General features: G+C 30.3%; 5 protein-coding genes and 1 long non-coding RNA gene across 7 annotated transcripts; 4 read left to right on the top strand and 2 right to left on the bottom strand.

Annotated features, from left to right (window-relative positions):
- Positions 1-4,910: 4,910 nt before the first annotated feature.
- LOC101212217 (probable CCR4-associated factor 1 homolog 7) lies at positions 4,911-6,497 on the bottom strand. Its single transcript, XM_004138658.3, has one exon. The coding sequence runs from the start codon at positions 5,990-5,992 to the stop codon at positions 5,168-5,170; it is 825 nt and encodes a 274-aa protein (XP_004138706.1). The 5' UTR covers positions 5,993-6,497; the 3' UTR covers positions 4,911-5,167.
- Positions 6,498-9,196: 2,699 nt separating this feature from the next.
- On the bottom strand, positions 9,197-10,779 carry LOC101211817 (probable CCR4-associated factor 1 homolog 7). Its single transcript, XM_004138656.3, has one exon. The coding sequence runs from the start codon at positions 10,345-10,347 to the stop codon at positions 9,523-9,525; it is 825 nt and encodes a 274-aa protein (XP_004138704.1). The 5' UTR covers positions 10,348-10,779; the 3' UTR covers positions 9,197-9,522.
- Positions 10,780-19,755: 8,976 nt separating this feature from the next.
- On the top strand, positions 19,756-22,862 carry LOC101205254 (U-box domain-containing protein 12). 2 transcript variants are annotated; one of them, XM_011651544.2, is made up of 3 exons: positions 19,756-20,562; positions 20,896-22,200; positions 22,503-22,862. In XM_011651544.2, the coding sequence occupies exons 1-2, from the start codon at positions 19,964-19,966 to the stop codon at positions 21,815-21,817; spliced, it is 1,521 nt and encodes a 506-aa protein (XP_011649846.1). In that variant the 5' UTR covers positions 19,756-19,963; the 3' UTR covers positions 21,818-22,200; positions 22,503-22,862. The 2 variants fall into 2 exon arrangements, with proteins under 2 accessions (XP_011649846.1, XP_011649847.1); XM_011651545.2 differs by having other exon boundaries at positions 22,519-22,862.
- A 6,288-nt stretch (positions 22,863-29,150) lies between these two features.
- LOC101205018 lies at positions 29,151-41,190 on the top strand. Its single transcript, XM_011651543.2, has 13 exons — positions 29,151-29,458; positions 30,544-30,747; positions 30,864-31,045; positions 32,913-33,039; positions 33,139-33,336; positions 34,066-34,968; positions 35,073-35,183; positions 35,762-35,850; positions 38,261-38,312; positions 39,489-39,575; positions 39,653-39,696; positions 39,907-39,981; positions 40,055-41,190. The coding sequence occupies exons 1-13, from the start codon at positions 29,357-29,359 to the stop codon at positions 40,638-40,640; spliced, it is 2,760 nt and encodes a 919-aa protein (XP_011649845.2). The 5' UTR covers positions 29,151-29,356; the 3' UTR covers positions 40,641-41,190.
- A 13,123-nt stretch (positions 41,191-54,313) lies between these two features.
- Positions 54,314-58,169, top strand: LOC105434673. Its single transcript, XR_968780.2, has 3 exons — positions 54,314-55,386; positions 56,883-57,095; positions 57,629-58,169. It is a non-coding gene; the product is annotated as an uncharacterized LOC105434673 (long non-coding RNA).
- Positions 58,170-69,729: 11,560 nt separating this feature from the next.
- WRKY12 (probable WRKY transcription factor 40-like) lies at positions 69,730-71,650 on the top strand. The gene is made up of 4 exons (NM_001280599.1): positions 69,730-69,834; positions 69,936-70,259; positions 70,462-70,578; positions 71,258-71,650. The coding sequence occupies exons 1-4, from the start codon at positions 69,730-69,732 to the stop codon at positions 71,648-71,650; spliced, it is 939 nt and encodes a 312-aa protein (NP_001267528.1).
- Positions 71,651-72,089: the final 439 nt, after the last annotated feature.

Below are 72,089 nucleotides of genomic sequence, written 5' to 3' on the forward strand. Positions count from 1 at the left end.
TGTTGAGTTCCATTAAAATACCCAAACCCTTCAATAGACAAAAAGAAGAATTTCTCATCAAAGAGAGAGCAAGAAAAGAAGCAAAAGAAGAGGAAGAATTATTTGTTGGGAAATGTAAGAATTAATTAGTACTATTACTTTTGGCATTTAGGCTCTCATTGGTTGATTAAAAAAAATAAAACACATTATAATGATGCTAAATTGTGTCATTTACTTGTCTAATCATGTTTAACCAAATCTCTTTACCAGATTTCCACTCATCTCTTTTTTAAAACTAAAGTTAGGATATTATTATGAGTTAACAGGTGCATTCTAACTAATAGGTTAAAGTGAATAATAATATCAATAAAATTAATTAAGGACTATTTAGTGATAATCAACCGTCCGATTTTGTTAATTTTTTGTGTTTTCTAATGATAAACAATGTTATCATCAGCATCGTTCTAGAACTAAAATTCTCAAAATCAGTTTGTGCCATTTATTTTTTATATAGTCCAAAATCAGTTTGAGTTTTCATTTTAGGTTATCGTTTCACTTTTTCGTTTTCGTTATTTTTATTTCCATTGATCTCTATTATAGTTACAATAATTTTTAATTATATTTACATTTTACTCGATCAAAACGTTTATAAGTATACTTTTTTTTAATTAATTTAGAATTTTGTGAACCACAAATGCAAAGACAATTGTTTTTTACTAAATATATGATGTAGGAGAAGTAGGTAAAGACTAGAAGCTATGAAAACCTAAGGGTAGGACATTTTATAAACAATGAGGTTTTTAAATCTAAGGGGTAAGATTAGGTGTTACATCCATATAGCTATCATTAAAAAGGTGGATGTGAGATAGGGGAAGATAAAAGTAATATATTTTTATAACATTCCAATTATGATCAACTTAAAAATTACTTTTAGTCTATCAACTTTAACGTGATTTGATGGTACAAATCTACGGAACTTTAGTTTGTAATAATTTAAATTTGGTTCGTGAATTATTTAGTTTTTAGTTTTTGAAAATTAAGTCTGTATATCATTATTTTTATTTCTAATTTGTATTTCTTAATCTATTTTTAATCGATGTTTATAATAAATAAGTCAAAATTTGAAAACTAAAAAACTGTTTTTAAGAACTTGTTTTGTTTTTGTAATTTGACTGAAAATTGAATTGTTGTACTATGGAAATCATTATAAAAATTTGAAGGAAATATAAATAATTTTCAAAAAATAAAAAATCATAAATAAAGGTCTCTATAATTTCATTTTGGGTTTTTAGTTAATTAAGTTTTTTTTATCACAATTTTTAACTGTGATTTTAATCTTTCTTAACTAAAATGGTTAAATTATAAGTTAAAGCTTTTTTTTTTTAAAAAAAAGGATAAATTTAAAAAACTGCTTTTTATAGCTTTTAAAAACTGAGCATGGTTTTCAAGAACGTTGGTAAACATTATATAGTAATTGATGCAAGAATCCTAAGTAGTTTTAATTTTTTAAATGTTTTCAAGAAGGTTGGTAAACATTATATAGTAATTGATGCAAGAATCCTAAGTAGTTTTAATTTTTCTTTAAAGAAAAACCTATGGTTATCAAATGGAGTTTTGGTCTCTATACCTTCAAATTTGTAACCATTTATTTTTGAGACATTTTAGTCCTATTGTGATAACATTTAATGATTCGTATACTTAAAAATTGATAAACTAATTAAGGGTTAAGTTTGAAGAGTTCTTTTTTTTTTTTTTTATCTAGACTAATGTCTATGTTACGTATTTAAAAGTATATATAAAAATATGCAATTGAATCAAAGACTAAGCCAAGAATTGTCCAATATTTTCTTGTCCTACTGAAATAATAATTGGAGATTCAAACGTGAAGTATGATGGGGTTTGTGGGGTTTAAATTCACAAATATGCCTATTGAAATCTTGGTTTAAATATTTTTGACTTGTTTTCAAATCAGAGTTGATCTTATTTCCATGATTTAAAACGTTCAAGTTAACAAATATGTCCAAGCCTCGGTATTAATAATAGAAATGTTATGAAAGTATTAATAAAAAAATATACCAACGTTAATAAATATTTTTGAAACATTTACAAAATAAATTTCTTAAATTTAAATTAATAAATAAAATTTACTATATCGTGTTCACATTAATAACTTTTTGTTACTCACTCTGTAGGTTTGATATAATGAAAATGCTGATTCTTCTCCTAAGCCGATAATTTTAATTTTTCTTTTCGAAGCAACATTCTTCTCCCCTATGCCGACGTTTTTAATTTTTCTTTTCGAAGCAACGTTTAAAAGTGTAGAAATGTCAATAAAAATGTTGGCATGTCATAAAAATTGAATAGCTAAGGTCATGGACATTAATTTTTGAAACCGATTAGTGTTCTATTTGGAACCAAGCGCTTATTGTTAGTAATTGAGCTTCACTAGAGAAAGCCAAGAGGAACAAATAAAAAAAAGTAAAAAGGTTTCTGAAGCATTCACATTACTAAAAATTTAAATGAAAATCTCTTAAATAATGAAGCTGATCTTAGTACAAGAGACAGAAATCTAACCACTGGCTTCTGGGGAGGAAGCTGAAACCCAATACCGTTAAATTAAACTAAGTTTAGCATAATAACCCTGATGTCAATATTGAAAGGCTTAATCTTTGTGTTTGTTAAGGAATCAAGTACAAAATTTTAAATTATGTGATCTGTAAGAAAGGGGAAAAAACAGATACAGATTTAATTGCATTTACAACTGAAATCAGCTTCGTTATCCCGAATTAAGTATGTAATTTAACCTCAACACTTCTGTATGGCTATATGATTGGTAGGCGTATTAATGTGCAACCCATTTCTGAGCTTATCTATGAAAAAACAACCATAATGTAATGTGAGCAATATGTGCTAAAAGCCAACAATGGATAACAATCAATCCCTTCCTTGGAGAAGAAAGCTTTGTCTTGGTAGTCCCCGTACATGTCACGTGATCAATACAAGAACCGACTCGCTTTACCTGCAGAGATGTGCAAGGTGTTCGTCTAACATCTAACATGAGGTTCCTGCAAGAAGCATTGCAATTAGGCAAACTCGCTCCAGTCAAGTCCATAAACACAAGATGCAGCACACAACAAGGACGACTCAAAACTACTCTTGCAACAAGAAAAAGAAGGGAAAAAAAGGAAGAGTTCATCATGACTTCGCCTGCTGCATGTTACAAAATGAGATTCGTAAATGTCCAAAGCGCATTTCATTTAATGATTCTAATATAGGTCAATTGGAAGCATGGCTCCCTAACTTGTCATCTCAAGTTGTAGTATGGATAGAATTTCTCAACTCTTGTTGATAAATCTAGGAAAGGTAAGTGGTAAAACTAGAGAGTAATATGAAGCTTCCTAAGAACTTGAGAATACACTTGTACAACTTGAGAATACACTTGTACAACCTCAACCTATTAAACATAACAGATCCTGTCAAGAAAGGTCATTCAAAGAGTATAATAATCTGAAGCTTCCTCAACTCAAGCTGGTGGGGGGGAAAGGCCAAGTATTTGCCTTTTTGTTGACTGATTGTAGGAAGGCCACAAAACCAGTCGCTGTCTTTACATATTGATTCTTTTCAAGTCCTGAACTCTTATAGGCCTTGATATCAGGGGTGGTTTGTCCAACAATGGGAGATGAAACCTTAATGAATATTTTTTAGATAAAGAAACATTTTATTTCATTGATCAATGAAAAGGGAAAAGGCCAAAAGGCAATGAAACATTAGTGGATAGTTCATCTCTAGGATAACGGCAGGCATAAAGAACTTCACTTGGAAAGAAAAACAAACATAAATACAACCACTCTTTCCACTAAAGAACAACGAATTCTTCCCAAATCTCTCTCAAGTAAAGAATATGAACATGATCAAGCTTGCGAAAACTATTTCTCCATTTCACAACAAATTCCCAATTCCAGGCCAACTTGCTTAAGTCTCAGGCTGTTTAATGAAAGGTAGTCCAGGACAGAAACGCATTCTATACTACTTGGAGTATTTATTTGAAATGCCTTTTCTTCCATAGTCTCGTTTCCATCTAAAAGTGGGCAAAAGGTTAGAAATCAGAAATTTGAATAAACCTACCGAGAGTCAACAACTGGAACATGCGACCTTCACAAAGAGATTCACCTTAAAATTGCAGCAAATGCATTGAACCTCATCAAATATAGATACCAAGTGAGAATTTGAAAATAAAGTTTAGAGAGTGCTCACCAGATAAGCAGAGGAGAGGATGAGCAGGTTTGGATTGATAGTCTGGGTGGGTTAACCGCGTCGAATTCATAACAAGTACAGATTATGCATCAACTAAATAAGAGAAAACTGAAAGTTGAGATACCTGAAGAAAAATGAACAGGGTAAAATCTTGAAACTCATTTTACGAACCAAGAATGTCTCGAGTAGTTTCATTAGCAAATCAGATAAAAAAAGATGATATAACCAGTGTTAGCCAATGTGGTTAAATAGAACCAGTTACATCTAAACTCTTCTCAAATACCAGCAGCTGCAAATATACTGCTACAGGAAAGCCTCCAAAACAGGCGTATGAACAAAGTTCGGGAGTTCCACAGGGTCTAATCTAATTCTCCACAAAACTTGAAAATCTGAGATACAAAGCTAGAGAACGAAATAAGCACTTTACCACAAGCCTACCATACATACAATAATCAAATATAAAGAGCGCTCTCCTCAATTATGAGGTTTCAACTAGGATTCTGAGAAGAAGAAAAAAAAGGGAGAAAAGCTTAATTGTTGTATCAGTCTTGTCAAACAATCGTCAGTAGATGGTATAGATATGGCGGCATCAAGGGGAAGAAGAATGAATGGTCGTATCAACAGGCCAATTGAAGAAAATTTAATTTCAGAAATCAAATAATAAGGCACACAGTATCTCAAGAAATATGTTCTATATTGCCACCACTATTGTATTCATCCATCTATCTTTGACGTATAACAGATTTGAATGGAAAGGCACGTAAAATATAGCATTGCATCTAACAAAACAAGTTAACTAACTGAAAGAGTGCCATTAAGGTTTTATTGAAATACTAACTGCCAACTGCCATAATTTACAAGCGAAAAAGAAAAACAGATACAACCATCAATGCTTTAACCAAGTTTCACAATGCTACAAACACTTGAAGTGTCTTCAATTGGTAGTCTGTCCAGTTTCAACACCAAGACCGTATAAAACACCTGCATATTTCTGTGTAGAACCATTGAAAAAAGTATCCCTCAACTTCCTGAAAGTACAGGCAGTAAGGAGGCTATCTGATCCTGCTTGATGGCACACTCCAATCCTCTCCACTTCTAATAACTCTGCAAGCTTGTTCAACCCACCATGGAAACTGTTGCAAAACCTCATCAAATGCTTGATATCATAGACCATCGGAAAGTACATATGGATCAAATCAAAAAATTCGGCCTGGGTCTCTGGTAAGTTTCGGCAAGTCAACAATTTCAACAAGTACCCAAAATCATACCCGCTGTGGAACGTCACCCAAAAAATATTGTCGTTTAACACAATCCCAGATGACATGAGAAGCTCACCAAAGCGATTGACATCAATTCCCTCCTCATGGGTCTTCTGAAAATCAATACCACACTCGCGCAAAAGCTCAATTGAATCACTTGCATAAATATCATCACAAATATTGAACTCGCGGAAATTGAACTGCCAAATACAAAACTTATCTGTTCCACAAGTTGGGAGATTCCCATTCTCATCAGAAAACGTAAGACCCAATTGAATCAACTTCAAGGTATCAACATTCTCTCTGAGGGTTCGGTAGTTATACTCATTAATATTCTTAAAAGAACCCACAGGACGAACAACCACGCCAGGGAACTCGGTGTCCATCGCTATGTAGTTAAACTGGTCGACAATATCACGTATAAGAGCAAATTCTTCCTCCAAATTATCGTTCCACACCTCACGGATATTAATCGATTCACCTTTCGGCAAAATCGACATACCTCGAACGTCAACAAAACCAACAAAATGGCAAAAGAGAGAAAAAACCCCCAAGAACAAGAAATGGGGAAAATAAAAGAAAAACAAGAAAAGGGGTTCGGGGTTTGGCCCTTGAAAGGTAACGTGGGGCCGTGAGAAAGAATTGAAATCTTCCTGGATCTAGAAGATCAGGGGGAGAGTGAAGCAGAAAAGAAAGAGAGTGAGGATTGGATAGAACCCTAGATGATAAAGAAAAGGAAAAGGAAAAGGAAAAAGAATCGAGGGGGAAATGGGGGGAGAAACCCCCTCCAAGAGTGAGGCGAAGGGATCTAACCTTGAAGGAATTGAAACAGAGAGATCTTAAAAGGCAGAGAAGTGTTGGACGGAGAGGCAATGGAGCACACAAACAAATGGGGATGAGAGCTCCGCTTCGACCCGCCCTAAATTTTGCTTCATCCCGGTATCATCACCAACATGACGATGATGAATGGATTCACACACACCTCCCAAACCATGTCGTTTTCCCTTATACGACGTCGTTCGCATTTCCCTTTGGGCTATCTTCTTATTCTTTTTTCCATTCCCACAATAATTGTTTCATTTTTCTTTTCGTTTTTTTTTTTCAAAAATCAATTCTTATCCTTTCAGCTGTTTGGTGAAGTAAAAAGTATATACTCCTATCAATCAATCACTATCTATACTGCTTCCATCAAAATGTATAATTTATTGATGCGAAACATATATGATTTATGCTTGATGATTTTTATTTACAAACATTAAAATTTAGAAACTAAATAATAATAATAAACGTGACGATCCAACCCAACCATACGAGTTAGGTTAGGTTGACACCAAAATTAATAAACCACGAAAAAGATATAAGTCACGAGAACAAATATGGAATTTAAATATATATATATATGATTGCATGTCATAGACTTTTCTTTATTTTATATATATACAAGCTGTAAATACTTTCGGTTTTAGCATAATAATATATATTGAACATTTTAATTTTTCGACAATACTCTTAAAAAAAATGTATTTGAAATAATAAATTAAAACCAAAGTTTGTTTAAAAGTATTAAAAAAGTTTAAACAATAATTGAACTTTGAAAAAAGAAAATTAAACAGCATGTGATTGGTATATAGACGGTAGTAGTGCTTTTTTACAAATAAATGCTAAACAGGTAACATGAAGCACTTAAAATCAAATAACAAAGCTGGTCTCGGTATACCACTTCTCTACTTTACCCTATAGAATTAGACACAAATTTCTGTAGAAATTATCAAAAGTAGTCTCCAACCAAAAGTCTTTTAATTATCTCAATTTTAATAATTAAAAAAACCGAGAGAGAGGAGGAAATTATCAAAAGTCGCCCTCTAAAAAGTACTTTATTTGTCTCATACCTTTGAAAACAATACATGAAATTTCTTTTTTAAAAAGAAATCCTGAATGGTACCTACATGCATCCCACATCTTTTCTGATAGCAAGTGATTTACCCAATTTGGGACCCATGATTTAGACACAATCACTTCCAATCAATCATTACCCTTCCAATAAAATAACAAACCAAATATATATAAATATTTCTAATCTATAATTTATCAATTCAGATTCATATATAATAAAGTATTCTTCTCAAAGAAGTAGAAAGAAGTATAGAAAGATAGAGAAGATAAGAAATCAAACAAAATTATTTCTAGATCAAAGCTAACATATCTCAATCGCTACTATTCCTTCCCTTAAATAGACCACTAAATGAACCATTATTGAGCTGCACGAGCATGCCAATCCAAGAGAACATTCCTGGATACAATACAAGTGAATATAATTTGCTGATTTCAGCCGTGAAAGCATTAGAGGTAAAAAAAAAAAAAGACTCCCATCTCAAATGGCTTTCTTAAATCTATTATGTGCACATATGATCATAATCATATGCATGTGCAACCCATTTCTCTTTCTCTCTCAAACAAAAGATTAGGTACAATTATTTTTCAGAATAGGAAGTCACCCAATGTCATATAATAATATGACATAAAATGTGGATCCAACAACAATAACCAAAATCATACTAGATCAGATCTAAATCCTTATCTCTTGGGGGGTGAAAAACTCCATTCCAGCTCATGATGGTAGGTAATATGAGATTAAACAATGGATCTTCAAGTTTGGCAGATGTCAAATACCTTCTCCAATTCCAAATTCTCAACCCTCTTCCTCCTTGATTACCAGCTTGGTCATGTCTACAAAAACCAAAAGACAGAACAAGTGTGGAAGTGTTTATAAGTATATATGATCAGATCTAAGAGTTCTAAGATCACTGTGGCAGAAATTTCTAGTGGTTCCATTGCTACCAGATCAAACGAGCAGGGCAATCGGTTAAAAGTCGAAAGTTTAATATGATTGAGATTTGACAGCTGAAACTAGTATGCAACTTTACTTCAGTAAGGTGCATATCTCTTCAAAATTGTGGCAAATACATTGAATCTCATCATATGTGGCTACAAAGAGAGAATTTTAAACTAAAGAGGATAGAATACTCACCCGATGTGCAGACCATTAGATCTTGTTTTGCATTGATAACATGGGTCAGCCCTGTTGGTAGTAACAGCTGCAGATCAACCAACTCCCAGAACTGAATCAAGGAAAAGGAAATTTCGCCTACGTGAATGAGGATTAACAGAGGCCGTACATCTCCATGGCTCCTTAGTCCTTCCATTCCATTCTGATTTTCAAAATTTTGTGCAGTAATAAAATAAGAAAATAAAATGTGGCCAAATTTAGATCATGTTGTAAGACAAAACTCGGTAAAGAGCAGTTTCACCTCTAATCTCTACAATCAGACCAGCAAAAGAAACATTAGCTACAGGGATACCTCAGAAACATACGCACTAACAGAGTATGCAAATATTATTGAAAATGGAAGAAAATAAGCGATTTACTACAAAAACAACCAAACGCATAACAATTGAAGTATACAGATGACCTTGCAGAACCATCAGATATAAACAACTACTAAGAACAAAAAAGTGTCCAATATGACAGAAAACCAATTTAACTATAAGAATTGAGACAGGCTGATGGTCTTTATCAGATTCCAATCCAATCCAACTATTGTCCGTGTCCACCGTAATGGCATCGATGACAACAAAGCTAAAGAGTCACATCATTAGGAAAGAAGAAAACAAATGAAAGACCTGAGAATTCACATAACCGGTTGTTAAAGAAATAAGTTCTATTGGCAACATTGTGTATCATATCAAATACCTTTAGGGCCTTACATGATTAACGAACCTAAAGGAATTAGTAACAACATATAAGTTCACAAAAGAAGTGGAAACTCATTCTAAAAAACGTCAATAAAATTCTTATTGAAACACTAGCTGACATAATTTACAAGAAACCACTAAGCTGCAAAAAACAGTCGGAGGTTTCTATTACAGAGCAGGAAAGCTGAAAACGGTTACAATCATCATCAATGCTTTAGCCAAATTGTACAGAAGTAACTAAATGTCTCACACTTCTACAAACACTTTGTAATTCTCTTCAATTAGTACGCTGTCCATTTTCAACACCAAGGCCATACAAAACACCTGCGTATTTCTGTATAGACCCATTGAAAAAGGTATCCCTTAACTTCCTAAAAGTACAGGCAGTAAGCAGACTATCTGATCCTGCTTGATGACAAACTCCAATCCTCTCAACTTCTAATAATTCAGCAAGCTTGTTCAACCCACCGTGGAGACTGTTGCAAAACTTCATCAAATGCTTGATATCATAAAGCACTGGAAAGTAGACATTGATCAACTCAAAGAAACCCGCCTGATCATTGGGTAAGCCACGGCAAGTCAGTAATTTCAGTAAGTAACCAAAATCGTACCCACTGTGAAACGTGACCCAGTTCACATCATCGTTTAACACAACCCCAGAAGACATAAGAAGCTCACCAAAACGATTAACATCGATACCCTCTTCATTGTTCTTCTGAAAATCAATACCACACTGACGAAGAAGCTCAATGGAATCACTAGCAAAAATATCACTACCAATATTGAACTCACGAAAATTGAACTGCCAAATGCAAAACTTATCAGTTCCACAAGTTGGGAGATTCCCATCCTCATCAGAGAAAGTAAGACCCAACTGAATCAACTTCAACATCTCAACATTATCCTTAAGAGTCCGGTAGTTGAAATCATTGATATTCTTGAAAGTACCCAAAGGGCGAAGTACAACCCCAGGGAACTCAGTATCCATAGCTATGTAATTAAATTTATCAACAATCGCACGGATTAACGCAAACTCCTCTTCCAAATTAGCATTCCAGACTTCCCGGATTTGAATCGAATCACCTTTGGGTAAAATCGACATTCCTCCAAGGTCAACTCGATAAGAGTGAGAAATCGACGAAGAGTTAAAGAAAATATGGCGAACAGATACGGGGATATAAAAAGAAGCAAGCGGGGGCGTGGGAAAACCAACGCCAGAGTAAGGGAAGTAAAGAAGTGGTTACAGATCTGAAAGAGAAGGAGGGGGTTAAGTGGAACCCTAGAAATGAAGTGATGTAAAAGAAATAGGGAGTGGGTAAGTAGATCTGACCTTGAAAATGTGAAATTGAAAGATGGGAAGGGCAGATCTAGAAGAAGGGAGTTGTAGAAGGAGGTCAACGGCGGCGGAGGAGGAGGAGGAGGAGGAGGAGCGGCAGAGAGAAAACAGGGTTTGATAGAGCGAGAGAGAGAGAGAGAGAGAGAGAGTTTGCCTAATGCTCACCCTCTCCCTAAAACGTTGCTCAACGCCCTGGTAGACGACGGGGAAAGTGATGTTTACACTTTCAAATCCGACGTCGTTTCAATGTGGATCCACATCCACTACTTATGGTTTATACGACGCCGTTTCCCCCCTTCTTGCTTTCCAAGTCGCTTTTCTTTCCCATTTTGTTCAATTTTGGCGTCCCCTCCTTTTTCTTTTTTCTTTTCTTCTATTTTACTCTTTTTCTTTTTCTTTTTCTTTTCCTTTTTTTCTTCCCTCCTAAATTTTCATGAAAATATATCTAATACTAAATACTAAATTTTCAAAATATACTTCAAATGTTTAAAAATATCTTCAACTTAATCTTTTATTTTTGTAAAATAACCAAAACTAAAATATCTATATATCATTAGTTTATTACACAAATTCATTAATATCTCTTATAAAAAATATTACATTTAAGGGTTCGAGTCATTAGTATTTGTTCATACTTCGTCATAACTCTTATCGTTCATTTTATCTTTTCTTTTTATCTATCTCTTTAATAGTTCTCTCTTTATTCTTTCTTCCTCAATAGTCCTTCTACTCCCATTCTTTGTTTACCAATTTATTAATTATCTTATTGATATCAATTTTGATGTTTCATTGTTTGAAATTTGTTAAAGACTAAAAACTATCATATCATTCCACTTACTGTATTAAAATTGGTTATTTTTGAATTTGATGTAGCTTTAGAAAATATCCTTCCGTAATAGTTCTTGACTTTGTTAAGAATATTAATGTAAATCTTTACAAAATACTAACGAAAATAGTGCTTTTAGTACTTTTTGTTTTGCTCAGTACTATAATACATAATATCTTATTTGTTTGTCTTTCATTTTCTTTTTCCATTTCCTGATGGTTTATTTCAATGAAAATGTGTATAGCATTTTTCCTTTTCCATGTTTTGTGTTTACAAATTATGTTTGAATCATTCAAAGTTGAACAATCCCTTTTTCTTCTACTGCCTATTCTTTCAACATCCTTTCACGTGTGTTATTTTATTCTCTCACACCCTTGTTCTTCCTTTTTTTTTTTTCTAATCATTTCTTCAATACTACATTGGCTTCTAATTTCACATCTTTTTACGTTCATCGTTATCCATGTTCAAATTAAAATTAAAATATATGTTCAAATTCAATCGTCAATACTCAATTTTTTTTTTAAGTAAAACAACCGTAAGGGTGTTTATGATAACATATATGTTGAATTTATACTTTCATTTTCAAATAATAAGTATACATGTTATATCTAAATTTAATCGTTTGTTCATTTTACTCTTTATTTTAAAATTTTTTTATTGGGTTTTTACGGTGAGGAATATGAAAGCTTCAAAGTCCACTGGTACTTCAGGTACTAAGATGAGAGATGTGGAAAAGTGTATCCTGAAAGAAAATTTTAAGTACTTCAATATTTTATTCTACCAACCAAGTCGATCAATTGTACCAATAAAAAATATATATAAGGTATATATACCTTAGAAATACTCAACCTTTAGTGCTATAAACTTTCTTCATAGGGTCATCATGGCACATAACCAGACATATGCGTTTGAGGACAAACTTAGAGTTTCTAATTGTTATTCAACTCAATAACGTATATTACTGGTCGAGGATAAAGATTACTACAACATAATCGATACTTATTGAAAACTCCAACTTGTTTAAGATTATCTGCTCTGGTTTCTAAATTTGGTAATAAGAAAATGTGTTATGGTTTTTAGTTTACTATTTTTATTTTCTCTAAACTTCAAAATTATAAGTTTAATGTTTGTTTGATTTGCCGTATGTATTCAAACATGACATGTTTGCAAGTTTTGTGTAATGTCTAAAAGTATATATTGAGTATAATATTTATATACAGAGTTGAAAATTAACAAATTTTATATTGATAATAATAAATATATATAATTGTCAAATGAGAGATTCTAAATTTTAGTATTTTTATCTCGAGTTTTTTAAATGTTGACTTTTTACACTTCTATTTGTAAGTTAATTAATTTAAAATAATTTTGATGTGATTTTTTAGAGAAATATAATACAATCGACACAACACTATAGTATCTCACGATATGAAAATTAAAATGTAGATAATAAAATAGAATGCATGTCACTGTATATCTTACCTAGGTTTTTAGTACTCAAATCTAGATGTCGATAACAAAAAATGCAACACCCAAATTTGGAAAGGCACAAAATAATGAGTCTTAAAGAGGTATTTTGGGTATGATATTTATAAAAAAGAAAAAAAAACCCTCGTATTTTTGTTCGATAAAACTAAAAATTATAATTCTTGTAGAATGTGTTTGACATCTCGTTATAATAATTTGTGTCCATTGTTTACCTCAACTCGGTTCCAATTACTGTTTTTGAAATCAAAATAAATAAATTAAAATTAGAGTTGTTGTAATTTTAGAGTGAAAAAGAAAATGTAATTTAAAATTATAGATGAGTCGCATTCACGTTATATTTGAATGGTGTGTAGTGTTGATGTTAATTGGCCAAAAAAACGAAAGGCACAGCATAACACATGTGAAGACTTTTCTTCTTTTTCCTCTTTCCTTTTCTCCTTCTAAATTGACACCTCATACCATTTTATTCTTTGTTTTTCATTTTCCACGAAGTTGACACCTCATATACCCATCCTAAAATTTATTAACTATAATCTCTCTCATTTCAATTCAAATCATATGGTATTTAATTTGGTGGGTCAATTGTGCCACATCTCATTCTAATTCAACATTGTTTTTCTTTCTCCCATGCATCATTCAACAACGCACTCCCAATCAACTAACTTCACATACCCTTAATTAATTAAGCCCTACACACACTATTTTATATATATTTTGGTACTGTTGAAGTCATCAAACCATATTCATATATATTATGTGATAATAATAATAATAACAATATGTGGTCCGTATTTGGTCACGAGAATGAGCATCATCTTGCACGATTATACGGTAATCTTTTATCATCTTTATTAATGAAAGAAATTGAGAATAGTAAGGATAAACATTCATATAAAAATGATTCATTTTGTGTGAAATAGTTTTAACAATTTTGTTGTCATGTGATTTGTCAACATCAACATACTTATTTTAGGTGCAATCTGATTATAAAAGTTTGGAAGTTGAAGGTCGTCTCAGTTGGAATCAATTTATTTATGCATTGGGTCAATTATGGAATAGAGCAACTGGTGAGGTAGGCTAGTTGAGATCTATTTCTCTCACTCTTTGCCATAAGTTAGACATATTTTTATTTATCAAGTTTTGTTGAGTTTTAAATCCTTACTCACAAATGTTGTTTTTTAACCCTCTTTTAATAATTAATATACAACCAAATTTATTGATGATTTAAATTTAAGACATTTACAAAAATAACAAAATATATATGTGTTTCATAATAAGGTCAATGGTCACAATATTTTTTAAAATGCAAAAGTAGTAAATTTAATAGCTATAATTATTTGTCATATTTGTAATATGTAAAAAAATATGTATCATGCTGTCTTCAGTCAAAAGATATAAAAATTTATTATTATTATTATTATCTTTTTGCTATATTAGTAATTTTTTTTAAATAAAACGTTGTTATGTAAGATAATTATCCAAAAATAAAATTTAAGCAAAATGAATTGGGCGGTGAAATATTGTATTTTATTGGGCCGTTCTCCTCGAAACAAACCCTTCTATGATGAAGAAAACTCGGCCCAAGCCCAATCATTCTATTCGGATAATGGCTTACGTTTATTTTATACTTTTTACCCATCTTAATTTGTAAAACATTTAATTTTTACTATTTATACTCTTTTTTTTCTTCCAATAACCGTTTATAAGTTACGTAGTCAAAATGGTGCAAAATTTGAAAATTAATACTTATTTTAATATTTTAGAGTATTCATATTTTGAATTCAAAGATATATTAACAAAGATAAAAATAATAACAAGTATACTGTTTTAAGTTATAAACTCAATTATTCTGTTAAATTATATTAGATAAAGTATACAAATATTATATATCTTGTAATATTACAAAATAATAATTATAAAGAAAGCTATATCAAATATGTTCATAAATTAATTAACAATAATACATATTCATCTTAATATTCAGCGAGTAATTATATTTCAAACACAAATTTAATTATGCTTTGTTTAAAATTCTTATATTTAAAATTATGTTCTTAGATTGTCTGCAAAACAAAATTGGATTTTGAAAATAATATTTTATATTATAATTTTTGAATTATGAGTTGTTACTCCAATATAGGAAAAGAATTCGATATTTGTTTCAATATTAACATTTTGTTTATTTCTATAATAAAACTTTAAATAAATTATTGAGTAATTCTGGTTGTCAATTTAATTTAATTCAATTCAACATAGATGCAATATCGATCTCGACTAACCTTCACTATCAATATAAAATTTATTATTGATCACTATCAATTTTGACAAATGTTTAGAAAATTCTTAAAATATTTAAACATCTAAGAAAATGTATTAAAATACGAAAAATTAGAAAATGACTAAATTGTAAGTGCATGTATATAATAAATAAATACACGTATATTTATATATATCTTATGTTGTTTTCTATTGGAGGCAAGGACAAAAAATATAATTATCATTTCAGTTTAGTCAACGGAGATAAACTTTTCTCTCTCTTTTCGTTTAATAAAAAAAATTAATTTTGTACTGAATTAGTTGTCACGAGATAAACAAGCATAACTAGTTACTAACTACGTATAAGTAAAATGATATATTGGAGGAAAGTATAGAAATTGATTAAATTGGGAAAATGAACCTTTGGATTTGGAATTGGGTTACAGGTCATTTTTCCAAAACGATTGAAACTCAAACAATAGAATTTTAATTATTCAATCCCTCTTTTTTTCTTTCTATAAATTTACATTTTCTTCAATTAAATCTATCCTCTCTCTTCTATTATTTTGGTATCATTCAAAAAATAGGAACAAAAAAATTATTTCATGTTTGGGGATTAATTTAGGGCAAGGACATGCATTAAGTTTGTAATTAATATGGAGACAAGGTGGCATGGGAATTATTTTTATTTTCAAGTACGAATTATTTTTTTTAAGAAATTGAAAGTACAACTTTTTTTTCGAGACATTATTGAATATATTTCACGTGCAACATATATGTATATATGTGTATGTATGTATACCTAATGTAATTTATTGTTCTATTATTGTTATTTTTGTAATTCCATTTCAAAATACTTAAATTAAATTTACATCTAAAACCATTTAGAAAATATAATATCATTAATTTATCATATTTTTAAAATGTAAATTGTATTTTGAGGTTGAACCTTGTTTTTTTAATAAATTGTAGTATTAAATTTTTGGGTAGCGTGTAAATCTAAAAAATGTTTAGAATGTTTAATTACTTATTAAATTGAACTTAGGTGTTGCTTATGTTTGAATAATATCACAATCAATGTAATTTTAATTTAATATGAACATATCTTAACTGGTGTAAACACAAATATTAAACTACAAAATAAAAAGATCCAGTTTTTAATTTTTATCCACAAATGTTAGTTTTGTGATTCAAAATCTCAACGTTGATGGTTGAAATTGAAGTCATATACTTTTCAAGTTATTTTTTTTTTATTATTTATAGATTTTAAAATTTATAATAATTTTTTCTTTAGACTGTGTTTACTCGTTCACATCTAATATTTCGAGTTGAATTGATTATTGAATGGTACTGTACAATTAAATAGTTCCACTTTTGTTTTTTAGACATGTGTAAGAAGCCAAAATAATCAACCAGAATCAAAGTAAATATTCTTATTTTATTATTGTTGAAATTTTTGGTTAATAAATCATTTAGTTATATATACACAAACACATGGAAACCCTTTAAAGCAAGTTGAGATTCTCAAACAAAACGAAAAAATCCATAGAAGATAACTTATTAAAATACTCATATTGGAATAATAAAGAAAAAAAAAATGTTACATACATTATATTAGTCGAATAAAAATTGGCAGTAGCAAAGAAAGGTCAACTCAGACTCGTAATAAATAAATGCATGTATGAACTGAAGAGGCACTAGTAATGAATATTATTGTGATGAACTTTACCCCTCCTTTAAATAAATTGAACAAAAGGTAATGGGTAACATGGGATTCTTTTGCTTTTGCCTAAGTATTTTCTTTTTCGTTCTTTCAAAAAAAGTCATTCTCTTTTTTAAATTATCATCAGTAAAATAGAACCTTTCAACAAACAATAATATGAAAAACTATAATAAGCATTTAGATTGATATATTTGAAGATGATGATATTTTAACATATTTTAAATATGATGTATTTCAAAACACTTATACTAGCTAGCTTGACATCCACTCATTTTAAGATATGTGACATACCAACGTTAGATTCTTTGAAAACTATATATACTTTTTAATTAATCTTTAGTTTGTTCCCTTTATAATTAAGTTTTGTTTCTTTTTTTTTCACCAACTCAAATTTATCTCTTATGATCAGTTCAATGCAATCCGGTTTTCTTTTAAAAACTATAGCATCTTAATTTGTTGAAAATACGGTTATTTCACCTAATGTTTTAATTATACTATCCTAATTAATTATAAACAATTATCTAATGCTATAAATTATAAAATTAAATTAAAAAATTGATGATTTATATATTTTAGTTATTACGTTTAAGAGTTATTTTAGAAACTACACTAACCTAAAATTATGCTTCAATTTAATGGAAATATTTGGAGGTGATTATGAGATAGTTGTTTTTTTTTTTTTTATTCATTTCGGGAATTACTTAAAAAATATTTTTAATCATTCAAAGTCAAGTTTAGTAGCGTGAAAAATGTATTTGAAAATTCGAAATAAAAATGGATTGATTTTTAGTGTTTAAATTATTGTTTTAGTGTAATTTTAAGTTTGGTAAGGATTTAAAAAATATTTTCAAACATACATATTTTAAGTGAAAGTTAATAATTTAGAGGTCCAAGCTTTTCCCACAGACTTGAGATAACTAAGTTAAAGATTCGCTGAAAATTAATAATCGTTTCTATATAGTTTGTTTGATCAATATAATTAAAAAAAACTTTAAAATTATTTTAAGTGTTTGTTAATTGGTTTTGAAAATAATTTATTTTTAAAATCAAACAGTTTTGGTTCAAACACTAAATAAACAAAACAAGTTAACATTTTAGAGAACAAATATAAAGGTTAAAAATCTATTTTGATTTTTGAATTTTTTAAAAAAAAGTTAATTCTGTTTCGATCATCTTTATTTGAATGATTAGACTTTTAAGTTCATCATACTAATTATTTTGATAAATAGACAATAAAATCTTGCTAATTTATTATTATCATTTTTTTAATGTCAAGATCTAAATATAATTAATACACTTTAATTAAATAAACCAAAATTTAAAACTAATTTTGTTATTTTTCTCCAAAACTTAAATCTTTCTCATCTTATTTGCACTCTCCAACGTTTATTTATTTATTTTTTAAAATAAAAATATATAAGTATGATAAAAAAAAAACAAAATGGAGTGTTTAGTATCAATAACAAAGATAAAATAAAATAAGTAAAACACTTGTTTAAAATAAATTCTATGAAATTACAAACAAATATTTTCACAACTAATCATGATATAAAAAAGAAAGGAGAAAACAATTGTAAGAAGAAAAAAACACCTCAATCAACTTGAGATACATGAATAAATTGCATCTAAACATGTGAGTTGAAAAAATGACATAGAATGATAGTGCACCAAAATAAGAATCAAAATGAAAAAGATAGTGATCTTTTTAATTATTCGATAAAACAATAATTTACTATCTAGTTAAAATTAAAACTATAACTATATATTATTTTATTTGATATTACTGTTATTCAACTATAGAAACAATCACCTGTAATGAAGAAATGAAAATGTATTGTTTTTTTTTAATAGAAAAAGATAATATTTAAACCAAATATAAAATAAGATTTAAAGAGATTGTATATAAAACATATTATTTTTTGTTCGTAGTGTCAGAACGATGTGTCTCGGGGGGGTGTCCCATCCACGTTTCAATATCTCGTAATAACAAACCACATCAAATAAAGTACCTAAAAATTAAAACAATAAAGAGAAAGTAAAAGAAAAAAAAATACTTTTGACACCCAATCCCTACTCCATTTCTCTACTCCTCACCTCTACAATATTTATTCCACACTATCCAATCACTTCCCCACAACCAAACATCGTGGCGTGGCCCTCACAGAATACTGTGAGACCCTTCATCCACTAATCCAATTCCCTCCTTCATTGAGGTAGACGGTAAAGACGCTGTTAATAATCATCTCTACAAACCCCACACACCCCCTTCCCCTCACCCCTTCTAGAATAAAAAGACACCATGACGGTTGTTTTTACCAATTCTTATGAAACGGGGCTTCACCTCCGATGCTGAAGTGGTGTTCAAGATCAATCTTTGTCCTCTCCACTTGTTCTAACTATAATCAGACTAAGTATTTCCCACTTTAGTTTTGCTTCTACAGATGGTAACACTGTGTTGTCCACAATTTCATAAAACACGACAATGGTTATGAATGTGAAACATTCATAAAACTATATCACTTTCTATAATTAATAGAATATAAAATTTAATTATATTTTTAAATGATTTACTATATTTGAAAAGGCTACTCGTGGGAATAAGATTAAAAGTGAAAATGTCTACGGCGTTGTGGGCAACAATATTAGTTTTATTTACTAATTTGTATATAAAAAAAAGAATATATATAACGAAGAGAATTGGAAAAGACACGTTGAGAAAAATCACTATATTATATTTATATTATTGTTTGGGTTTTAAATTTTAATTGGAACAACAAAAATACTAATATTAAAAAAAAACAATAATTATTATTATAACAAAATAAAGAAAGAGAAAACCTCTGTGTATCAGTCTTATATAAAGAAGCGAAAAAGAAAAAGAGAGAAGAAAATCATTAGACTCTGTTTTTTTTTTTTTTCTTCAGTTGAGTGAGTGCGGGATTCCCAAGGGACGAGGACGAGGACGAAGAAGAACACGATCCTTCTGAAATCGAAAACCCTTCTTTTGGATTATTCCGCCACCGTCTTCCACTTCATCATACGGATTTTGCTTTGCAATGTAATGCGCTGTAACAATAGTTTACAGGGCAATGGCCAAGTGTCATTCCAACACCATCGGATCAGTCGCTCTCCATGGAATCTCCGGCGCCAATGCACCTACTAGACACTTCCGATTCTGTACCTCCTTTTCTGGAGCTGCATTCCGACGCAGAATCTACGACGCTGTTAGTTGCGGTGGGAGTTCTCGGTATCGCCACCGGTACAAGGATGAAATAATGGATGAAGACCCCACCATGGGGGACGGATCGGTTTCTAGGGATTTGAAGGAGCCGGAGGAGGAGAAACCGAGGAAACAGAAATTGGGCAATGGAAAATCCGAGAAGCTCGTGGATCTTCTGAACTTGGCTGACTCAGTGGAGCTGGAGAATGAGGCGGAGACCAGGAGGAAGGAGGATGAGTTGAAGGAGTTGAAACGCACGGTGAAGGATTTACAGGCGGAGGATTTGGGGAAGCAAAAATCGGCGGCAAGCAGTGTGAGGCTTATGGCGAAGGAGGATTTGGTAATACGAGGGACGCTTGCTCTTCTCGGTGCCATTCCTCCTCTTGTTGCGATGCTTGATTTGGAAGATGAAGAATCCCAGATCGCTGCTCTCTACGCACTGCTAAACCTTGGAATCGGCAACAATGCGTAAGTTCTTAACGATTCCACTTCTTCACTTTGTTCTCTGCTCTTAACTCCTTCAAAACTCTCTCTCCATTTAACTCCATTACATATTGTTTCTGCATGCATGTTTTAGTTGATTTAATTTTCTTCCACTATCAACTCTGCGTTTTTCCTCTGTTTGTGTAAATGTCTTCGTAACTTGTAGTTGTTTCGCGTCTATTCGAAATGGTAAGTCATATGAACAGTCTCTTCGGTAATTGATCCTCCAGAATTAGTGTCTCATTTTCTTTTATGTACCAAAAAAAAACCCTCCTAAATTCTTGCATTAACATTGAATTTTCTCCTACCCCACTCCAGGAACAAGGCAGCAATTGTGAAAGTGGGGGTCATCCACAAAATGTTAAAGCTGATTAAATTAGAGGCTACATCAAACTCATCAGTTGCAGAAGCAATAATTGCAAACTTCCTCGGTTTGAGCGCACTAGACTCAAACAAGGGCGTAATTGGATCGTCTGGTGCGATTCCCTTCTTGGTCAAATCCCTTCAAAACACCCACTGTAAAATCAGCAATCAAGCTCGGCAGGATGCTTTAAGGGCGCTCTTCAATCTTTCCATTGCTTCATCAAACATCCCAATTATATTAGAAACGGATTTAATCCCATTTCTTCTTAACATGTTGGGCGACATGGAAGTAAGTGAAAGAATCCTTTCAATTTTAAGCAATGTGGTATCAACCCCAGAAGGTAGAAGAGCAATAAGCATTGTTCCAGATGCATTCCCAATATTAGTAGATGTTTTAAACTGGACAGATTCACCTGGGTGTCAAGAAAAAGGGTCTTATGTTTTAATGGTGATGGCACACAAGCTCTATGGCGAAAGACAAACAATGGTAGAAGCAGGCCTTGTATCTGCTTCTCTTGAATTAACACTTTTGGGTAGTGCATTGGCTCAGAAAAGGGCATCCAGAATTTTGGAGTGTTTGAGATATGATAAAGGGAAGCAAGTTTCTGAAAGTTTTGGTGGCAATCTTGGTGGTGCTGCTGTGTCTGCTCCCATTATTGGGACTTCATCTTCTTCAAATTGTAACAAAATCTGTGTGGAAGAATCTGAAGAAGCCATGAGCATGGAGAAAAAAGCAGTGAAGCAACTAGTACAACAGAGTCTACAGTACAACATGAGGAAGATTGTGAAGAGGGCTAATTTGCCTCAAGATTTTGTTCCATCAGAGCATTTTAAGTCACTTACAACAAGTTCAACTTCAAAAAGCCTACCATTTTAACATAATATCAGATTTCCTTGAGAGATCTAAATCAAGTGTTCATCATTGAGAAGAAATTAGTCTATTCTTTTAAGTAATTAAATAGCAGTCAGTTTTCATTAGAGAAGTCTTTTTAGTCTCTTAACCTTTTTTTGGTTGTGTAGAAGTAAAATAGAAAGGGCCTACCTCTGCTTCCAAATTCAACCCTCGTGGAACAACCAGATCCTAAGCAATTACTCTGATATCTTCCCTGGCGGTGGAACTGTCTAAAGATTGAAAATTCCTGTGGCTGTTTTCACTCAGCATAACAAAGCTCGTGGTGATGCCACTGCTCTTGTACCGATTAGTGGGTCACCTTCGACCCACCATTACAATTCAGCCTACCTTGGTGGCCCCTTTAAAATGTAATGTAATGCACATCTCATATTTTTCTTTTGCTGGCTAGGCCTATTGGTACAAGTGTCGGTCACTTTTACGTGTTTTTTTTAAACCTTCAATAAGTAGATATTTGAACCTCAAACCTGATGGATGATAGCCGAAGGGCTATTCTTTTACTGGTTGATAGCACTTTCACTTGCTTTGAAACATCATGAATAGTTCAAAATTTTCATTCTAGTAATTAATAAATATTTGGCTGTGGGGATTAAATTAGCAGTGGAATGAATTGGTTCTTTGTGCTGATTAATATTTTCTCATCCATTTTCAGCTTTAACTGTATACAGATCTGGAGCAGGGAATTTGCTGAGCTGTTTATAGCATAGGCACAATAATTTCCAAGGCATGTCTTGAGCACGAGGTATTGATTGTAAATATAGAATTGAGTGAATTCATTATGTGACTATATTGAGTAATCTATTATTCAATTTAGAGTTGCACTTCTGTCTTATCTCTTACTTTTGCAATGACCCCCCATGTATACTTTTCTTCTCTTGGCCTGTAGATAGCTTTAGATTATAATTCCCATTTCATTTTCTCTTCTGTGAACAGTTTGTGAACTCCTTGACCTTCAATTCCTTGTGTTTTGACTAGTTGTGAGATGAAATTGATAGTTATTTCTATGATCAAATTCTTCTTGTTGATGTTCGATAGTCAAGCCTCTTGGGTTTGATATGCTTAGTGGGGTCTGCTTTTATTAATACCATTGAATTCAATTTCCCCCATACTTTCACAAGATTAACTGAGCACAGAATGATATTATAAAATGTTAGTGCTGATGTTGTGCTAAGTGCAATTGAAAATTGGAGGTGAGACAAAAAGACTTTTTCTTTCTAGTGGAAGTATAGATTAATTTAATCATTTGAACTTTTGAATGGAAATCTCTAATTAATTGATCTTACTATTTATTTAAATCCAAAAACAAATTACAAGCTAAATGTGAGTTAGTAGAACTGTTGTTTATTGAGGTTCTTTGTGCTAGCTGCTAGATCCGAACTGAACCTATGATCATCGTAATAGTTTTTAATGATACTTGGAAATTAATAGATAAATTTAAAATTGAAGAAGCATGGGAGTTACATATTTAATTAAGGTAGAGGAAAAGAAAGGCTATAAAGCCACTAGAAATCATAGAGCATAGGTGGGGATACCAGACAGCTAAAGGCTACCCATTAAAAGGATCAAAACTCATTAACTCATTAGTTTTCTAAAAGTGTCCTTTGATATAATAATACAATTTACATCCATTTATTGCTCTCGTTGATTTAGTTTCACAAAGTACTTAAAAAATGAGGTGGAATTTAGTTCCACGATTCCTTGCCGTTTCTTTAAATTACTTTGATATTACTCAGCTAATTAGTTCTTCAAAATGTTTTTTGGTTTCTAAATTTTTTTTTATCTTTTCTTAAACTTTTAAAAACTTATGTTATAGTTTATAAACTTTTAAAATAAGTTTATTTTGATTTTTATCATTAGGATTATGTTATTATTTCGTTAAAGACTTAATGTAATTCTAACGTTAAAGACCCAAAAAGTTCTTAAAAGTTTAGGGACTAAAACATGTGGGTTAAAAAGTTTAGGAACTAAAATATAACCAAAGATACAAAGTTTAAAGATCAAAATAGAATTTAAACCTTCTTAAAATATCATTCATACGTGTAACGTGAAAAAGTAGCAATGGACAAAACAACGTATAAACAAACATTTGTTGACATCTAAGTCTAGTAAGCTTTGGAAAATCAAGTCAAACCTACCTTGATGTGTATAGATTTGAACACGGCCTTGAATGTTTATTTCAAAATTCAACCTAACACAACTTTGTCAAAGTAGTAGGTAAGTTTCTTTTAGTATTACAATTGAAAGTTGAAGATTCAAATCTTTCATTTGTAAAACGATAAATCAATTAGTTACATTTAAGCTAAGTTCGTTTTGACGTAATGACATAACAGGTAACTTCCTGAAGTGCACGGTTTCTTCAATTCTCTACCTTTCTCCCTTTTTTCATCTTATTTATTCCATTTATTAGATATTTAATGGTTTCAATGGGTTTTTTTTGTTCCATTATTTTAAGTTTAAACGTTGGAGTGAAGATTCAATTAACTATTAGATGTGTTATTGCATGAATGTAGTGAAAACCATACATTACAAAATTCATGTATAAGTTTGCCTTTTCTTTAATTTTATTTTAATCAATTAGTCATTTTGAACCAGATTTAGAGGATATCTCTCTTGATGAAGTGAACATAAATAATAAGATGGACTAAACCACAAAATTGTTCCAATTGAATTTGGTTGTTATGTCAAGTAGCTCTACATTCAATTGATCACATTGAATATACTCATAGGATTAGTAATTTAAACACTCATTCATACAAAATTGCCATGAATCTAAACCACCATAAAAATGTAGCATTTTTTCTCTTATTTTTAACAATTGAATTGAATACAAAAAAAAGAGCTGTTTATTCATTATTACTAAAACTTCAGTTATTTTCCCATCGAGTAGACCACTTCTACCACTCTCACTTTATTTTAATATTGAAATGGAATAAAGTTTAGTATGTTGGAGAGGTGTGACAATTATTAAACTTTTTCTCTCTCTTTTGAATAAAGTGAAAAATGTAATTATGGGCTTTCAGTAAAGGATGTGGGGGTAGGCAGTGCATTCATTTTTTTTAAAAGTAGGGCAATTTTTTTTCCTTAAAAAACAGGTCATCTCTAAAGACTAGTGGAATTGTGGAATTTGTAATCATAATCCTAATGGGAAGATTTGAAATTTTAAGTCTAAATTTTATGATTATTTCGTACCATTTTAATATTTTTAGAAGTTTAATTGGATTATAGTTTACTTAGATGTTTTCTTTTTGTCTCTTTTAAATTTGATTTTTTTTTATATATATAATTTGCTATATTTTGTACCCTTTGTTGATATGATTAGTCGACTACAATGCCTTTTTCGTCACGGATTGGCTGCTATATTAATTCTTATTTCTCATCCAATGTTACATTTTTAGACAATTTTTATTTTTCCTTAGATACTCTTTGCATCCCCTTTTCCCTTTTTATTTTCATTTTACATATGTCCTTTGTTTTAGCTAAAAACTTGTCTACACTTTCTCACCTAACCTTCAAAATAGCCTATTCAATTTATTTCTTAACCTATTGTTTCTTTTTGGTTCAGCAACAATGATAATACAAAAATTCAACAAATCTGTTGAGCTGTATCTTAAGATTCATTATATGTTAAATTTTCTACCATTGGCTTAAAAAAAATACTTCATCCACCTTTTCAATATACATATAATAAACAATAAAGGCTGTGGTTTGTTCTAAAGCCACTGCCACACACCATTATATGAGACTACGACTCCCGACTCGCATATGAAATTTTAAAGGATTTACACTCTAGGTATATATGAAAAAGATTTACACTCTAAATCTTTCTTGGTCTTTTTAAAGGGAAAATTGTGGGACTGTTATGAGTGATACTCCAAGATGAATGGAGAGATGATATAGAGAAAGATGAAAATGATTGTGGTTTGGGTACGGTCCTAAGGCAGCTGACATTGTCGGAGATGGGATGTGTATTATTGGATATATTATTAATGTAATGTAACAAAGCCACCCTTTTTGTGTTTTTGAGGCACACCTCTTAATGCTATTTTATGAAGAAATTGCTTTTGTTTTCTTTACCAGATTTGGCATCTTGTGCCAATTAATAATTTAACTTTTCCCCCTTCTGATTTTGATGCCTTACCCACCAATATTTCACCTTTTCCCCCCTCTATCTTCTCCTTTCCAACACATGCTATATGTATTCTCTTCTCACTATCTTAAATTATTGCCTATATCAAGTCTTCTATTTACCTCGCTCTTTTTTTATATATATATATATATATATATATAAATTATATTTTAAATTTTGTATTTAATAAGTCCCTAATCAATTTTTTAAGTATTTCTATTAAATAAAATTGAATATATTAGAGAGCTCATTTTATCAAATATAACCAAATATGTATGCTAATAATATTTTTCAAATAAGTCATTTTCAATATTTTTATACACAAATTTGTTTAGTTTGATAGGTATTAATTCAAAATGTTCATATCCTTCTAAAATGTGGAAATTAAGTTATAATCATAGGATGCACAGTTGTTACAGTTGTTGGATGTATGAACTATTAGTTAGTGACTAAAGCTAGTCGTTGAAATTGATCGATGGAGATGGTTGCAATATTGTTATTTATTGAAATAAGGCAATACTAATTATTGATGATGATTGTTACCATGGTTAGTGTTCGATAGTGACTAATGGATCGACTTATTAGAAACCAACAAAAATGAAAGTGGGGATACCAACTCAACCCTAATTCAAATTGGTGAGCAAACACCTTCGAAAGTTTGTTTATTATGCAACCTGAAAACAAACGTTATAAAAATAAAGAGTTTGCATAATATAAGTTATATGCCAAACAATAACACCAGTCAATTAAAAAAACTTGAGCTAATGAATTGTAATAATTTAAAACTCCTTTTTCTTTCGTGCCTCAAAATTTGTAGACCTTAAACTCAAAATCAAGAGATAGATGATATACACATATTTGAACTAAGTGTGAAACAATAAACACAATAGAAAAATAAATTAACTGTCTACTTTAATTTTCTAAAAAAATTACTTTAATAATTAACATGCATTAAGTGCATAGATAATGGAAAGCATGTAAAATCCAAACATTGACCAATTAATTAGGGCAGGTAAAGAATAGAGTTGAGAACTATTAACAAAGCATTAAACAGTTCCACTCTACTCCCATCTTATCATTATTTGAAATGTGACATTTATCATTCAATTTTATATAAAAATACATGTGAGATTGTATATGAATGATGACTTTATGATAAGATACATAATGAATATATATAATGGGGTAAGACAGCAGCCATGCCAATGAACTTTTATGTGTGTCATATATCAAATATTCCATGAGAATATGTATATATATAATACACATAAGTATATATATAATGTTGTATATATTATATTATCACACACACACACAGCTCACATGCGCATGTCTCTTCCACAACCCTACTAATTTCTTCTTTTTTTTTTTCTCTTTTCAGCAATTCCAACTCTCTCTAAATGACAAAACCAAACCATAGATGAACTAAATCATGGGTTGAATTAGGCAATTATAATTGAAGCCATAAGTTTGTTTCAATTCGGATTAGATTATATATTTTTCACTCAATTAAAAGCTTATCATTTTTATCTTAAATGGTGTCCCCCTGTTTTAATTATCACAGCTCTTTAATTACTTTTATTGTGTGTGTTTTTTAACAAATTTTAAATAGGGTGTTTTATAGTAAGAACAATTTATGATTACTATTAGTTAATAAAAAAAGATAATGTGTTAATTTTTCTCACTAACAATGATGCTTTTTAGCTTAGCGAATAGCCGATTTATGTTTAAATTTTACGATATTTTCTCATAGCAATTATAATTTACAGCTCACAGTGGCTCTTGTTCAAAAGAACTCATACTAAATGTTGAAGAAACATTTAGAAAGCAAGAAACTTGGATCGAGCCCTGGAGCCCAAATTATGTAGCTTTTCCCATTAACAGTTCTATTATAATTTGGGCTTGTATTGAGATTGGGCTTTTCTTCCGAATTTTTTTAATATAAATAATTTATTTGAATCATTTATGATGATGTTCGACATATTGTGTATGTGTGAAAATGGCTGAAAATATGTATTTTTTTGTCACTTTGTGGACCCATTCATTATATAGAGCACAAGTAAGTTTGTTTTGGACTTTTAGTTTTATTATTCATCTAAATAACTCTAACATATAAAAAACTCAAATTCACAGACTTTGATAGTTTAATATTATAAGAACACACACAAATTTTACCCTCACCTCCGAGTTTGAAGATTATCGTTCGAAGCATACAATTGAAATTCAATATTATTCGAAAAGTGATAAAAATTTAAAGTCATATTGTAAAATTGGATATAATATCAAAATTTATCGTCACATACTAATTTAAGTTTTTGAATTAAATGATTATTTAATATAATATCAAAGCAGGTGGTCTAAAAAAAATTATGTATTAACTCTATATTTGCGCTCTAAACCTTTAAGTTAGCTAGTGAGTTAGGATGCACGTTATACTTTAATGACACGTTAAAGTATTAGTTAACCAACGTATTAAATCATACTGTAATAAAATTAGTATGACATCAAAAAAAGTATTGAAAACAACTGACAACTCTTGTTAAAAGAAAAAGGTGAATAAGTGTCTATAGCTTATAATAAATATTTGAATGTATGCATAAATTTATTTAATCACTTATGTGCATTTGTTACCGGAGATAATAAAGAGAAAAATATAAAATTGCATTTAATCACATTCACATATTAGTTTTTGTTTTATATATATTTGCTATTTATTAAAAAGTGAATATAAAATGAGAGGAAGTTGCACCAATCAGTGTAAGAGTTTCATTTATGTGGATGGAAGGAGAGAGGTCACAAATTTAAATGTGATTTATTAGATTATTTAGTAGTTGGTTGGTAGTACTAATTCAATTACTGTATATTAAGTTAAAAGATGAAGATTCAAGCATGGGAATTTTCTTTAACTCTCGTATGCAAATAACTTATATTTATTCTGTTTGCAATAAATTAGAGTAATACATGAAAAATAATAATATACTTGAAGTTTCTTATAAAAAAAGAAGATAAGATTTTAATAAAAAAAGAAAAGAAAAATCCAAATAATTTATTTCGGAAAAAAGAAAGGAATATTAATATTAAAATGAAAAGAGTTGGAAGGGAGTTTTTATTTCTTTTTCTTTTCTTTTCTTTTCAATTTTTTTTTTTTTTTTTAAATTTTCCCAGCAAAATATTTCGAAACATTTTTTTTTCTGTTCCCTCTCCGTTAGAGAGAAAAAACCCTAGCTCGTCCTCTCTTTCCAGTTTCCCTCCCTTTTCTATCTGATTTTTCCCTTTCCCATCTGATTTGGTGGGTTCGTCTGCTTCAATGGACTTCAATTGAACTCATTCCTTCCCTACTTTGAAGGATCTGTCAGCTTAGCCCACAAAACCTACCAACAATGGCGTCTTCCGACAAGGATGTTGAAGAGCAGCTTTTGGAAGCTGGCAATAAGATTGTTGAACCTCCTACTTCAGTTGAAGAACTTCTACCTCTTCTCGACGTAAGCCCTTTCGTTTTTCTTCTCTACGTCCTTCACCTGGATATATATTTATATATTTTTTAATTTGTGATTTTTTTTTGTTCGAAGGATTGTGTTTTACTCAATTTGTTTTTTAACCTCGTAGAATGGCGTCTCTGAAAGATTTTTTTTTATGGCTGTACTTTTTGTGGTGATATTTTGATGCTCGATTGGTTTTCCCTATACAATTTATCGTGTTTCGTATTGTCTGTCTGCCCTTCGTTGCCCTGTGTTGGAAGATCCCAACTTTTTTCTGCGTCCGAGCTGCACGCACGATAGTGTATGTTGTAAACACCACTTTGAAAGGAATTGCAGACATTGTAGCCGTTACTATTACCATTAGCTGTATACCGGGCCTTCAACAAGTTTTTTTTTTTTTTTTTTTATAGCTATCCACTTCATTCGCACGAAAGAAAAGTTGAATTGATTCTTAGATATATTTTCTTTACGTGTGTGTGTTTTGGTATTGAAATATATATCTGAAGCTTTAGATTTGAAGTAGCATAGCTTAGATTAAATAATAATTCAGTTGGGTAGCTGACATATTTTAACTTCACATTGAGGTGGCAGTAAGAGTGTCACTTTTGGTGATCTGGAAAGTAATGCGAGTGTCTGAATACTGTTAAGGAGTGAATTGATTGAGATTCTATAAATATTTGAAAACTGGTAAGGAGGGTCTGAGGGGATTACTTCCAGGAATGTGGATAATGGGTTCTAATGTATCGAGGTTCACGTTCTTAAGATCAGTCCGGCAGTTCAGCATCTCTTAAAATTTCTAACCGTGACTCTTAAATCTGTCTCTCACGTTGATTCTTTGAACTGCACATTAAATGTTTAATGAGGTACTTTTTCACCTTGTTGCTTTGATGTTTAATCCTGCTAATGTAGTTATTCTCCCTCTTATCTCTCCTTTCTTCTGGTGAAATGAAATGCAATGGAATGTTATTAGGTAAATTGGCCTTATAGGTGCTTTTATTTATTTATTTTTAAGGATCTTAATTTTTGTGGTTATGATAGGCAGCGCATTGCATGTTACTTAAATTTCACAATAATCTGCCTGATTGCAGAAAATTGAGAGTTTGCTGGCAAAAGTTGAACAATCCCCTTCAATATCAATGCAAATTGCACTCACTCCATCACTGAAAGCCTTGGTTTCTGATCAGCTTCTAAGGCATTCAGATATTGATGTCAAAGTTTCAGTTGCTGCATGTATTAGTGAAATAACTAGGATCACTGCACCTGATGCCCCTTACAGTGATGACCAAATGAAGGTAGTTAGAGATTTGGAATTTGGTAGTTAGAAATTTGAAATTTGAGAGTGGATGCAAAGTCAATTTTCTACTCATCAAATTTACTTCTAAAGCGTTCAATTTATGTTGCTGTTCAGGAGGTCTTTCATCTTATAGTATCATCCTTCGAAGATCTCTCTGACAAGTCAAGTCGATCATATGCAAAGCGGGCATCAATTCTTGAAACCGTTGCAAAGGTTAGATCATGTGTGGTCATGCTGGATTTGGAATGTGATGGATTGATCATCGAGATGTTCCAACATTTTCTTAAGACAATAAGGTATTGTACTATATTTTATTTTGAAATCAAATTCCTTTTAAATTTGTGCTCATAAGAGCACAGTTATGGTAGCTATTAATTTTCCCACAATTCAAGTTCTTTTGCAAGGGCATATATTTTTTTCCTCCATGAAGTACTACTAGACTTCTATCCTTCATCAGAAATTGACCAACCATTATATTAGGTGCTTTGGATGATATATAGTTCCTAGCAGTGGTATTTGAGTGCATTTGAAGGATTGGAAAGAAAAACTCTACTGAAAAAGTAAAGATGTAATGCAGTGAATTAAATTAGCTGGCTGTATTTTGGTCAATTCCAATAACTGTGGTTAATTTCATGTAATAAGTCTTGTTATTAGTGTCACGGGGTGGTAGTAGGTTGGTTAATAGGCAACCTTTACATATTAAGGAATGTCTGTTTTATTTTCAAGGCTTCTTACATGGAATTGAATTTTCTTTGGTTGTTCCTGAGTTTAGACGTTACTTCTTTAAGTTTGGTATTTGAGCCTGAATGAGAAAGGGAATTACTTGCAAGAATGGGAACAATGAAGAATCTGGCTTTAATGGGAATGGAAAGTATCTTCTTTAGCTTTTGAATAGTAGTGCTCGATTTAGCACAGTCTCCTTCCTTTTGTGGATTTTCATTTTTGACGACAACAAGATGTGAAGTGCCACACAAAATTTAACTCATCTTGATAGCAAGACTGCGATGGAAAAACCTTTGGATTAGTTGGATAGCATTGCAATCAGTTTCAAACTTTCAATTTTTTTTGTTGTCTTTTAATAGCTATTGTTAAATCACCTATGATCCCGAAAAGTGGGTTACAATAAATTTAATTCTCTCGATACTTTAATAACCTCCTACTTGTGGGGTTGATAATTTGTAGAAGGTTCAACAAGTGGAAATAAATATTACTTGGGGAGGGTGACTTCACATGGGTTTGAATGCATGACTTGTTGCTTTGATATCATGTTTTTTCTGGAGTAAATCATTTTTCTCTTTGTACAAAAGATCCAAGAATACACAAATAGAATAGTAGAGAAATTCCTGTAGAAACTAATTATAAAAGGCAAAAAAAGAAAAAGAAAAAAGAAGATGAAAAATATTTATATTTTAATGTAAACACAAATATACTGTTTTAGTTTTAGTTTTGAATACTTTTTGGCCTGTTTGAGTTTCCATAAATTGGGGAAATGGAAAGTTCTATTGTATTTTCACACTTTTTTGTGAACGTGTTCTTCTTTAGTCTTTTTACTTGGCTGGATTAAAATACATGTAAATTTTAATTTGCAAAATGTTGCCTGTAATTGTTATTGAATTGGAGCTGAAACCTGATAGGAGATTAAAGATAAGATAATAACTTGTAATGATGTTTTGGCATGTTGCCGGCCATGCCAGTTCATGTAATAAGTTGCTGATATTTTGAAGTTTTGATGACTGCAGTACCAACTAACTCTTCCCTGGTGTTTGTAGAGTAAAAGTTGGTTTGGTTTGATTTTAATAATGCCAAGTAAAAGATTTACTAAAGCTAATTTCTGATACTTGAAACAACGTTTTGGCAATTAATTTCTGAATATACAGATCACCAAACAATCTCTTTGTAATTTGTTCTCCTTTGTGAAATATATACCACTTAGGGTTATTGTTAGCTTTCCATTTACTTAATTTAGGTCTACCATTTTTCTTCTAAATTTCTTACAGCTTGGTTCTATTCTTTCTTTGAACATCTTTTGTTTTTCCTTTTTGAAAGTCTTGATTAGTGTCTTGAACATTTTAGCATTTTTATTTTGCCGACTTGGAAGTCCTAATTTTTGGAATTTTGATTTCCAATATGTTATTAAGTTCATTGACAGCGTTCTTCATCCAGGGATTATCACCCAGAGAATGTATTTTCGTCAATGGAGACAATTATGAGCCTTGTTTTAGAAGAAAGTGAAGATATGGCTGTAGGGCTCCTATCTCCTATCTTAGAAAGTGTTAAGAAGGACAATGAGGTAATGTGCTTTGGGTTGTTTTTTGTTCACTCCCCTCTCTTTTCAGTTATTAATATTTTCATCTTTGATTTTGGGTTGAATCTTTCAATATAATTACAGGAAATTCTACCCATTGCTCGGAAGTTAGGAGAGAGGGTTCTTAACAACTGTTCTACCAAGCTCAAACCTTATTTGGTTCAAGCTGTAAAAACTTTGGGAATTTCTTTTGATGATTACAGTGATGTTGTTGCTTCTATATGCAAAGATCTCTCGGGCTCTCTTGAGCCAAGTAATCTTCATGATGCTGGTGAAAATGTGGTAAGTTCTTAAAGAACTGTTAGCTGAGTGTTTTTAACTATATATTCTAAGGTTGGGTGCCAGTCAAGTCTACTATTAGTCCATCTGTTTGCCCACCTCCTAATATTGAGTATTCTGTATCTGGCTATGATTTGGCAGCATAAAAACAAAGCCCTGTAGGTTTTTACTCTGTTATTTTCAGGGGAGACAAGTGATTAGAATTTTTTATGATATTTGCAACCATGCCAAATTTTATCTCACAAATCTGCTGTGGGTCTAAATTTTGATTCTCATGTTTAAAATTTATAGGATATGTGATTTGTGATGTTGAATACAGAGTTTGGGTTTTTTAGCTTGAGTTTCTGGTTGTTGAAATAATTTTTAACTCCCAAGGGTCAGCATATAAGATAAACTTAACCTTGACATAAGTGATGATTATATGATTTTGACATTTCTCTTGAATTTTAATTTTATGTAATGGTTTCTGCATTTTATCCATTGAGTGCAAGACAGTTAGAATGTCTATGGATGTGGTAATGCGACCATGCAATGCTTCTTAAGGAATAAGGCATATTCTTTTTTGATTTTTATTTTATGAAGCATTTCTTCCCTTGCTAGAACAGGCAGCTCTTTATAATTTCGTGTAAGTAACATATACAAATATAATATATTTGGGTGGTATGTGGAATGTTGTTACTTTTTGTAGTTTTATTTAACCAATATTGAGTAAAATGGTGTGGTATGTATCAGGTTGAAGAAAAACCAACAGAAGTGGCCACACCTGAGAGAGTTGACACGGGCATGGAGAAACATCATGATTCAGTTAAGAGCAATGGAGTTGCACAAGGGGGTGAAGATGGCTCGGTATCTACTTTGGAGAACAAGAAGGAAGAACATGGTGAGGAATGCAAAGAGGTGAAATCACCCAAAAGTCCTGAACCTGCTAATTTGGGCTCTGAGAAGGCTAGCAATGTGAAGGAAAGATCTGAAAAGTCCTCCAGGAAAAAAGGTAAAAAATCTAATCAGTCCTCGAAATCGACTGAAATTTCTCATGTTAATTCCCAGAAGGGATCTGAGAGCCAGCCAGAACGTGAAAGCCACAGTGAACATCCTGGTTCTCCACGTGAAGACCAGTCTGCTGAAAATTTGCCTTTGGAAAATGAGGCTGATGCCAAGCCTTCCTCACCCAAGGCTATGGAGATTGAATCTGCAAATGTTGCTTCACCTTCACTTAGTGAAAGTGTTCCTGATGAGTGTAACAATAAGTCTGGACAGGGAAATAAGATTGGACAGGCAAAAAAGAAAGGCAACTCAGTTAAAGAGGGGGTAGCATCATCTGCAGAAGTTTCAAAAAAATCATCGGATGGAATGGATGACTCAGGAGCAAAGCTTGATTCAGATGCTGAAGAGAAGGTTCCTGCTGGAGTTTCTGATGATACTAAGGCTGCCGCTGAAGATGCAGGAGAAAGGGAAAGTGATACTACAAGTGATTTTGAAACTAGGACATTGAAGCAGTCTGTTAGGAAGGGTGATGGAACCAGCAAGAGTGGGGGGAGTTCTTTAAAACAATCAGAAGTCAAGAGAAAGAAGGGATCAGGGAAATCTATTTCTGGAAAAAACGTGAAAAAATTGTCAGGTGATGATGATAAAAAGGTGGGTGGAGTAATGTTAAATCTATGTTTTCCTTAGTTGTGATAGAATCTTATATTGATTGATGCATTAGTAATTGGTTTGTTGAATTGTGGTTATTCTTCTAGGAAACCACACCTGTGCTGAAACCAGCCTCCAAAAACACCAAAGATGAGAAGATTGTGGACAAGACTCCAACAACAGTTTCCAAGAGGAAACGAACTCCTGTCAAAGAAAAAGTATGTTTCTACTGTATAAAGTTAATTAGTAATTTTGTTCCATGTCATTATTGATGATGATGTTTTTACTTAAAGGAAAGAAATTTAGTAATGTTGCGATTGTTGTATTGTAGTGTGCTCATGAATGTTAGTTTTTTGTTCTCTCCTAAATTTAATTTGTGGGACTGGAGGCTGACTTGTTCTCTTAAGAAGCTACTAATTTCTTTGTATTTTCCTGATTACGTGTCAGGTCAATCTCTCTTTTTTGTGCATTTATGAATCATTTCGTGAGGATTTAAAAATGTGCCTGCTTCTTGTAGACATAGTGGCTGATTGGTGCAAAGTTCTTTGTTTTGAGCATGAAACTCAATGATGCATGACCATTTTTTTTAATGAAAATTCTGATATCTATTTCCAAAAAAAAAAAAAACCTAACTAAATAACCCAAAACCTATAAAAGTAATACTATTCCTGGTTTCCAGTATTGCTGCTATTTTTTAAATTTTAATATGATCTTACTGACACGTTAGTGATTGGTGTATTGCACTTTTTGTTGTTTTAATAACTTAAATCTCATTTTCACATATTGTTATTTTCAGGAGTCTGGAACTGGAACTGGTGGAACCAAGGGTTTTGATGAATCTTTGGTTGGTTCAAAGATAAAAGTGTGGTGGCCAAAAGATCGCATGTAAGTGCCATGGGGCCCTCTTTTAGCTCTTTTGGGTTTCTTTGATGCGTGGTATCATAATATAATAAACTTAAATCGTAATGCTCACACAATATTTGCACAAGTATACTTTTAAAATATTTTTGCACATCGATACCTTATTTAATTCGTGTTGTAAAACGATACAATCATGTGGAGGTTTTGAATTTAAGTGTTTGGAAGGTGAAATATACCTTCCTTATCAAGGACCAACCGCGAGATACTGTGGAGGCTTCTAGAGGGCTTAGGCAAAGAAACCTTTTCCCCTTCTCTTCATGCTGTTGGTGGGTAGATTTTTAGTCATGAGTGTGAAAACGGAGCTATTGTGGGTTTTCAGGTAGGGAGGGATCTTCACTTGTCATCGTATCCATTGTGCTAATGATACTATTTTTCTTTTATTCAGATAGGGAGGACTCCTTTGTAATTCTCAATTGTATTTGTTGCGTTTGAACTTATTTTGGTTAAGAACATTGATAGGTCCAATAGAGTGCGGTCTTTGACATTAATTGTGTGTGTATTTTTTCTTGGAATTTCATTGATAAATGAAATAAGGAGAAACCCCAAACACCAATGGGTGATTAAGATAGGGAATGCCAATTGGTGACTACGAAAGCTATAATGAATAAAAGGGTGCTTAATTTTGCACCAAGAAAAAACAGAAGACTAAACTAACTCCGTGAAAGTATTTAAGGAGGAAAAAGTGTCATGGAAAAGCCTTCAATTCTTTCCTCTTGGAAAGTCAAAAGAAAGCATGCAACAGAGTCAACTAAATTGTCTTAGAACCACCAAAAGGATGACCCGCAATAAAGAAGCCAAAATATCATAAATGTTATTGAGGCAAGTAAAGGACTATCTAAAAGCATGCAAAACAACATCCCAAAAGCTAGGAGATTCAACATGATGATGACACTAGTGACACCAAGGGGGAGAAAGATGCATATAAGGCATACAATGTTGTAGACGATCAGTAGCATTTATGGCACCCAAGCTAAGCTCTCAAAGAAAGATCCTCATCCTTTTTTGGATAATGGTCTTTCCAAATCACATAGCAAAAAGAAGACAAATTAGGATCCGTTATGGTCAACCAAATCACTCACAGAAACCAGGGCGGGGTCAAGAGGCCAAAACCAAGAATCAGAAGATGAATGCATTCTGACAGAAGCCAAACACTAAGATAAACATGCCATTCTGAGTAGTAATTGGGCGTTTGCTAAGTTGTGAACTATTCTCTAGCTGCATGTCTGACAGGTCTCTTCCTTTTTACCTGGGTTAGTTTCTTCCTTGGATTTCTTGAAAGGGAAGGAGTTTGACTTTTATTCAATTAGTTCTTAGCGGATTCCTACATATTTCATACTAGTGTTTAGGAGTCTTGACTTTTTGAGTAAGATCCTTGAAAAGATTGATGAGGGAAAGGAGGGCCTGTAAGTTAGGTAGGACACTATGTCAACGACGTTCCATCTAGTAGGGTTGGTATGTTTAATTTGGTACTTCGTAATGGGTTGATGCTGGCCAATGGCTACAGCGTTTCCTTTGGAATCTAGTTCTATGCGACATTAGGTCTTTTTGAGAAAGTATGACGCAGCTCATCGAAATGGGCCTCAGGTCATGGCGTGGTCAGACGGCACATCCAAAAATCCTTGGTAAGCATCTTACCTCCAAATATGTGAAGATTGTTGGTAGCTCATAGAGCCCTGTGTTTGGAGTTCCCTTGTCTTTGTCATTCATCTTCTTCAAGGTCTAATTAGCCTCTTCGATTGACTCTTTTTTGGGTTTATCTCTTGCAGTTATTAGAGTATTAAGTTGGAGAGAAATAATGTATCTTAGGGGATTAAGTGGTGGTTTAGTCCATAATTAGGTTTTATTTGATCCATCGCTCCAGTTGTGTTTAGGGTTTTTGTAAGTTGGAACCAGTTGCTAAATCTTATTCTATTGGATTTGAGCCACTTCTTGGCTTAACTTTAGCTCCTTCACTTCTTCTAAAAAAAGTTTATTTATTAAAAAGGCCAATCTATAACCATTTGGTTTTTGGAAATTTTGCTTATAAACATATAAAAGTTGCTCTGTTTTAGTAAACTAAATAAATTGTTTTCCAGGGAACTTCCATAATTACTTGATGCGCTAACTTTTCATAATTCCTTGTGAAGGGCCACATGCCTAAGACTAAAAGCACATTATATGTGTGTGTGTGTGTTTGTAAAGTAAACAGTGTTCTCAACAGTCATTTATGAGATTAAAGAAATCAATATTATTAGAGCACCCTGTGCGTTTCTTAAAGAAGTTTGTACTGCATTTTCACACACTGTTGATCGTTTGGTTCATTTATCCATAGAAAAACTCAAACAATTATGATGGGCTGTCTCGTTATTTGTTGTGTGACATCTACTGCTTGCAGGTTTTATGAAGGTGTCGTTGAATCTTTTGATCGTGGAAAAAAGAAGCACAAGGTAAGATTTAATTGAAATTACTCTTGAAGTTGGGCCAACACCCCATCACGTCAACTTCTTAAATTGGTTTAAACAACTCAACTTCCATAGTAAATACTCTTGAAGTTTGCACATTTATCGATTTTATGGAATCTTAGGGGGACATTTATCGAGGAGCTTCATCTTTCTTCTGTCCTTTTCTTTTCACATTTATCGAGTAACTCCATCTTCCTTAAGTTATCTTTTTACAATTATTGAGAAACTCCATATTACAACTCTACACCCAAACACAAACTTACTAACTTCAAGATATTAACTCCACTTAGTGGGCCAAACACCCATTTGGGTTTTGTTTTGTTATTGTTTTTGCTTTGCTTTTCTTTTGGTTACTATAACTTGCATGCATTTTAGTACATATGTATGGGTTTTATATGTTATATACACTTGTGTGATAAAACAGAAACACCTTAAGAATGGTGAAGTGTCAGCGTTAGGTTTCGAGATTTCATTGACATGTTTGAAACCGTGAAACGATAATCTAAGCAGAGAAAGAAAAAAGTACACTTTTAGTCTAAGTTTTGAAGATTATTCATGTTTGGTCATTGAGTTCTCGAAATGTGTCTTTAGTTTTTAAGTTTTTAAGAATAGGTGTGGTTAGTCGGTCTCGGAGTATTTGAAATTTATCTTTTTAGTTTGTCAATTTTTGAGAATAAGTTTTAAAGGTCCTTGAAGTAATTTTGTTAATTACATGACATTTTAAAGAAAAAGAATGATCTCTTTTTTTCAAAATCTTTCTCATCTCTCTACAGTTAAAAAACAATCGTCGCTCAAATTAGAAAAATAATTTTTAAAATTTCATGTGCCCTTTTTTAGGCCATGGGACATGGGTTATTGTATGGATTTCTTTTAATTAAATAAAAAAGGTTTTAGAAGCTGATGGTTTATTGAACTTTTAATTCAATTGTGGTAGTGAGGATTGAACCTTTAACTTTTTAGAAAGGAAGGTCATGACGATTTCTGTTGAGCTAAGATCACATGAAGCGATAATTTGTCAAACTGTTCACATGTCCTCTTTTTGTTTTTTAAATGAAAGTGTCGCCACATCTGTATGGTGTCGTTTCTGTGTCTGTGTCTATTCTTCTTAGTGCTTGTACATACACATGTTTTTACGTATTTTACAAATGTCGTTCTATGCAGGTATTGTATACGGACGGAGACGAAGAGATACTAAATCTTAAAAAGGAGAAATGGCAGTATATTGATGATGCGTCTGAATCTGAGCAGGTAGGTGGCTGTGTGAATATTTTGCTTGTTGTCTGAGCTAAGATCCTCTAACCTTGAAATTTGGTTCACGACTTCAGGAGGAAACAACAGATTTAGTGAGGTCAGAATCTGCAGTAGAGACGTATGTGCAGCAGACTTTTCAAATTTTGCTCCTTTTGGTTCATTAACATTGTGAATTTATTTTCCTTTCTTGCAATGATAAATTTAACCTACTATTTTAGTTTTCTATAGAAACGCCCAAATATAATCTATCTGGGGTTTTCCGTTATGGAGAGAAACACATCATGTGATATTATTTATATTAATTCTTTTGTTTTTTTTTTTGTTACAGACCTCAAAAGAAAAAGGCAAAAGTAAATGCCAATGAGTCTGCAAAGCGAGGAAAGATGGATGCTTCACCCAAAAAGTTAGTTATATTTCACGACTGTCCAGTTTCTCAATATTGGTTCTAGATCTTTAATCATTAAACTCAATTCTAGGGGTGGAGTGACTTCCTCCAGCAAATCCAAGGGTGCAGCTACAAAAACTGACAGGAGCAGTGGCAGCAAAGTTGAAAGCAAGTCGAAAGAAAATACCCCTAAGGTTGGAAGACATACAGCTGTTACTGGTAGCAAATCAAAGGATCAAGGCACTCCTAAAACTGGAAGTAAACTTGGTAGCACAGGTCCAAAAATCGCTGGCAAGTCGAAGAACGATGATGCCGAATCCAACAAGACTAGCAAATCTAAGGACGATGAGACATCCACACCTGCCGCTGTTGCAAAGTCCAACAAGCAAGATGTATCGAAGACGGGGAAGTCCAAACAAGAAACCCCAAAAACTCCTGTTTCAAAAGGCAAGTCTACCAAGACGGGCGATAAGTCTAATAATACCAATCTCTCCACCAAGGTTAAGTTCACATCTTCAAAAGCAAAAGAAAAAGAAAAAGAAAGTGGAGATGTGAAGAATTCATCTACTTCTGGGAAAACAATGGAGAATTCAAAGGGAAAGTCACTAAATTCATCCAATGATCAGGGCAGTGAATCCAAGTCGGGAAAGAAAAGAAGAAGAGAGTCAAAAGGTTGATCACCACGTATATTCCAAAAAGGTTGGAGTTGTCTATTCTTGCCTCGGTTTGCACCACATATTTGCAAATTCTACTATGAGTAGTTCTTGGCAAACGTGATCTCTGGATCTGATGATCTCATTGGCACATTTTCGAGATTGTCGTATATTCTTAGTTAGGTAGGTTAGCAGCAATTATAGGAGTATGGCAGTTCTCTTTGTAGTTGTTTGCCGCTATTCATATCATCTGTGGGAGGTAATAGTAGAGGATCCTTAAGTTAGCTTTATGTATTACTTGGGCTTTTGTGAAACAAAGATTGCCTTATTAGAGAAAGGAAAGCCATCAGATTTAGAACTAAGGCTTTTGTAGGCCTTTCTGTCTTATCTGTTGTCTTACCCCTTTTAAACTCCCTGGGTGATTTTCAGAGTAATTGTTAACCTAACATCATCATCATCATCCCGTATTTGATTAATCGTTTTGGAAGCTTAACCTTATGGAGCATTTGGCTCGTAAGTTTGGGTCTGTATAGCTTATCAAACTTCCAATTTATTTATGAGTTCTTTTTCCATAGATTATTGATTCTTTAAATCTATATGTTTATATGCCACCATCTTATAGGTTTACTTGTTTTTACTACTTGACGTGAATTTATCTATCCTGAAATTGGTTATAGAAGTTCTAACTTGCTTGACAACCCAACTTTTTTATTTCAAATTATGGCTTCTTCAGTTCAGTTCTTTATGGTGCACAGATGTGATGTTAGAATTGTGATTTGAATGTTCTTTTGCTAGTACTTTTGGACTGTTATAAAATAAATATCAGTTTGTGACTAATTGGAAAACCATGGCTTGGTATTTGTCTATATACATTTCCTTGGAAAACTTTCACACAGGCCTTGGATCTCCTTTGGTTTGACCTCATGAGATGAGTGTGAGAGTACTTGCATTGGTGTGGTATCAAACTCGATATATTTTGATGCTCGAGGCTGTATATGGAGTATTTGGCTTAGCCAAACATTTATAAAATGGTTAGAGTTTCTCCTTTGGAATTTATTAAGCTTGATTTGTTACGTTGAAATTTAACTATTTGATTTTCCTTTTGAGACAGTTTCACGACACCATCTAGTTTTCGATGAACTTGCCATTCGTGAGTTTGGGCCTTTCTTGAGGCAACCCATAATGAAATTTTTGTTCCATAGTTTTATGTTGGATTTGGAAAGTTTCAAGAGTTGTCTATTCGGTTTAAAAACCTAATACCGATTGACATATTAATAACTAATTGGCCTAGTATATTACATATAAATTTCACTTCTATGTATAGTTTTGTGTTTGGTAATTCATAAATTTAAAAATGATCGAAGACAACTAGAACCTATTATACGCAAAATTGAAAAATAAAAAAGAAAAACTGATACATTTTTTTAAGAAAAAAGTTTAGGAACTGATTTAAAAGTTAAACAAAGGGGAAAGTTGAGTAAGTAAAACATTGAAATTAAAAGTACATTGAAATGATTGAAGTGGAAATAGAAATTGTTAAATTTGCAATTTTAGGTAAGTTTCGTACTTCACTGAAATTGAAGGGTTGAATTTGTTGTTTTTGAACCAAATGTGGACATTAATGCATAGTCCCCACTTCCATCGTCTTCTTGTGCCCTTTCTTCAGCTTTATATTTGCAGCTCTCTCAGTTCTGTGCTTCAAACCGTACTGCTTCCCTCTGTCTTTTCTTTGTTTTTCTTTGTTTTTTCCCCCCCCCAAACTTCACCGCTAAAAGTGCTTTGTCCCCTACTGCTTTCTTACACCCCCCCTATCAATACTCTCTTCCCTCTCTTCTTTTCTTTAGCTCTTTTCTCCAACCCTTTTCTTCATTTTCTCCCTTCTATCTCCTTAAATATTATATTAAATCTATCAAAACTATTACTCTATAGTTAAATTTTTGTAATAAATGTCTGTAATGTTACTTCTTCGATTGGTGTTAATTAATTTTTAGTTGTTAGGTATTCTACATATCACTTACTTTTGATTTTCAATTTCATTTATTTAAACTTTAAACTTTAATTTGTTTAAGGGTTTCAATATATATATTTAACCTTTTTGAATTTCAATTTGGTGTTTTAGCCTTATAGGATGGGTTTTGGAAAATATATAGTTTAACCTTTTTGTCAAACATATGGATAGGTATAGCAACAACTACTTTTGATACTTTTTTCTTTTCTTTTCTTTTTTAATGAAAATCACCGCTCATGATAATTACTTTTAACCTTCTATATTAAATTAACCCCAAACTAATAATATACAAAGTTTAGGTTAAACTCCGACTAATTTTAAATTTTATCTAAACTACATTGACAAAAATTTGGAGAATTAAAAGTATGGAAGTTGAAATTGAATAAAAAGAAATAGTATTTTAAGCTAAAGTTTAATAGAAAGCAAAGAGAGTGCATACAAAGTTTAGGTTAAACTAAGTATTAATGATCTATTATTTGGACGTTATTTTGACTTTGTTAGCTTTAAATTGATATATTAAAAATCTGACTGTTTATCGTCATGTTTAGAATTTTAAATTAATAATATATGGTCACAGTTTAAATATGTAAACAAAATGATTAAAATGATAATGTAATTAGACACAAAGGTTAGGGGAGAAAAAAAGATAAATATGTATTTTGTTCTTTTTGAAGAACCTAATTAATCTTATTTATTTATAAAATTGGGATTAGAAATAATTTTCCTTCATACTAATTTATTTCTACAAAATAAGAAAAATAAAAGTGAAAAATATATATATTTTTTCCTAATCTCTAGATTCCGTTCTACTTTATTTTATCTTTTCTTTGATCATAAGTTTTAAATTTTGATTTTAATTTCTCGAGGTAAGTTTGAAAAGATAATAATTCTAATTTTGAGATTCTAGTTTCGTTTCAATTATATGTTTATGATTTTTTAAAAAAGAAAGTACTAAAAGTCAAGTGATTAGCGTAGTTACACTCGAATATTTCAATTAAGTTGATGTATTTCTGACACCCTCGTTTGATCCTTATATTTCAAATTATATAATTTTTCTAGATTTTTAACTACTTACTTGCATTTCATTTTTAAGTTGCAATGTTTACAAATTCATTATCTTTCATTCATAACTAAAATTAAATTTAAAACTCACTTCATAATTATTTTAAATGATGAAAAGAGGTTAACGTTAAAAACTTAAAATGAGGACCCGACACACCCATCAATCATCATGCATGTTATTCAAAGAAGTGCTAAAAATAAGTTAACCTAGTGGAGATAGTGAGTTATTAAGGTAGGTGGATAATACAAAGGAAAGAGAATGTGTACATAAACAATGGCCACACATAATTTGGAAACATGAATGTTGAGAGTGTCCACTTGGCGATGAATGAATATATATATATATACACACACACTTATGAGTGTATTTTAATTTGATGTCCCTCAAAGGCTCAAAGGCTCAAAGGCTCAAAGGCTCAAAGGCTCAAAGGCTCAAATGCTCAAACTCTCTAACCTTTTTGTTTGAGCTTTAGTGCCTTTGAATCCTTATCTCACTATCAACATTCAAACACCCTTTTCCTTTTTTCTTCTCTCTCTTTGATTTGGAATAAAACGTCACAAAGATTAGATTTTTTTTTTCCTTTTTTTATTTGGGGACTCACAAAGATTAGATTACATACACATTCTCTCTTTTTTCCACACATTTTAATTATTATTTACATCATTGAAAAGTTCACTTTATACATTCAAAAACTATACCTCAAGAGAAATTATTATAATTAATGTACGGTTTTTCATATTTCTTACATCTTTATTTTAACAAAATAAAACTAATAAAATACGCTTTATTTATTTATTTAATAGATATTAAGCTCCTACCATTATCTATTTATTTTTTTAGAGTTTATTATTATAAATATAACCTAACATCAACATATTTACGGTGTGAGTATAACAAAAATAAATAAAAAAGGTCATGAAGTCAACAAGTTTTTTTTATCTTTGTTATGCAATTTTTCTTTTCATTTCCATCGTCTTTCTTTTGTCACTTTTATATATATATATATATATTTTTTTTTTAAATTATGACTTTTGTTTTCAATTAATCATAAATCTTGTATAATTTTTTCAAATTGTTATTTGTTTTAATATCGTCTACTGAATATAAAATATTATGAAAAAAATCGTTAGAATATTGGTACATGATCGTTTAATTTAGGTCATGTAGCAAAAATCATGAAAAAACCCGTTAAATCATCGTGTACCAAAAAATCTTGAAAAAAAAACCATTAAATGATCGTGTAACAAACATATTAGTTCCTGAGTGACAAATTAATCACTAGGTGACTGAACCATTTTTGGATATTTTCTATTTTGGGTAGGGATTTTTACTGTTTTTGAAATAGTTTCATAGTATCCTTTTGTTATATTTTTTAAAAGAGGGAATTCTTTTAATTAGTTTTGAAAATTAGGTTTTTTTTTTTCTTTTTCTTGCAACAAAAGCATTAGTGCTTTTTAAAAAAGTGTTTATTTGAGTTGGATACTTACTATTCACATTATCAAAAGTGTTATTATGAACACAATCTTAGTTGAGTTGTCAATAAACCATGATGTGATTTGTAATCTATGTTAAAGTCAAAAGACATAACTAATTTATATCTTTTTATTTTGGTGACCTACATCTCACTTCCTAATCTAATTTCAACTTTTCAAACTATCTGCCTTTTCTCATTTAGTTATAGAAAATAAACCAATTTATTTTTTAGAGATGTTTGTTCTAAGGTTTTTTAAATGGAACATTGTTATGTATAATTATATATGAAAACATTAACAAAATTAAATATCGTAACCACGAATCATTTCTAATAGATTGATTAATTACATTAATCTAGTTTTTTAATTAAAAATGAGTGCATTACAATATGATCAAGTTGATTAATATTAATCATAAATTTCATTTGCATCAATTAATTTTAATTAAATAATATAAAAATAAATACTTTAATAAACATTATAAAAAATAATGTAATAAAAAGAGAACAAAATATATTTCATAAAATTTTCTTTAAGGATAAATAGTTTGTGTTTTTTAATTATTTTTGAGAAAAAAACCATTTATTTCATAAATTTTTACTAGTGAGAATAAATTAAGTAAATATTTTAATATATTATTATTGATTTATTAAAAATAATAATTATATTTTGTTTAAATTACATAATCTATTAGTAATTAAGTATATTCAAAATAACATTAGGTATAAAATAGAAAATAGAAGAAGAGAGGGAAAATAGTAAAGAAAATCCTTCTCAATGAAAAAAAAGATGAACGAAGAATAACTACTTAATTAACTAACAATCTCTTAATTATATTTAGTAATGGTATGTTATCTATAAATTAAGACTTACAACCATGAGTGGTTTATATTTTAACATCTACTTTGAGCAAACATCCAAAGTATTTCTTTAAGAAATACAAACACTATATTTGTGAGAAATTATGAAAAAAAAGAAGATAATTTTGAAAAATTAAATGGTTTCTTAAACTAACTATATTTTTATTTTTTGGGTGAAAAACGTTAGATTTACACTTAATTCTTTTTATTTGAATTAAAATACATTCAACTTTTTTATTCTCCTAATTGATATCATTCAACTTTTTAATGATATCAACTAGGAAAACGTTTCGTAATCCTTAATGGTTGAGTTTGAAACTTTTTAAATGTATAAATAAGGAGTTAATTAATTAGAGGATTCAAACTACGATTTTTTTTTTCTTTCGAAAAAATATGTTTCATGTTATTATGAAATATTATACACTTGTGTTAGGCTAGGCTTATTTTTTACATTAGAAAAGACCTACCTTACAAATAGTTTAGATATATTCGAATTTTATATGAAAATTATAAATCAAATAAAATTCTCTCAGTTGAGATTTTTTTAATGATAAAATCAATTCAAAACGAATTTATTGGAATCACTTTTTAAAATACATTGATACCCCAAGATGTCATTCAATTGAATACCAATCAGCAAAGGTAGATTCCAAAAAGGAAATTTGTAGAACAATGTATATATATTTAAGATTGAAATTTATTCAACACTAATTGTTACATTAGACTAAAATAAGGTGTATGCCACACAGATATATATATATATATATATTTGGTCAACTTTGTAGTCTATAAGACTTCTTTTGTGATTACACAAAGCACTTATTGGATGGATTCCATGAAGATATTGCACTTAAAAAACTTTTATATCATAACTTAAATTCTATAGTCATATTTCAAGATTCCTATTATTCCATACTCTTGTGGGGTCAATAAATTAAATTGGATAACTATATAAATGAACTTGAATCTGATTCTCAAAAGAATTTATTTTAAAATCAGGACATAAACATCCTCTTTCTATGGCCAAAATATTTTAACTATAACATTCATATGCAAACACAAACTATTGTCTCCAACCATATTTTTAATACAAACATTTAAACATTGGACTTTAGAAAATGTAGAAAGTAGAATAGTTGAATTTCCAAAAATGCATTTGTATTCAAATGAACTTGGTTCTCTCAATAATCATATTGCCAGTATTTAAAATTTCCAATGTCATAATTTAATATTTTTAGAATAAATTCCTATTAACTTCTTTTATGCTTAATTTAAAATCTAGTTACTCGGAGACTCATTCAAATTATATATGTTACAATAACTTTATTCCACACGTATTTATAGAATTCAAATTGTTGTGAAAATTCGAATATTTGATCGTGAAGACATTTAATATTTTGACTTAAATAATTAACTTGACACGATTAGATGTTGTTGAAGTACAAAGTCATATAATTAACTAAGAAAAAGGAAAGAAAACCAATGATAAACAAATGAGGGAAAACATCTTTAGATATAAATTATTAGGGAAAGAAATATAACTTAGTCTCTACATCACTGACATATGATATAATACTCATTGTCGTTTGATAGTTAGGTTTTAAAATCTTACACCTTTTCTTCTTGAGTTGAGTCTAATTTTTATTATGGTCTTTTATTTTCAAAATTTCATATTTCCATCCTTAAAATTTTGGATTTTATTTCCATTTATTTTTAAGTTTTAAAATATACACTTCTCTAAGCTCATTTTTGTTTACAAAATACACTTTCAATCTCCTCCATTAATTAATTTAAAATAATTTAAACATTACTATTAATTAGTTTGCACATATATTTTCTTGATATTAAAATTAGTTACACATTTTTACTTCATAGTTGTTTCAAATTAAGATGAAAGTGAGCAACAACCAACAATCAACTATAATTGATATAACATTCTCTTTTAAATGTTGAATGTCAATCTATAACTTCCAATACTTTTGTACTAAAGAAAAAAAAAAGACACAAAGTGAGGAACATAATACATGCTAAACTCAAAATTCAAAAATAAAAAATGCTAACATTTGGTTTGTGAAGAACCCTATCCAACCATCTCAACTAAGTTAACACAATCAAACATCCATATAAAGAAGATTCATTGCCACAAAAGGGAATTCACGTCTACACCATTTTGAAATCTAGCTGCGAACTAAATAAAAGTGTATTTCTTTCAATTGGTGATTAATTTCTAGAGAAGGTATATGAATGATTGGACACATAAAATCGAAGGCATATAGTAATTGAAGAAAAGTTTTTATTTCAATTTTGTGATAAAAGAAGAAGAAGAAGAAGAATCCCTATCTTCTCCCCCTCCAAAAAAAGAAGAAGAAAAAAAAAACCTTATTAAAGTATGTATTTACTGCTACGTGGCCAGCATGAATTATTCCTCACTATATATTCTGTCTCCATTATGTCAATTAGAATTTCAACCCCACAAAAATAATAATAAAAATGGTGACGATGGCCTTTTAGCAATTATATTCCCATCTCCATTTACTGCATTAATTGTATTTGGGTGTGTTCCAAAATATGAATGACTAATTCTATAACAACATAATCTTTTTCAATTCAATAATACCCAGCTGAGTTCGTTTTCCAAAATTCAAAGTTTGATTTTCATTCGTAGGCGTTTTACTTAAAAGGGATATTCTTATTTATAAATGAAAATCATTACTAGAATTATGAAGTTTTGCAATGAAATATTGAAATTTTGATTAATTTCATTTTAGATTATAATCCAAAAACAAAAGAAAAGAAAAGAAAAGAGAAGAAAAGGATAAAAACTTAATAATAATGGGAATTATTGTAGTTGTCATATCAATTTGAATCATTAATTACACGTATTGATTAATTAACAGATTTTATTTTAAAGATAAAAAAGCAATTTTTTTTAAGGATAAGGAATATCCATTTTCCAAAGAGAGACTTTGAGAGTGGGAAAGAAAAGACTAATAATTCAAGAAGGGGTCTCCCAATGAGAGGACTCCAAACAAAAATCCCATCCATATTCTTAATCCTTTTATATTCCTTTCTATCATTAAAGCATTTAATAAGATCATCATCCCTTTATTTCTTTTATTATTATTATGACTAAAATATTCCCAACCTCCAACCTCTTCTATATTTTAGCTTAATTCTTCTTATTAGTCCTAAACTTTTAAATTGGCTATACTTGTGTACCCAAATGTGTGTATTTCAATTCCCTATATATTTATATAATTACAAAAATAAAAAATAAGAAATAAGAAAAAGACGATAATCTACTTTCAAATTTGTTATTTTTATAAATTAAAAAATGTAAATAATATAAAATCTATTATCATAATTTCTTTTTGCTATTTTGCAAACTCGTCTAACAATAAAATTAACTGATTGGTCTTGATTTAATTTGAGTTTAGAGGCATTTTTAAGAATAGAAAAATATAGAAATTAAAATATTGCAAATTATAACAAAATTTTGGATTCTAATAATTATAGAAATTGATAGATTTCTATCTCTCACTATCAATGTGACTAATAGAAGCATGTCAATAACTATCAATATCTAATATTGATATAGTCTGAAAATTTTGCTATATGTTGTAAATATTTTATCAAATTTACTATTTTTGATCATTTGATCCTCTTTGATTTATGTTTTTTATATGTAAAGTTTTTTATTTTCTAAAAGATTTTGAAGGTCAAAATATTACCTACATACTTAATTTTGAAAAATGAAAACAAAGAACTAAATAGATATTAGAGGTTAGAGGAGACTTTAGTTTAATAAATTTTGAAAATCAACTGTATAAACGTTACTTTTACATTTGAATTTCTATATTTATTATCTTTTTATTTATTTATTTAACTATCCTAAACCATTTTTTGTTTTTCTGAAATTGACTCTTGTATTTTAGAAAACGAACTATGAAAATTGTTTTTTAATGCAACGATAGTGTGGATGTAGATAAAAAATCTCTCAAGTTTAAACTAGAAAATTATGTCAATTATCGTTAAACTAATTTTTTTTTTTAAATAAAAGAATACAAACCATGTTTAAATTATAAAAAATGAACGGAGTATTAAGACAAAAAAAAAAAACTATGAAAAGAGAGGAGAAAATAAAAGATGAATAAGGTTGATATATTAATTGTAAATGATGGGGGGAGAAATAAAAAGATTCTTTGTTGAACAAATTATTAAATGATGGTTCATTATTTCAAGAGAGGCTATAGATACAATAGTGGATGAGTAGTTGAGAGAGTGGTCCATCTCCATACCATACCATACCCATTATCAAACCCTAATAAAAACCTTAAAAAGCTCTTTTTCCCTACATTTTTCATTTATTTATTTAAACCAAGAAGAAGAGAGAAAAAAAAAAGTACCTATTTTATTTAATTTATTTTCATATGGAGTTGTTAAATTAAGGAAGTTGGATACGTGGAATAATCACTCCCCCTTTAATAGCGTGGTCTCTGCTTCCCATAAAATCTCTTTTCTTTTCCCACTTTCTTTACCATTAATTTATCTACCTGACACTCATCTGAAAAATTCACCTCCCTTTTTACCTCTTTTATTATTATTCTTTTCTCAATTTTTAAAAATAAATAAATCATATTTCATCGTTTCTATTTAGAGAAATGTAGTTGGCTTTGAGTTCAAATGTGCCAATATATTTCACATTAACACATTCTTCTCAAAATTATTGTATGAATTAATGTGTCAAAGCTCAACTTTTATCATAACATTTCATTAATACTTTTATATACATACTACATCTTCTAAATATAGAAAGCCCTGATTAAAACAAACCTTTTTCTTAAATGTCAATTAATTACAATTATCTAATCATTTTTCTCTCTTAAATACATGAAAAGTTTAATTTGTTTATATATATATATATATTTCTAAATACTCTCTCTCCCTTTTATTTGGAAAATTACCAATACTGTGATCTATTGGAAATTAAATGAATATTATTTACATTTACAATTAATTATCTGATATATTTAAACCAAAAAGAAGGGGCAGAGGGTGAGCTCCTCTATATCATTAATGTGTATTCTTTTTAAGACGAAGGTTTCCATCTCATCTTGAAAATTAGAAGGAAATGAGCCTTTGTTGGGAGTATTTTTTCATACACATCCTAAAAGAGGTAACAAACGAATTTAGGAGATTAGGATATGATGGATGAAAGTATCATCTATTCATACTTCTAACTAATATCAATTTTTTGCTTGCAGAACTAACGTCTTTTTTTTTTTTTTAAAGAGAGTTTGCACTAAGAGTTTTAGACAATGTTGTTATAAAAGAATTGAATTTTCGAGCTATAGCACGTTTGAAATTAGTGACACATTGTAAAAAGAAATGTAAGATCTAATAAATGACCATTGATATTAACTTTTACCATTAAAAAGAATTATACTTAAGGTAAAGAGAAAATCATGAAAAAACAATTATATCAACATGGAAAAACTAACTATTAAGATTTTCACGAGAGAGCTTTAATTTAGTGTTATGGTTTGATTAAGTCGGAGATTATTTATATGGTTTTATTAAAGCATAAGGATGGAAATTAAACTTTCATCTATCTAAAAAAAATGTAGACTAGTATAATTATACATACACTAATGCATTGGATCCCATTAAAACTCAACAAATAAATGTGTTAATATTAAATGGAATGAGTATTAGAGAAGTTTGTAATTGTTGAAGTAGAATTAAGAATGTAAAAAAGGGGGAAGTCTCTTTCAACCCTAAACAAAAGGCTTTAAAACCTAGATGGGGAAAGGAAAGGGTTTTGGTGAAGTGGTCACCAAATATGTGAATGTAACAGTTATTGAAAAAAATAATAAAATAGTATTAAAATTATTTTATTACATTTCCCATTTTTCAGTAAAATAGTAAAACAAAAAGAAAATGGAAAGGGTGGTCCCAGGTGGTCAAATTTCTTGGCTATTAATTTAGTGGCTCCCTCATATTGATGCTGCAAATTAAAGTTCCACCCATTTCTGATATTAGAGTTAAACATATTCATATCCATGTACACACACAGATACAACATATATAATTTGGTACACAAAATCAGGTAATAATCTATCCTTATAAAAGCCTTTTATAACGGTATCATCTTCTAAATTAATGCTAAATACTATTTACAATTATACCCATCAAATTTATTCAAATTTTAAGATTAGATACTCAAACTTATATATTTCATTATATACATTGTATTCATCATATAAGAAGTTTGAGGATCCAAATTTTATAATTATTGTGAGTTTAAGAGTAATAATTATTGATATTGAAGGTTTGAGAGTATAATTGCAACTTTCATTATGTGTTTTATGATTAGCTTTGTGTATGTGTTGATAGGTTGAAAACATTTTATGGCCAAATTAAAAATTGAGAAATTTATTGGATATATAAGAAAAAATTTAAAGACATATTTGTAACTCTTTTAATTGTCAAATACAAAATTTAGACTTCATTATCATATTATGCATTTCAAAACTTGGGACCAAATTATCTCACACACAAACTAAGACCTAAATTGTAATTATTTTGTAAACCAATCTTAAAAGTAATTATCCAAGCCCAAGACTTTCTGATCTTAATTAATGTATAATATGGTTGTTGATTTAAAACATTATATAAGTTTTGATAGAAACAACCAATCATTTGATTATAATATATATATATATATATATTTCGGTGTAATCCCAGTCTCATATGTTCATATTTTCAAATAAAAATTAGGTCAAAACTTGTTATGACTCCAAACAAATTGGAAGGATTCGAATCTCCCACTTCTAGGACGAGATGTGATGTCAATTACTACTAAACCAAACTCCTTAAGTTCAATCATAAAACCTTACTTGGGTGTACCATGGCTCAAGATGTCCTACATTCAAATTCTTTTTCATCATCAATATACTTAAAACTTTATTTCAATAAAAGATAATTAGTTTCCCTTAAAAAATGAACCACTATCAATTTACACACTGCATTGGATCAATTTATACTATAGATAAATATTTATATCATTTGAAATTTTGTACTCATTTTCACAAATGTATTAAACTAATTAACTTGAAAGTTACATGAATATATCCATTTAAATCAACTTTACTAAGGGTATTAAAATAAAACATAAGCCTGTAAAGTTCATAATTTAATTAATACCATATCTGTAATTCAGAGTATAGATGGATATTTTAAAAACTAAGAAATAACAATAGTCGTCGAAGATATTTTTAATTAACAGGCTTTCATCATTAATTTTTTCAAAAGAGAAGCTTTCGATATTTTTTTTTTAATGTGAAGTCATTGGTTAAATTGAGTGTGTGTATATATAAACATATATGGATCCATTGTCCCTTATTAGTTTATATTTATATTCTGGTCCCATTACCAATTTATTAATCTGATGGTTAGGATTTATTGAACATAACCTAAAGTTCATCATCATATGTAATTCAAAACTTTCAACGTGATTATATAATTCAGAAAACTAAATTGATAATTAAATTTAAAATATCTTATGATCCATAATATCTTCAAGTTTCGTGTCAATATATATAGTCTATGTGCCGTGTATTTCAACTCTCAATTTATAGTTTAATTATTTATCTAGTTGATATATTTTTATTTCTATCTTTTGATTTCTTTTCTGAATTATAAATTATGTTTTTATTAACTTATTAATGATATATAAAAAGATTACATTTTTTCAAATATAGTTAAATACTCAAAAAGATTTATAAATATAACAAAAATTTGATTTATATGTTTTTGGTGTAGATAAAAATATATTATTTTAGTGATTAATAGATGTTTGTATGAGTTAATCAAACATAAAAAGAAAAAAAGGTTTACTATATTTATAAATATTTGAAACAATTTTAGTAAGAACTATACTTGGATTTTCTTTAAAATATGTATTGAGGTTATTGGTGTTGCCTGGCCCTACGCACTCCAATTATACCATTCTCCAACGCGGTGAGAAATATCTGGTGGCCCCACGCTAATGATAATGATCCTACAGCGGGGATTAATCCCTCTATTTCCAAACAAAACTCTACGGTGGAGATTCACTCCAAGTAACAACTCTCCGTACTCCTTCAACACGTACCCTCGACAAATCATCTCCATCCAATATTCTACTGACACGTATGTACATAATTCATTTGATTACACAACATCAGTGTGAGCGAACTACCTGATTCCCCCTCCTTTTATTTCCATTTTCTTTTAGAAAAAATTATTGTTTGCGTCCTGAAAGATCTCGATCCATTGTGTGTTTCTTCCGCAATAAAAACAAACCGCGAGTGAGAGTTTTTGATTTAACTGATAAACATCATTTCCATTCCAACCTCACTGCTCATCCATCGCTCCGATTATTGGATCGATCTTCTTTTTCTCTTTTTTTTTTTTTCTTCTTCTTCCTTTTTGTTTTTCTAATTTCTTTCTTTTGATTCATCTGTTCATATCGATTTCCCGTCGTCTTCTTCTTTCTGAAGAATGGTTGCGACGGTCACCGTCGTCGCCGACTCGCGGCACTGTTTGATTTGTCTTTCAGAAGCTTTTGATTACGTGTTGTCGGCACTGTTACCGACGTCCTGCATGGAGGAGAGAGAATTCAGTTTCTTTTTTCCTTTTTTTTTTGGTTTATTTAATTGCTTATTTATTTCCTACTGAACCTAAAAACCCTAATTAATTTCCATTATCTTCACAAAATGTATGTTCCTTCATCAAATATTGTGTTCATGATTTGAATTTTGAGCGGCGTTGTGCTGTTTCATACTCTGGATCTGGTTCATATCGTCTTCTTCATCATTATCGGATGATTCCGATCTCTCTCTCTCCCGTCTCGCTCTGCGGATTTCTATGTGTATACGCGGTTTTTTTTTTTTGTCTCCGTTATACATGTGAAAGATTCTTTACTGAAAATTATTTGTTTATCGTTCTTGAATTTGGTTAGTTTTTCACTGTCCCTTGGATAATTTGACAGAAGAGAGTGAGCACCCAGAGGCAGTTGCTATAAAGTGTATATCAATACTTTTGCGTGCTCACTTCTCTCTCTGTCAGATTCGTTAAACGGATCCAGTTTCATAATTCTTCTCCATCGATTTTTTCGGTTTTAGTTTTGATATTCTTTTATGGATTAACGAAATGGTTATTGGACTCCGAATTGTATGAATTGTATTTCTGCAGTATTGTTTCTTTAGAAGCGTTGCTTTTCATGTTGCTCACTGGCCGGTGTTATGGCCACGATCGTGAGAGAATACTGAACAACGGGACCTCTCTCAAGCCTACATCGTATAGGCCGGTCCTCTCCTAATCGGTATATCTCTCTCTCTCTCTCGCGCGCGCGCTACACTTTTTTGTTTCTCATGTTAAACTCTTTGTCATTTGATGTATTAATTTATCGTTATTACGCGCATGCTTTTGATTTAAATTCATAACATCGGTGTCTGTTTTCTCCTAAAGTATGGCTGATGGGAGCTTCTCTAGATATTGAATTTAATACCCCCTATGCAACCTAGATATTGAATGCCATTGTTGTTACTGTATTACCAATGGAGAATTTTCTAATCTAATTTCCGATCATGTTCTTATGATTAATACGATTTACAATGCATGTTAATTGGAGAAACCTATCTATAATTTCGTAATTTGTAAAATAGCGAAGCCTATTAGCCTTTTTCTTTCTTGTTCTTTTTGTATATGTAGGAAATCGCTATTCGTTGAATTTTTAGACCTTTGCACGCCACACTATTTTAAATTGGCCCAATGAATTTCCCCATCACAATAGTTTTAGATCCTAAAATTTCTGATTTCACTGTGTATAGTAACCTTTTTTCCCCTTCTCGTGGCTTAGTGATGGTGATATATTTTACTTTTTAGGTTGAATCTTTAAAATTTATAAAAGCGAAATGTCAGTTTTTTGTGCGTTTTAATTGAGTAGCTGTTCAATGCTCGAGATTTTCTTGTTTTTCGAAGTTTAATGTGCATATGTTGAGGTGACGTTTTTGCGCAATTATATCAATTTCCTCATTAGAGTAATAATTGTTAGGTGACGACGTTGGACAAAATACTACATTAGGGAACAATAATTTTTCAGACCCATCAAGGGAATTTAATTTGTTGTTACTTCAGCTTAGGCGTCACATTAGTCTTCAATTCTCTTACGTTTGCTTCATATGTAACTGCTACTTCTACTGATGCTGTGAATAATATTTTGAATTAAATGCTATTTTTTAAAGGCTATAAGGATTCTTGTAAATACAAGTTTTTGATTAAAGCTAACTAGTGAATGCCCTTTTTAATAATATTTGAAATGCCATTCTATTATATATATGCTGTATGTAAATATTTTCTATCTAGATCTTCTATGTCCGTTTATTTAATAATTTGATGGAATCCTGCAAAATTAAATTAAGTTTCTCCGTGACTAAATTTAAGTTCATCGATCAAAGAAATATCATTTCTTTTTAGTGTGCGACAAGAAAATGAATAGAGGTGAAATACTGACTTTTAACATCCAAACAACATCACGATACAGGATGCATGTAGTGAAAAATGAAAGCTTTTTACTTGCTAGCTGGATAAAAAATTGTGTTGTTTTGCTTTATTTATTTATTTTTATATTATACTGGCCGGTTGGTTCTACCTGTTGAGGAATGGATTGTTCATATGTTCCTTGTAATCTGTTGGTGACATCTGAATCGTTTTCTTCAATAGGATATCATTCCGTGTAAATTTTATATTTTAGAAATCGCTTTTCATTTTTTCCATCGTATATGAGAGGCATATGGTAAGAGAGCTATATATATATAGGCAGATCAAGTTCAAAGCAGTGGAGGAAGAAATTGACAAAGTATGTAGTTCTGAGTAGGGATCAATACGCAGAGCCTAGAGATGGCATGGTCCGAAATTTTGTTTCAACTTCAGAAGATGGTTCTTTCCAACCTGAACCTGCCCATTGAACGTGGAGATCCTAATCCATTATTTTGTGTTTATTCAAAGACTGGCCTTGTGCACATATAAAGGGTAGGAGATCAACTGTAGGAATTGTTTGACTAACTTAAAACTCTATTAGTTTTTTGTTTAATCTGCCTATGCAATGCTTGGGGATTTGCTTGAACTTTAACTTCCTTTCTATCACAAAAGAGAAAATCCGTGCGATTATGTACCACAATCCCGCCCACTTCACACTCCCATTTGTGTTTTGGCCGGGGTGGGAGTTATCATGATTCCGTTCTTATTTGTTCTCGAATAACTTGTTTGCTCTTTTACATTCATGCCATGATCAGAAAATTTTAGGAGTCCCATATTTTCCCAACTGTTTACTATTTTAGAGTTAAACCATGTCCATCTTTGTTCCTTTTGCATGCTCTGAAGTTGAACAATGTTTGAATACCTAGTAAATGCTTGATGATTTTTTTCCTCTCACTTATCTTCCCAAGTCCTCCAAATTTATAGAAGTAATTGGAATGTTGAATAACCATGTAAATGTTGTTTTCTTCCCCTTTTCGTTCAGTCAAATTCTCCCCATCTTTCTGAGTTGTAATTTTCCATTGCAGTGAACTGTGAATGAATCTTTTGCCTTCCCCTTGGTGGGGCGTCCGTACAGAAACGACCGGCTCAAAAATGATGGAATCAGAAACCTTGAGATAAGAGCTTAACACAGTTGATCTCCGTTGGTTGGATCACCAATTTCTGTGTTGTACAATAGCGAAGTAAACATTTATTATGGTTTATATATAAACATGTTTTTGATTCCTTAAACAATCATATCGGTCTTCTTCACTTTCAATCGGACTCTTGGATGGCAAGGCAGCACATATAATAGAAGTTCGATTGCCAATTTCTCAGTGCAGCAACGGTCGAATGTATCAGGAAAATTGCTGGTGATTTTTTCGGGAATAGCTCCGTTGCACTTTTTATGAAAAGTATGAAATCAAATATTTAATTAGTTTTTTTTTATTGCTATTTCTGCATACCAATCATCAAGGTGACTTTTTATTTACTTATTTTGGTGGTTCAAGAATTGTATTTCTATGGAGTACTCCACAACAATACAAAAATTGATTAAATCGATGGAGGATTTTAGATTGGTAGAAACCTTTAGCCTATATATATGGTTATTGTTATAACGAGAAAACAAATAAGAACAAATTTAGTCGGGAGCATGTTTCAGTAAATTGAGTCTGATTTCTTGAAGTTGGCCGCCCATTTAGAAAGAGAAAAAAAAAAAAAAAAAGCTCTTAACTTATTTAAGTTAATTTGCTTTGTTTGTTAGTTACACCCAATTAGGCCTAATAGTTTCTTGTTTCTCTTTTTTAGAACAAGAAACAAACTTATTCAATAGCAGAATTTGATTAATTACTTATGGTTTATCTTTTTATCTCTATCGACATTTTTGTAGTAGGTTCCATGTCACAAGTTGCTAGGTGCTATATTTTAAAAAAATAATTAGGTACATATAAAATTAGTTACACAATAGCAATTTTTATAATGTATTCTGTCAATTTTACATGTTATTAAATATTTTAATTTATTTTACTATTTTTAAAAATGTCTCTTTAAAATTATATTATTAAAAATGAAATATGAAATTTGGAAATTAAATAATATATAAATTTAAAAATTCAAAATTCAGTATTAAATTGAACATATAAATACGAAAAATTAAAAAAGAAAGGAAAGAAAATATATAAAAAAGAATATTAAGTTTAAGTAAGAACAAAAATATAAATATGAGAGATAAAAGAAAAAACAATTAAAAACAAAATTGATTACAAGAATATATATAAAATAAGGAATGTAAGGAATTGAGGAGAAGAGTTGTTTAAGGCATGTTTGTTTTGATGTATCTTCTTCTGGATCACTTCTCCTTTCCTAATACCAACTTAATTAGTATCTTCTTCTCAATATTACCTTTTAAGGCTGAAAAAAGAAAGCTCTCAGAAGAGTATCTTATGCTTCAATTTAATGTTAGTGTGTCTTCCCTTTCGAGTTTTTGGTTCAAAGCCTGATTTCCCCGTTTTTTAACGACTCTTCATTGACTCTTGTGTACTTGACCTTTGATGCTTTTTTTCTAATATATCTGTTGGTTTTAAAGATACGATGAGAGTGTTATGGATTTATTTGTCCAACCTTTGTTGAGATATTGAAGGAAAAGTTTTGATTCTTCCTTTTACGCCATTTCTGTAATATATTTATATATAAAATAGTTGTAATTGGAAGCAATTTTATAAAAATAATTGAGTACATATAAACATTTTTAAAAAGTTATAAAAATATAACAAAATGTATTAGTAATTGTGCAAATATGAATTATAAATATTGACAAATTAGAGGTTTGAGTTGAAGATATGATATTATCTTATCTGAAAGCCTATCCGTCCAACTATTTTAGTGGAATTAAGAGGTTCGAAGGACCCGTTCGGTATGAATGTTCCTTTTGTCGACCTTCGTATGATTGGCAGAGCCTTCCCTTTCTTCTTTTTCTCTAGAGTTTGTCCTTGAACTATCTACTCTACCGCTTGGATTTGCTCCTTCCTTTTGACTCGTTCATTCCTTAAATAACTTTGCGACTAAGGCTCAAAGCTGATATGGGTATAAACAAGTCTTTTAGTGGAAGACACTATTCTTTGCTCCTGTCGGAGAGGTCCAGGTGCAAAGAATATTGTGAGAGTTGTCTTTCTTTTCTGAAATAATAGCCTTAATTCTTTCTTAATGAGGTGGTGAGAAGAGAGGATATGGAGTTGGCAAGTTGTCTAGGCTTTCTTTTATCAATTTTATAAGTGATAGATCAATATTTGCAACGAGGACTACTAGCTAGCTAGTAATACACTTTGATAAACTTTGTTATATTTAACATTTTTTTAATTCATGGGACGATCCCAAAGCCTTACCTCTAATGTTAGACTTACCTCTATTTGGAGTCAACTAATTTTATTTTTTTGTTAGTATAGTGGTTGAGGGAATATTTGAACTAAAACATCTCAAATCTCTTATACATATATATTTTGGTCTTGATAACATCTATATTGTAAGTCAAGAATTATTAGTATTATTGTAAATTAAGATGAATTTGTGAGATGTGTAATTATTTTGAAAAAGGCAGGTCTTTGTTTTTATTAATGTGAAGAAAATTCAGACAATTGTTTTATGAATAAAATAGTGTGTGTCATCATAATTTCATGGTATGACTTATGTCATCTTTTCCACCTTACTTTTTTATGACTATTTATGGGCTCTTTTTCTTCGTCTTTGTCAACTTTTTTTTATATATTTTTTGCCCTACTTCTTCTTGTTCTTCCTAACCTTACTCTGCTTACATTTTGTCAACAAAAAATCAAACTATATTATTTCGGTTGTTGAGGAGATCACCACCAAAAGATTAAGAGATTAATTTTTATAAGATCGTACATTTGTTAATCCTTAGTTCGTACTACTTATACTCGTTAATAATTCAAACTTATGTTGGCTTGATTCTTTATTTTCCTTGTCATTACTATATGTTGTCTAATTACATGTCTTTGTATTTTGTTATTATATTGCAACTACTTCATAGGATAATTGCAAATATAGCAATTAGATTTAAAATAATTAAGTATATTATAATATTTTAAAAAAATTGTAAATATAGCAAAATCTATTGATGATAAAAGTTTAGTCTATGACTGATATACTTAATTATTATTCTTAAAATTGCCATCAAATTTAAATACTTCATTTTTGTAGCAAATGTAATTTTAATAAATTATATTATGAGTTGAGGTTATAGAGAAGGTTAGGTTAGTGTGTGTAATTTGTGTTTTGTTGAATCTTTTCTTTTCCCATTTTTTTAAGGGGAATTTGTGTTTTTGTAACTGGGTTTTGGTTGAGTTTAGCAAGTATATATAGTTTGTAAGTTTGTGATATAAAATGAATAATATAAGATTTATTTGAGTTTGGTCGACGATTCAATTAAAGTGTTACCAGTTCCTCTGAAACTCCCAACGCTGCATATTACACATTCAGGAGATATGGCATCTGACATCTCCCAACACATAAACCCTGCGTCGGTAGTCAGTTCACATCTTTCGACGCCATTAGTAAAAGCGTAAGAAGTTTCAGGGAACTGCCTGACACTTTAATTAAAGCGTCGACACTTTTGGGATATCTCCTAACACATGTTGGGCGACATCGAGAGTGGGACATTAAAAATCCTCCACAAATCCAAATATCTACAAAGAAGAGGAAAAGAAAAAGAGAAACATTGTTGAAAAGTAGCACTATTGTTCGCGTCACCACTATCCTCGTCATATGCCCTCTCTCTTCTGGTGTCATCGTTGCTATCACGCAAGCTCCACCCCAAGATTATTTCCACGCAATCAAGTAGAGACGTGACCGCCTAGACATTTATTGTATATCTCCCCATGCGAAATATCACATAAAACACCTAGTAACTGGAATTAATATAACCAACAACTAAACTTAAAGCAACTTGGTTTTAATGCATTATTTGAACTTTAAGCTTAACTTCACAACTCATGATAAATCGACAAACTTATCGTTATTACTTAATAAGATGCGTTTCCAAAAATGATAAAATATTTAGGCTTTCTCTTTCCAATAAGGGCTTAAAATAAAACTTCTAGGCTTTCAACGACTAGCACAACTTCTGCAACTAAAACGCCTGGCTTGCTCGCCTTACCATTATTTACTTGACTTCAATGCCCTGATACCTTGGAAGGGAAAACTTTTAGGTTATTTATCTAAGTCTTAAGATTTCTTGTTTTTCATGTGGTTTCTTGTCATGTCCTATTTAACTTTTAGGTTTTGTTTTGTTTACGTGGAGAATCTTTTTTTGTTTTAAGAATTTGTTGATCAACAAGTTTAATATTTGTTATGTGGAGATTTGCAAATATTACATAAGATTTTAAAGAAGTTGATTTTGAATATTTGTTCTGCATAGTTGATTTATTTGCATGATTGACAATCCAACTGCAATAGTTGTTGCTCAAAATGGTTGATACAAAGTCTATTAAATAGCTAAAGATGTTACTGAAGTGAGCCACTAACCTTCCTCCCTCTCTTTTTCCTCAATTAAATTCCAAGAACTTTTGAACTTCATTGCGTCCATTTTTCATATATTAAAATTAATAGCTAATTGGGAATACACCACTTGTATATCTCAACCGCGTTGTTGATGCCTGCGGGGCTCGGGTAGCTGCTAAGTTGGAGATGATGCCCTTAAAATCTATGCAAAAGATACTGATCCTGCATTTTCTTGCTAAAGTGGAATGAGAAATCATATTTAACTGAGGAAAAAAAAAAAAAGACATGTCTACTAGCTTATTTCCTTCCTTCGGTTTCTGTGTAATTTGTTTTGTACTGTTAGCTGTAATTTGGACAAAAATTGTATTAGTTTTTAAGTTATAAAAACAGTCGAAGCTTTTATATTCATGCTGAATCCTATATCCCATTGCTTTTATCTTGTCCAGTTTCCTTCCTTTTGCACTTCTATTAGAATTTGAAATTGTTGGTTACTGTGTCCAGATTTCTGTCATCTATACTAACAAATACGTCATTATAGTTTCATAGAGAAGTAAGTTTGTTGTAATACTCAAACACACTTATATATATACACTTTTTGACGTAAGTATAACGAAACCTCTGCGACACACCACATCAATTTATAGATTATTCCATCTTATAAACCACGTAATTTCTAATTAATCTACAAATTTATCGTTTCTATTCCTTGAATTAGGTCATAGACTTTGGTGTTTAACAAAATAAATATATAAATATATCAAAAGTCAAGTTACATATGGTAATCATTGAAGCTTTAATTATAATCTTTCATACTTGGTTGGTTGAATTTGTTAAAAAGGAAAGAACAAAAGTTTCAAACAAAAATTTATTATAATTATCGATACCACATACTAATTAGGTTCATTCTTTAATTTGGAAAAAGAAAAGTAAAATCATTATCAATAGACTATATAATAATTAATAGTGACATTTGTCTACATACATTATTCTTATTTGTAACGGGAACAAAATACAAGTACTAGAAATGTGAACTCAACTATTCAGACTATAACAATGTCCAAACATCAATGTCTTATATATAATGCATGAAAAATATGTATCCAAGCTATTTAAACAATATTTTAAAAGAATTATGTGGATATCAACCCTTTAAAGGAATTACATTTTTTATAACCGAATATTAGAAAGAGGGATTTGTTTCTAAAAGTGCTAGATTTAAGTTGGGTTATATTCACAAATTATTTTGTATGGTAGTATATTTGCCCAATATTATTCCAGTCATGATTGTATTTGAACTAATTTTTAAAAAAGAAAAAAAAAAAAAAAAGAATGAGTAGAACAATTTTGATAGAAATTCATACCGACTAACTCTAATTAAGCTAAGCTTAGTATTAATATTGGTCAACAACTCATCATCCATCATATATTTGGAACTTTGGTTTCAATACGTCAATTATGAAAATAGATTATTTTCCAAAGATCAAGTTGCCAATTTGACTTTTAAGTCTAGTCCAACACGTTTTTATGAAATTTCTGAGAAATTCAATTCAATCAGAAATACATTTTTTTTTTCTCTAAATTAAATAATATATGTATATATATTAAAAATTAATCTGTCCTCTATCCAATGAAATTTCCTTCAAATTTCTTTCAACATGCTTTTGTCTTTACCTTTTATATAAACTTTAATTTCCCCTTTTCTTTCTTAATAAAAAAGAAAAAAACCACACACGCCTGCAACACTCAGTTTATCATAAATACACGTCTCAGATTTATATAGAAGGAAAAAAATAAACTGACATTTATTTATATCATTCAAATTTTCATCTACATATCCATATAATTTCTCTATTATAAAAATGTGGATAAACTTTTCTATAATATTAGAACAATTCAATAAGTATAATTAAATAAGCCACCAAAATATCATTAATTTAAATGTAATATAAATAATAAATATCTTTAACTTGTTTTTGTTTATTAACTATTTTATTTATTTATAATTTCATAGATATCTATTAATAATCGATATTTTTATAATTAAAACCAAATATTATAATAATAGAGGTAGAAGCAAACAGATACACATTGAATAAACATAGATGATTTAATTGTCAACTTTTACATTAACATCAACATTTTATGTCAATTATAATTGTATGATGTATAAAAATAGTAGAAAAATTATAAAACTGAAACTTCAACCATTAATTTGTTAGGATTATTATTGAAAATAGAACTTTAACCATAACTGGATTCATTACGTGGTCATTATGACGTCAAAATTCTAATTATTGATTAAACAAATAAGAAAACTAACATTTTGTTTTTCAATTATTGAAATGACTCAACGTGTGTGATTGGGTGAGGAATATTCTAACTTTCTCATTCGGTAATAATGCGTTGATGATGCAGTAGTTTATTAAATACTTTACTGCTTTTTTTCTATATATTATTCTTCTAACATTCTAAAATGAACTTTAAAATATATATATTTACAAATATAACAAAATATCAATAATATAGGTTGATAAACAATTATTATATGTTGATGTTTACTTTTAGCTAAGCAAAAATGTAAGTTACTTATCTCCTTTGAAGATTACATATAGTTTTCTATGAGAATCATAAATTGAGGTAGTTTGTGTTTGATAGTATAAGGTTCCATCTCAAAATCAATTGGTAATAAGATGAGTAGTTTATCTATCTTACAAGGAGTGTAAGTCTCTTTAGCTTTTTTAATATAAGACTCTCAACAACTTGGTCACATAACACTACATGAGGACATGTCAAGTGCTTCACTCCAACTTTTTTCAATTGTCTGATTCAACTAGTTAGATCGAAACTCGAGGCTTAAAAACTTGGGACCCATGTTTTCCTATATTGCCTCTCCTCTATTTTTCAAACTTGCCTTACCTATAAATTTTAGACCTTACCAAGGGCTACCCTCAATTACAAGACTTATTTACAAAAAATTTACTAGATATAAAAGGAGAACAATAGGTTTTCTTTTATGTTCATGTATTCATGTATTAGTACTATACCAACGTTTATTCAATCAAATGAATTAAGAAGTATCGAGAGTTAATCTACGTATTAAGAAATCTTTTATTGGAAACTTCTATATTGTATTGTACTAAAAAATAACAATCTAGAACGTCAACCCAATTATATTATGATGTACCAATAATATAGAATACATTTATTTTAAATTTTATAGTTGGTGTTGTGCCTATTTTATGGAATTAAAAATAATAGAAAAGAAATGAAGTTAATTAATTAAGTAAATTTTGACACGTAGTTGTCTTTTTATAATTAATTTAAAGGATATATGTTTTGATAATAAGATTTAAATTGAAAAATGTTTAAATAAAACATTAGAGAAAAGTAAGTGAAACATTTTAGATAGAACTAAATTTCAAGGAAATCAATAATAAAAAGACTAAAAGCATAACTATAAAAATATTTTTATTGATGGACGTAGGGAGAACACATGCCAAATGGATAATCTTTGAGTGCCAAACTCGATTTAAGATATAAACCTAAATGCCAATGGGACTCAAAGAATCTGTAATAAACGGATAGTAAGTTGAAAGTATAATATATATTAAAATTTATTACATAGATGGAAATGATATTTAAATCTAAAATTAAATTAAAATGTAATATGATTGTATTGTAAAAATATTGTGTAATTTTTCAAAATTTGTTTCTTTTTTAGAAATGTTTCTTTCATATTAGAAATAGAAAAAGAAAACAAAAAAATTGAGAATGCTTTCGAACCTAACTAACTCTTTTAAGTTTTTAGTGTAAAAATTGTAAGAAAAAGGAAGTGTGATTTGAATAGGTAAGGCCTTGGTCTTTATTTTATAATAACTTTAATTATCAATTCCTTTATATTTATCAAATCATTTTGAACAAATACAGTTGTCAACACCCTATTGGCTTCAAATCTAAATTTCCGACTTACTTTCCAATTTTCATCAATACGTCATCATCCCTCACGTCATTTAATGATGTCTACCTTTAAGAAGAAAATCTTTTCAAAGAAGAAGAAGAAAATAAGAAGAAAAGTTTCATTCTCTTAAGAACGAAAAGTTTCATATTTATCTATCCATTTTTAATTTCATTAAAGAAACTTATGTTTTACCCATCCATCCCCATTACTTTAATTTATATTTTGAATAAATTCATAGATTCATTTTGATAAGAACAATTTAAATTGGAAAAAACAATCTACCTGACTAAATAAAGACTACGAACGGAATATTATAAAATAAAAATGTAAGTATATATATTAGCTATAAAACTATGGTTCCACAAACGTGTACAAAACAAGTTGTTTAAAAATAAATAAATACTGGGAATTGTCCACTTTTTTTATTTTTATTTTATTTGTGCTTAAAAAGAAAAAAGAACAGGTAAATTTGACCTGGCTTTTGAAGTCAATGTAGAAAACAAGAAAAAAAGAGTAGAAATTTCAAAAATTATATACAGATTTTTCAATATATTTTTCATAAATCCTTTTTATGGATAAAGTTGTTTGTTTCCTATATTTGGTGAACATATAATATAGCTTAAATTAAAAGTAAAGAAATATACCTAAAAAGTAAATAGGAGAATATGCGCTATTTATACCCATTAGGTTAAGGCATGAGGACTACATACATACCCATGCAGGTTTGTGAAGAGGATAAAAGAAATTGCTATTTTTTCAGAGTCTTTTGTAAAGCTCCTCATTTTGGTAGAAATCTAATGTGTGGTAATAATGTTATATCGTATAGTGCCACCAAAAATAATGAAAGATCTACACATCTATGTGTTTTGTTACTGTAGAGAAAGATTAAAAAATGGAGCTAGCAAAGAAGGATTACTTGACCTGAACAACTTTTCAAATAATAAACTGTAAGAACTACACCATCACAATGCTCTTGTGGTAGTGGTTGCAGAAACTAAACCAAAATGAGCACTATATATATAAAAGTATGGATGAGAAAAAAAAAAATTGTTTCTAATTTTGTCATTTTTCTTTGGTTTTATTGTAATTTTCTTTTATTTGTTTTTAAATTTAAAATTATATATTAATAAAATGCTAAGTATTAATAATTGTAACTTTTTTATGGCTTCATTAATTATATCATTCATATCTTCCTATCTACCACCTATTCATATTCCTTTTCATACTAACTATTTTGTATCCCTTTTCAAATATTTAAGTATAAATATCTCATTCATTTTCTTTTATATTCACTCAGCTTCACAAAATCACAATAAAAAGTCAAAAGTCAGGATGTGAAGAAAAATTAAATCATGATTTTAATTCTCTTCTAATTTTGTTTTCTTAATTTTATTTTGTTCTCTGTTTTTTATATGTATATTCCTTCATTTATAGATTTTTGTAATGTCTAGGCGCAAGCAATCTATCCAATAAAAAAGACATGAAAAAATTGATAATGATTCAAAGATGAAGAATGTAAAAGTGGGAGACTAAAGAGAGAAGCGTTATTTCCAAAAAATAACAAAGTGGCATGAGGATGCGGATGAACTAGATTTTTCAAATTTTTCTATTATTGCTTTGTAATTAAGTATGTTTTTTATCCACTATAGTATATTATGGATCTTATAATTGAGGGATCAAAAGAAAAAATTATCTTATGTATTTGTATTATATCAATAATATATTTTTATTTAAATTTAATTATTCATTTCAAAACAATAACTAATTATAATTCTTGAAAAATTTGTTGAATGGTTCCAATTCATTTAAACATTTAATATGTAATTGATACCTATTAAAAAAAAAAGTCTACTCAATAGATTGTTTCATAGTTATAGTCAAATTATTTATATTTTTTAGCTCATTCGATTTATACACACCTCACACGTGTATAACAAGTCTTGAGTAAAAGGTCTCTCAAGAATGAAGCTAAAAAATGTATTGTAAAAAACCAAGGGTAAATAAATATAGTTTTATACTACTTGTATAATTAATTAGTCTCTTTTTATTTAGTCAAATAAAATAAAAGCTAACGTGCTTAGCACATGTTACCAACTAGTATATATAGAAGTTCGGGTTACGTAAATGATAAACTAATATGAGATGTGTTAAAGCAAAACGTTTAAGACTTATCAAGAAAGAGCCGGTGGCTAATGTTTAGGTCATGATTTTACTCAATCGGAAACCCTACAAGTTTTCCTCCCAAGTGTCTAATTTCTAAATTGATGTCAAGAGTGTACATTTCGATGACAAATAAAAAATATCTGCATTTCAAGCATCATCAACATCAATAAAATATTTCAAATTAAAATAACCAAATCCTTCATGTGAAAAGCATCCACATAAATTTTTTTAAAATGAAACAATAACAAAGCAAAAATCATTTCTAGAAATAGTCAAATGCTCAACATATACTTGGTTACTAAATTGAACTCTAGTGCAATGTAAAGGTGAATAATTTGAATAAGACTGAATAAATTCATATTTACCCAATGATGCAACTACTAGCTTTGATTAGCAAACCAATAACACCAAAGAGCTTAATGTAAATCGTACAATTATTTCCTGAGACAACATATTTGGATTATAAGAAAAATCATATGTAATTTCATGTACGCTTCTTTATCAAGATCAACATGAAAAAAGAAAACCCCTCTGTGTGAGCATTCATTTGATTAACCTCCCAAGTAAATATGATAGTATCTTCTAATAATATATTTGGTTACAATGTCTAAAAATGTTTTTTATAGACAAGTTTGGTTTGTTAAATTCCTACAAATCAAAATCATGTGTTCATTTAAACACAATCAAATAACATTCATTTAAAACAATTAGAGACCGTGGATCGACATTGGTGTCAAGACCAACATTGTGCTACGCCCTGAGATGATGGTGGTCGCCGACTCGACTATAGATTTTGGATTTTTTTTTTCTTTTACATATCATGAAATTTCAGAAGGAATTCTCAATTAAACATTAAAAGAACACTTTTCTCAAAATTTAGATTAGTGCTTTTCTCTCCCATTGATAATAATTTAATTATGCAATTGAACTTTAATGGTATTAAATTCAATTTAGTTAGTTTGATTTCACAATTTGTGTTTATAGTAAAAAATACAATTGATAAATTTTAATTATTAAAGATCAAATTCCTTCACGTGAGTATTGAGAATTCCACTTAAGAACGTTGTGGAGATGTGAATTTTATAAAGTTTTACTTTAAATTTTTGTTGAGTATTTAAGAGTGAATGGAGAACTAAAAATGTGGGTTTAAAAAGGAGAGTAGAAACTATAGCGATACAGAAGAAGGTAAGGAAATGATAACGTAGGCTGGGATTATATTGAAGCATTGGTGTATGAATCAAGTAAAATGACGTCACAATTACTCGAAAACGGAAAAAATAAAATGACGTCATATAGGTAAGGAAGACAAAAGGAAAAAAGGATTTTCCACACAATTTCCAGAAGACTTTCGTTTATAAAACACAACCCGGTTTGCTGTTAAACACTTCAACTATTTCCCTGTTTCCTTAATTCCTCTCTTCTCCACCTCAATTCAAATTCTTCCCTTCTTCTTCTTCTTCTTCTTCTTCTTCTTCTTCTTCTTCTTCTACAAACTTTAAAAAAGAAAAAAAAATGGAACCCACAAGTACCACCATCAATACTTCTCTTGACCTCAATTTCAATCCTCCGGCCGACCAACCTCATCCACCCACTCCTAATTCTCCACTCAAACAACAGGTCCACCCATTTATATATACATACTCACCAATGACTTCATTAATTGATTAGTTAGTTAATCACATGTTGTAGTGTTTATTGATTTTCATCTTGCTTTGCAGGCTCCAACAGGCATTCTTGCTGAAAAATTGAATCGAATTAGTTCGGAGAATAAGAAGCTGAATCAGATGCTTGGGGTAGTGGTTGAGAATTACAGCGTTTTGAAAAATCAAGTTATCGATTTAATCATGAAAACCAGAAAACGAAAAGCAGCTCCAGGATGTGATAATTGTTGTAATTTCAATAGGAGCGCTTCGTCCGATCAATATTGCGGTTGTTGTAGCGATGATAATGATTCCTGTTATAATAAGAGGCCTAGAGAAAATAATAGTAAACCCAAGGTTATGAGAGTCCTCGTTCCCACCCCAGTTTCCGATTCCACTTTGGTACGTATTCGCAGATTCTTCAGCAGTATTAGATTGTTTTTTCGGTAGATAATAATTTTAAATGAAAATACTCTCCAAAATATTTACAAATAGTGTTGAGGAATCGAATTCCAAACATAAACATTGATATGTATATAACAATACATCATGACAAAAACTTTGTGGCGTAAATAAGAAGAGTGTGTTATTTGTGGTGATATAGATCGTGAAGGATGGATATCAATGGAGGAAATATGGTCAAAAGGTGACTAAAGACAATCCATCACCAAGAGCGTACTATAAATGCTCATTTGCCCCTACCTGTCCGGTGAAGAGAAAGGTAATTTCCACGAAGTTTCTTCTCTTTATTAAATTTCAACACATCCTATTCAATTTTGTTTACACTTTTCTTTCCCTACCAACACCGTAATCCTCAATCCTTAATGCACTATTTTCAACTTTGATTGCAACCCATCTTAATTAATTCTAATGGTTTGATTATTATTATAATCAAATTTCGCCAAAAAGAAATAAAAACCCTAATCTTTCTTTTTAAACTCCAAGCAAACAGTTCAAGAAATTAAATGGCTTTAAATCGTGTGATTTAAGTGATCTTAATTGAAATAAACATCTACAATTAACCTCACCACCTTTGAAGTTTGATTTCTCCACCCATCCATCATATTAAAAAAAAAAAAAAAACTCATGCTGTCATATGTGGTAATCGAAAAAAATAAATTAAATGGTTCGTAGCATGCTTAATCATAGTTTGTTAATTGGGAGTTATAATATGATAAAGACTACTTATAAATCCTATGAAATTTCACTAAAATCGATATTTTCGTAAAATTTTTGGATGACTTGACAAGGGAATAGCATTGCAATTTTACCTCTTTCATTTTAACTATCAATAGTAGATAACTATATAGATTATCACAGTATTTATTAACACTTATGAGTCGTATTTTGTTATATTAGTAAAAAGTTAGTTAATTAAATTCTTGTGTTAATAATTATAGGTACAAAGAAGTGTTGAAGAGCCATGTTATTTAGTAGCAACATACGAAGGACAACACAATCATCCAAAACCCAATTCAGGAATTGAGTATCAATTAATTGGACCAATTAATTTAGGTTCAAATACAAAGCTTGATTCTTCTAATGTTACATCATCACCTTCTTCCTCTATCAAATCTCCATCATCATCATCGTTAATGCCTTCTATGTCTTTTGATCACTTAACTAAATCTCAACCTCAAATACGATCACCTTCATCGTCTAATTCTTCTTCTTCAACTCAAAAGCTTCTTGTTCAACAAATGGCTACTCTTTTGACCAGAGACCCTAATTTCACTAGAGCTCTTGCCACTGCCATTACCGGAAACATGGTGGATAGTGAAATTTGGGGATGATCATCATCAAATTATATTATTCTTCCATTTTGTATTATTATTAATTCAGCATCCTCTTGGTATAGTTTTCATTTAGTGGATGTATTTTGTGGACGCATTTTTCTTCGTGTATCATTTAATAATAATAATATACTTTTCTTTTATCTTTTCAATTATGAAACTAAAGTATAAATTATTTTAGTTAGCTGGAGTTTACTAAATTTCGTTCCTTTCAATATGACTTCTTATGAGGAACAACAATAATTGCCGTATAAGAAGGTTCAAATGAGTATTCAATCAAACTTCATAATAAATTCTCTTTATTTTTTTTCTTTTATTAGTTTTTGGAAAATTATTAGAGGCGTACCAGGTATAGTTTGTTGGGCAATGATCAATGAGATTGAACGTCGTTGTTGGTGGGATAATATATCTGGAAAAAAAATCTGATTTTTTTATTCTT

Source organism: Cucumis sativus, chromosome 2 (genome assembly GCF_000004075.3).
Source record: "Cucumis sativus cultivar 9930 chromosome 2, Cucumber_9930_V3, whole genome shotgun sequence".
NCBI lineage: Eukaryota > Viridiplantae > Streptophyta > Magnoliopsida > Cucurbitales > Cucurbitaceae > Cucumis > Cucumis sativus.

What these genes read in the sequence shown, in the direction of transcription:
- LOC101205254 (XM_011651544.2), top strand. Translation starts at nt 19,964, where the DNA reads ATGGCCAAGTGTCATTCCAACACCATCGGATCAGTCGCTCTCCATGGA. An exon ending in CTTGGAATCGGCAACAATGC is followed by an intron (nt 20,563 to 20,895) that starts GTAAGTTCTTAA and finishes ACCCCACTCCAG; the next exon opens with GAACAAGGCAGCAATTGTGA.
- LOC101205018 (XM_011651543.2), top strand. Translation starts at nt 29,357, where the DNA reads ATGGCGTCTTCCGACAAGGATGTTGAAGAGCAGCTTTTGGAAGCTGGC. An exon ending in CAGGTGATGATGATAAAAAG is followed by an intron (nt 34,969 to 35,072) that starts GTGGGTGGAGTA and finishes TTATTCTTCTAG; the next exon opens with GAAACCACACCTGTGCTGAA. An exon ending in GAACTCCTGTCAAAGAAAAA is followed by an intron (nt 35,184 to 35,761) that starts GTATGTTTCTAC and finishes TGTTATTTTCAG; the next exon opens with GAGTCTGGAACTGGAACTGG.
- WRKY12 (NM_001280599.1), top strand. Translation starts at nt 69,730, where the DNA reads ATGGAACCCACAAGTACCACCATCAATACTTCTCTTGACCTCAATTTC. An exon ending in ATTCTCCACTCAAACAACAG is followed by an intron (nt 69,835 to 69,935) that starts GTCCACCCATTT and finishes CTTGCTTTGCAG; the next exon opens with GCTCCAACAGGCATTCTTGC. An exon ending in CAGTTTCCGATTCCACTTTG is followed by an intron (nt 70,260 to 70,461) that starts GTACGTATTCGC and finishes GTGGTGATATAG; the next exon opens with ATCGTGAAGGATGGATATCA.
- LOC101211817 (XM_004138656.3), bottom strand. Translation starts at nt 10,347, where the DNA reads ATGTCGATTTTACCCAAAGGTGATTCGATTCAAATCCGGGAAGTCTGG.
- LOC101212217 (XM_004138658.3), bottom strand. Translation starts at nt 5,992, where the DNA reads ATGTCGATTTTGCCGAAAGGTGAATCGATTAATATCCGTGAGGTGTGG.